General features: G+C 32.2%; 2 protein-coding genes across 2 annotated transcripts; both read right to left on the bottom strand.

The window, feature by feature from the left end:
- Window positions 1-11,436: 11,436 nt before the first annotated feature.
- Window positions 11,437-20,799, bottom strand: LOC149909086 (uncharacterized). The gene is made up of 10 exons (XM_090101520.1): window positions 20,721-20,799; window positions 19,823-19,861; window positions 19,403-19,438; window positions 18,899-18,937; window positions 18,613-18,642; window positions 18,485-18,517; window positions 18,033-18,059; window positions 17,858-17,905; window positions 11,725-17,778; window positions 11,437-11,534 (listed from the first exon to the last, which is right to left on the bottom strand). Exons 1-10 carry the CDS (start codon window positions 20,797-20,799, stop codon window positions 11,437-11,439), a joined length of 6,483 nt encoding a protein of 2,160 aa, XP_089957646.1.
- Window positions 20,800-22,545: 1,746 nt separating this feature from the next.
- On the bottom strand, window positions 22,546-25,671 carry LOC149909087 (odorant receptor 4-like). The gene is made up of 5 exons (XM_090120225.1): window positions 24,866-25,671; window positions 24,519-24,615; window positions 23,469-23,573; window positions 23,000-23,155; window positions 22,546-22,599 (listed from the first exon to the last, which is right to left on the bottom strand). The coding sequence occupies exons 1-5, from the start codon at window positions 25,669-25,671 to the stop codon at window positions 22,546-22,548; spliced, it is 1,218 nt and encodes a 405-aa protein (XP_089976351.1).
- Between the last annotated feature and the right edge of the window lie 46,418 nt (window positions 25,672-72,089).

Genomic DNA, 72,089 nt, shown 5'->3' on the forward strand with positions numbered 1-72,089 from the left:
AGTACGCCCACCAAAATGAATACCAAATCTTTCTTGTTTATTGCTTTCATTATCTCCACATTATTTGCTTTTGCGCATTGCACTGGTAAGGAACATTTTTGAAAGCTTTACTTTAAAATGGAAAATAAGTTATTTAGTTAATGATAATTATTTATTTTCGAAATATGCTTTATAACATATATTATGCTTCCCTCTTAATTTCATTATTTAGAATACTAGTTTTCAATCCTAATTGCGTTCGAATGTAAAAAAAAAATATATATATATTTTCATCTTCAACACATTTTTTAATACATTTTTCAATTCGATTGATTGTTTTTTTTATTTTATTTTAGGTTTAGGTGGCTTAGGAGCCATGATGAAAAGTGAGTATTTTACTAATTTCCTTATAATACTTCTTTCTATACAACCAGTTATATTATTTAATTTTAACATTTTTTCAGTTATGCCTGCGGTGACAGGATCGAATGAAAACAAACAATCTACGGTTGGTGAACAAATGAAAAAAGTGGGGAACATTTTTAGCTAGACAAAGCTAGACTTTTGGTAAGAGTCTTGTTAAACTTGCGGTTTAAAAACAATGTAATAGAAATATAGTTTTTTTAAGGCATTCATTGACTATGATGAATGATAGAGATTATTCGATCAATGAACAGGGCTATAAAGTACGATGAAATAGGCGGTATAAGCCAATGGCCATGAGTAAAACCGTGACAAAATATTCGTACAGTTGCGTGTCAAAATCCCTGTTTTTGCTTCATATTAATAATCAGATATTAATTACAAAATGAAGCTCATGTATTTATTGAACATTTTGTTACAGCTTTCCACATCTATATCAACGGAGAGCTGGAGAGATTTTTAAGTTATGCAATAAAACTATTTAAATAATAATATTATGATCTTTTATTTCCTGCCCTCTTTCATAATCTATTTTTTAAAGTGAAACTTTTATTACATCGTCTCAAACTTTTTGGTCTGTGTAGCGCATGTCGCGTGTATCGCGGCTGCCGAGTAGGTATACCTACTCGGCAGCCGACCGACACGCGACATGCGCTACACAAAGCAGTGTTCGGAACCGTTCGAACAGTTTCACTTTTACCGTGGTTTCATAAAACCACACAACATTTTTTTTTGTGTGGTGTCTCTCAATGTTAGCCAGAAGGGCTTCTACATTTTAACGCGGACGCGGGGGTGAACTGAAGGTTCACCCTGGTAGCGACATGCACAAGGGCGTCCCCCCTTGACGGGGATCTCGAACCTCGGCTTGGGCTGTCGCTTGAGTGGAGGAGGCCAGAAGGGCCCTAATCGGACGGGTTTCATAATCTAGTTTACCAAGTAACAAGTATCAAGTAGAAGTACTTCCTTCATTTCTAGGTCCTTGCTATATATCAAAAGTGATATAGTTACTCGTCAATAAATAAATATTTTCAATTTGATATTTTTGGTTTTACGGCATTCAAATGCCGTAAAACTTGTAAATATTCATATTATTCATAGTCTATTTTTGAATTAAAATTTACTTTTTATTTATTGTATGTGTAAATATTTTGGTAGAATTTACAGACAATTAGATGAGTTTATAAATCAGCTAGTATAATATGCTGTCATGTCTTCGCTTGAATTATCGAACGTGTAAAGTCTAATATAAATAGCCGTTTAGTTTTCTGAATTTAATAAAATTCACAAAATATAAGTTTTTCTTTCATAATATCCTTCTCCTGACAATAATGAATATAAAAATAAAATAATTATTGAAATCGGTCCAATCGTTCACGCGTGATGCCGGGACCAAGGGATTGGGACCAAGGAAAAAAATCATTCACATTTTTAAATATAATTTGGAAAATCCAAAAGTGCACGCCTCATAATTTTTTTTTAATAAATATTTATTAATTATTATTTTTGTTTATTTAATAACAATTAAACCACATCGAATCAGACCCTGAAAAATGAAAGGGTTCTATTCCTGAGCATACTCAAGCGTAAGAGAAAAAAAAAGACTCGATTAGTAAAGTATTTCGGTCGCTATCGTGTTAACAAGAAAAAGGATCCGCACATACAGACACACGGACGTCCAAGACAGAACTTTTTTAAACTGTTTTTTAACTAGTTTAAATAACAAAAATGACATCAAAAATATCATGAACGTTAAAAATAGTGTTTTTTCTTAATATGTGTGTGTATGTATTATCTTACAAGTGCAATGTATGATACATAAAGACATTTTAAGGTTGAAAAATCAGATGTTTTGCGCGAAGTGACAGTAGTACCCACCTCAACGCTTCGCTTAAGAGGCGTGCAATAAAGCAATATAACATAGTGTACAATAGAGAGTCCTGTAACATTTGGATGTATAATGCTTGGCAATTATTATTTTATCATATCTTTGCATAAATACATTTTACATAGAAAAGTATAGTTGCTTACATGGGAAGGAAAGAAAAACCATCAGATTTCATCAGAAAAATATTAATCTTGTACGAAACATGACCAAAGTATTTAACAGTAGGTAAACATCTAAATGAATTTAATTAGAACTTAATTATTGCACGCCTCATAAGCGAAGCGTTGAGGTGGGTACTACTGTCACTTCGCGCAAAACATCTGATTTTTCAAACTTAAAATGTCTTTATGTATCATACATTGCACTTGTAAGATACCTAATACATACACACACATATTAAGAAAAAACACTATTTTTAACATTCATGATATTTTTGATGTCATTTTTGTTATTTATTTTAATTATTTAATGTGTAGTTTTGGTACATTTTTATCTAGGGTTTAAGGCTGAATGTAAATTACTGTTATTAATAAAAATAATTTATTAGACATTTAATAGTTTGTTTTAATCATATGTTCGAATAAAAACACATTAACAAAAATTATTCTTATTTGACATTAAACACGCGACGGTTTTAGTATCTTTGAATCATGTTAAAGAAGTTTCACTTTTGACACTTGTCCTCAGCACAAACATACATTAATACAATTTTTCGCTTTTATACTACTATTAGCTGTGCCTGGATTTCAACATCACGTATTTATATAACTCATGTGTTATTCTAATGTATAACCAATATTACTAAAATAACAATATAAGTAAAGTTTAATCCAAATCCGTCCAGCGATTTTTTTGTTATAAAAGAGTAACAAACATGGTGGATATAATATGTACAACATGGTGGATATTTTTCCAATATATATTTTTCCAATAACAATTTCCAATACAAACTTTTTTATTTATAACAATAGTAGGACACACTGTAGGCTAATCTGTATGGCGATTGAGGAGTTACCACTGAGGAGGGAGACTGAATTATCAAACCACTCGAAACTCTATCTTTATTTATAAATTTTTTCACACGAATGTCAAAAAGGAACGAACCAAATTTCATTAAAGTCGGTTCAGTGATTTAGGCGTGAAAGCGTAACAGACATACAGACATACAGACTGACTGAGTTACTTTCGCATTTATAATATAAATAGGGATGATAATATTTTTCTTAATTTTGTTGTTAGATTAAAATAAAACAAATTTTGAAGCATTATTATTTATTACCTACTCTGGTTGTGCAGGCAAGTCATCAAGGGCATATTATTGGAATTTATTTATTTATTATTATTCTTGAAAATTCCAGAAAGGCTAGATTATATCAATTTAGATACCTGTAAAAAATAAGAAAAATGGTTTGTTGAATTAAAATAAATATGGGCTGTGCTATTTCACTGTGAGAGATATCCTCAGCGAAGTAGATACATGTCCTATATATATTCAATCATTGGAAATAATCAGATATTCATAAAATAGGCTATTTAGATTTTAATAAATGCTTTAAATAAAAATAATCTTGTCTTAAACTATATAAACTGTTTACTTACAGAACCCAACATCATTTTTGCCATCGGCGATACAAGACCTCCATCCTTCGATGATCCACTGTTTTGTTGGTTTGCGTTTGTATTTTGCGCGTTCGTATTCTCAAGTTTGTTGGCTGTTTCAACTAAAATATTATGAAATGATTTAACTCATTACTCAAGAACTAATAGTAATAGTAGTTCTCCTCGTTGTTCTTAGAGTAGCTATAATTTCGATTAAGATGAGGGATATTATATACTAATTAATAATATGCGCAGGATATTATATTATACTAATTGAACTGAAGAGCACAAGTATTCACGCAAACGCATTTATTGTGAAGCATTATGCCATCTAATAGTCCGAAGGAACAGACAACTGCGGCTAGACAAGGAAGATTCAAAAGCTATACAATAAAAATATAAAAAAATATGTTCTCCGATGCACGGGGGACCACCTACAAACATTTATTGAAACTAAGTATTGTATAATTTTTTAGGCTATGAAAGCCTTATTATATTTATTAGCTGTTTATATTTTTACACAAAGTTAGCGGAACTTGCGCCAACATTGCGAGAAGCCAAGAAGGTTGCAAAAATTTATATATATGTACATGATATTACGTAGGTACTACCTCCAACATTCATAAATTATTTTTAAAATAGAACTGCGTAAAAAATGACATACCATTGATAACCGTCTCCGTTGCTAAACCTGCAAAATAATAAGTTTTAATTAAAATTTTCTGTGGTAAAAAAATAGAAAAACTTTCACTTTGCATATAAAAAAAACCACTTACCTATTTCAAACATTATTAAAGATGAAATAAATAAAAATGCGAATAAGGTTTTTCCGACCATTTTATACAAATATCAAGTAATAAGTACTTCCATCAACACAATTTTTTCTTTATATTACAGATGTATTATTAGAAAATATGTATATTATTGGTGTATTACCATCGATTTCATAATTAATCGATCGTAAAATATATTGTCGTGGTACATGAAAACTTTGATTGATAATTGTAATTTGTAATAAAATTTTATATTTTACATCTAACAAAGTAAATTTGTCAAGAAAATGATTCAATGAGCACAAAAAACAAGAAGCATATTTTTCATTCTAGATACTTAATTTAATAAAATAATTGCTAATCAGTCTTGGCATGTTTTGTATATTAAGCTTTAATAATATCTATATGTACTAGCTAACTCAGCAAAATTAATATTGTCTTTAATTAAATTAAATCGGTGTTACCGTTTAGGAGTAGTTCAGGGACAAACATACACACACATATTATATCTGATTACAACGGTCTTCTACTTTTCCTAAATAATAACAACGTTTCGACATCAATATGTATTTCATTTTTGTAAAATTGAATAAGCCGTAGTTTTATTTTATATCTATTTATTAAATAGGAGTGAAATATAACACATATGATAAATATATTTTTCTTAATTTTGTTGTTAGATATAAATAAAACAAATATTGAAGCATTATTATTTATTACTCAGATTGTGCAGGCAAGTCATCAGGCGCTTATTATTAGTATTTGTTTGCTTTATTATTATTCTTAAAAATTCCTGAGGTTATATCAATTTAGATACCTGTAAAAAAAGAACGTTTGTTTAATTAAAAAGAAAATTGGACTGTGCCATTCAAGATATTTCACTGTAGGTACCTACCACAGATCACAGATAGATCTCTATGGTACCTACCTACGAGACATCATCTGTGCTGAGGATTCAGCACAGATGATGTCCGAGTCAATCATTGGAAATCATCAAATATTCATAAAATAGGCTATTTAGGTGTTATTAAATGCTTTAAATATATGTATTTAAAAAATAATCTTGTCTATTAAGATAATTAGTAAATAACAATAAATCGATATACCATAATTGGTTTAGTAATTTTTTCTAACATTTATAAACTTAGTTTTCATTAAATATTGAAACTTGAACTTTCATTTATTTATTCGTTATAAGAAATTAAAAAGTAGTTTACTTACAGAACCCAACATCATTTTTGCCATCGGCGATACAAGACCTGAATCCTTCGATGATCCACTTGTTTGGTCGACGGTTGTAGTTTGTTGGTCCGTATTCTGAAGTTTGTTGTTATTTTCAACTAAAAAATTATGACATGATAACTTTAACTCATTGCTTATTTAAAAGAATCGATCGTACAATTCTGAAAATATTATGACACACAAAAGTAGTTGTCCTTATTGCTCCTAGAGTATAATTTCGATTAAGATGAGCTTACAGGGCAGGATATAAATATTATATACAACTGATACTAATTGAACTAAAGAGCACAAGTATTCACACAAACATGTGAGAGACCAGGATTGATTTATTGATACTAAGTGTTGTGCTCATCTTATTTTGTTGTTGTTGTTTTTTTTATAAATGCTCTACCGGAACTTGTGTAAACATTGCAAGAAGGTTGCCAAAATTGAAAAAAAATACGTGAATAGGATTATAAGTTAACTGAAATCGGGCATGTTTTCAGTGTAAATTACAAGGGTTAATATAATATTTATAATTTCTACTTGCCCTTGTAATTTTTACACAATATTCCCATACGACCAGGGAAGAAAGTAATGTCGGTAACCAACATAAACAAATGAACTAAAATTAGGCGAGTAAAATAAAATTGCCACTAAAATGGCATAATTTACCATTTATAACCATTTTGTCCGGTTGCCCTGTAAAAGATATAACATTTAATATTAATATAAGGCACCATTTGAACTGTTTATATCAAAAGTGACAAAGAATTCTTACCACAATTCACAGCAATTACACATACGGATATTAAAACAACAAGAAACATGCAACTTTTCGCCATGTTTTTTCAATAATGGTGCTTTCATGAAATATTCTATGTTTTATAATATTTTTTTCTTAATATTTGTACATTATTGCTAATTAGGTTTATTAAATGGTTGTTATATGCAATAATCGTGATGTTTTTTATGATCCTATTGGTTTTATTGATGAAAAACATGATTTTCAATTTTAATGTAGGAATACGTAAAAAAATATTTGAATATATTACAATTATAATAATAATCAGTAAGTAATTACTGTATATCCTCTTCAATAATATAAAACTTTAGTATACGGTACTCGCACTAAACTCATTGTAGTTTTATAAGACTTCAATTAAAATATTTTTTTCTTTGTCTTTCCATACAATTTGTATGTAATATTGTTTGAAAATTAAATACATTATACATAATACATAATAAAAATATATATTAATTATGATAGGAAGGATAATATGTATTAAGAATAGAAGAGATACACAAAAATAAAACAAACCAAACTGCGATAAAGGTGATTTATTCACTGTACGTGTTTCACACACCTTACCTATGAAATTGTAAAAAAGTACAAATCACAATTTAATCTTAAAATTGTAAGATTTAATCACAGATATAAAAATAATAATCATCAACAGTAATATAATATCTACCGAAAGGGAGGAAAAATTACATTACTTTTATATTTCAGTGCATAATGCTGAAAAAATATAATATTGGTTAAAAAAATTCCTTTAATAAAATTTCTTTAGTACCTATAAATTGTGTATGACTATGATTTAGGCTTTGTAGGTGTGTTTACGATAAATGTATGGGTTTGAGGAGCAGGCGTAGTTGGCTGACTAGGCTGGACATCGACCTTCAAATTTATCTGGGTAGGCGCTGGCGTAGTTGTAGTATGTTGTTCAAACATTTCAGAAAGCCCTGGGAGGCGGAACGGCTTATGCGGGGACGGAGGAGTAGCTATGAAATAAATGGTTATTTTTACTTATTTGAAAACTAGCTGCGCTCCGCGGTTTCACCCGCGTGGCTCCACTACTGTTGGTCTTAGCGTGATGATATAGCCTAATAAGCCTTCCTCGATAAACGGGCTATCCAAAACCAAAAGAATTTTTCAAATCGGACCAGTAGTTCTTGAGATAAGCGCGTTCAAACAAACAAACTCTTCAGCTTTATAATATTAGTATAGATAATTATAGTTTAAAAGCTGAAAGATAAAGGCCTAAAAGCCAATTAAATAATATATACAGATAAGTATATTTTGTTGTTTGTTACGAACTTAAATTAATATATTTAATCGATACGTTACCCATTCTTGAACTGCAGAAAATAATAATATTGAGCAAGCAAAGCCTTGCTTGGAATTTGTCGAACATATTGAAGTGTGAGTTAATACTAGTAAAAAAACTACAATAATGATAATGAAATTAACTTCTTTTCTCTATTTATATGTGTGCAAATGTCCATAAAAAATTAATGAGAATTCATGGTTTCAGATTTTTTAAGTGTTAGTACTATTTTTAAAATTACGTTATACGAAGAAAAATGTGTTGTGTACCAAGAAAAAAACATGTTTTAGAATTATTATAAATTCAATTCAATATTTTAATTAATAAAAAATCTCTGTACCTACTAAAAAAACATAGCTCTTCACTTTTTCAAAACAATTCTAAACATAAAAATATTCCGCCATAGCACCATAAAATATTAAAGTAAAAAAAATCATCTGTTATTTTATTTTCATTTGTAAACATTTATTTTTGTCATTTACTTCAGACAATAAATAAATACTTTTGGTTTTACTTTGTCCTTATAGTTAATAAAATAAATTTGTTTTTATTTAACTCGTGTAATATCGTGAATCATGTTACCATAAGTAATTCGCCAGTATTTTTATCCTACAGTTCAACTATTTAACGTAATATAGTTATAAAGAACACACGCAAAACCTTTTATGGTTCACTTTATCATTTTAACGAATTTACGTGTATACTTAGTTTTATGTTTGTCATTATCAATGGAACGTGTATGAATATCCTGGTTCGTTATGGTTTGGCAATATAATACCTATTATAATATGACTAACAAATAAATTTGCCATTATTACGTATATCTTTAAATCATTATATTATTGTATATCGATAGTTTAAATTTATTAGATAATAAATATTACACGTTCTTCAGAATCTGCGCATGAATATTTTATTTTTAAATAAGTATTTTCTTCCTTTTTTTTGTTTATATTGAAACTTCCGATTCCAATGAGGCAAAGGGGGCTAGGCGAGTGTAACGAAAAATCAATCCGAACGCTACGCACTACGCACTATAGTAAAAGTTTTTTAGCAATCTTGCTAATGTTTAAAAAAAAACTTTAGCTAAACAAAAATAAGACCTATATCCTTTTTCTTACTCAGTACTTTCCTTAATTATCAAGATCAGTTCTTATTTTAACGTTGATCTTTAAGTCCGCAATTTATATGCGTTGGTAGTGCTTTACAATAAGGTACCAGCAGGGTGAGACAAATAGCAGACGAATAGAAACGCAGGAACAGAAACTGCTATCGCTAATTAATGGCATAAGCTTATGACGTTTTGGTAATGATGCAGTCACACTACCAACGACGACTACGACCACGTCCAAAATTCCCATCCAAGCCGAAATTTAACAAGATTGTGCAAGACACAATAAAAATAAATTTGCAACTCTTTTGCCGACTGATAAGAGATGTAAGAGGTGAAATAAATAGGGGGAACTAACTATCTTTAAATAAATAAAATGAAATTATAAATATATAATTTAATTAAAACCACATTATGTTCATTCTTAATTAAGAAATTCAATAAAAGTAAATAAATAAATTCCAGATATAATTGCACGTTTTAGGTACATACTTTTGGCATTTGATTATGTACTTACATTACATTAGGCCAGCCTGTATCGTGGGTACTGAAAAACGCGCATAGTTCCCGTTCCCGTGGGATTTCCGGGATATAGCCTATCCCATATGTTAATCCAAGTTACCCTCTACATGTGTGCTAAATTTCATTGTAATCGGTTCAGTAGTGATTGCGTGAAAGGGTTACAAACATACATACACATTCATCCATCTTCACAAACTTTCGCATATTTTATAACTAGATTTCCGCCCGCGGCTTCGCCCGCGTTTTCAAAGGAAAACCCGCATAGTTCCTGTTCTCGTGGGATTTCCGGGATAAAACCTATCCTATGTGTAGATCCAAGTTACCCTCTATATGTGTGCTAAATTTCATTGTAATCGGTTCAGTAGTTTTTACGTGAAAGAGTAACAAACATCCATACATCCATACTTACAAACTTTCGCCTTTATAATAATATTAAGATTAAGATTAAGATAAGATTAAGATATTAGGTAGTAGGAAGGATATAGGATAGGATGACAAAACGTACAGAAGCAAAATGGAATATATCAATTGCACGTATACTTGCTTTTTGTCTTCATACCACGTGAGCTTAGTTAAGGGCTGAGCTATATTCGAATTCGATTCAATTTCTATAAGTTTCTGTAAGTTTAGAACTAAAATTAAAAAAATAAAACATTCGAATTCGGTTTATTTGTTTGTGCAGTTTCTGCAGAGAGCCGAGAGACTGTCTGCACTAAATTCTTTCTGACCATTTAATATTCTGGCATCAGACATACGGCTATTTTTTAGTATCTTGCTTCAACAGTTTTTGTACTAACTTCTGACTTAACTATATTCATTATTTACTTTAGTTAGTTTTTCAATCAGCGGATCAAACAGAGCGAACAACTTCGAGATTTTTGCGCAAATCAGTTTGATCTGTATGGACGTAGCTTGACCGAGGAAAGCTTTAGTAGTGTGTGAGAAGTGTTTTTTATTGTATTTGTTAAAAAATTGTTGTAATTTAGAAAACAAAAAAATAACATAGAGGAACTATTTACCAACAGCTTAAATAAAACTAGCTTTCCGCCCGCGGCTTCGCCCGCGTAGTCAAAAGAAACCCACGTAGTTCCCGTTCCTTATGGGTAATCCTACCAACCTATCTTATATCCATTGTCAGGTCTCAAACTATGTACAAATACAAAATCAGTTCAGTTGCTTGAAGAAGACAGACATACGGTCAGTCAGACAGTCACTTTCGCTTGTATATGTAATGTGAGGTTAACCAGTTCTTAACCTTTAATAAAAAAATAACGTCGAATATTAAAAGAGGGAAAAACAAATAAAAGACCGTTTTGGATGCTCAATATATTTATAATATAATATGACAAAACACCATTTGGAATAAATATATATAAAATATAATTTGCATTTCTCGGATTCCTTTAACTTCGCTAGGGTCAATTCATAAATTATCTTATAGATAAAGTTGACTGGTTACTTCATCGATTAGTTACTAGTTCATTCCTGAAAAAAATGGATGTATGAATTTATGAACATAATATTGCTATTGACAAAGTCGATAAATAAAATAAAAAAAGTTTTTTCGAGCACTTGTTATGGATATTAATAGTAGAAGTACTAATAGTAATTAATAAATGATTTTGTATATTTGTATCCTGATAGAATATTATGATCTTCGAAGCATTTAAACTAAAAGAGGGGGGAAATAATTGTACTATCAGGTATGTATTACTTAAAAATATAATAAAAAAGTTTTCATTTACATTGTAAATATTTTACCAAACACTTCGGGCCCATGTTTCTAATCAGGGTTAATCAAGTATGGATCGGTTAAAAATTCAAATTACCTTTACTATTTACTGGACAAGGGCAGAGATGGGGTCGTGATGCGTATTTTGAATCTGACATTGAATGATGTTTTCTCTTAGCTGAAAGAAATAAGCTTTTATATACTTATCCTTATGTAAACATATTGAAAAGAAGACATACTAGACTATATAAAATATAAATTAATGACTATTAAAATGAAATCAAAACAATTGAAGCATCTGTATTTTGTTTATATAAAAAAAAATATTGTTCATTTTTAACGAAATATAAAAAGAATCATTTCCTTACTTTTTGTTGTCGTATCAACTTCCGGAACAGCGAGGTATCGTCGGTTATACTTTATTTTCATCGGTCTGTATTTATTCATAAGAGCGTCACATGTTGCCAGCAAACTATCTATATCGGCTTCATCTTCAGGTAATTTTAATGAACCCTCCGATGATTCAGAATAATTGGAACTTGATCTAGAATCATCGTGTTTTTTTCTTTTTTCGTCAACGCTACGCTTGGGTGAATGCTTGTGGAAAATATCTTTCATTCGTTTATTTTTTTTATTCGGCGATGATTCATGATTTCCTTTAGCTCGTTTAAGCTTCTGAGATTTATCTTTTTTAGCTGAACTATCAAGTTTTTTAGGACTATTGTTCTCAGTAGGTTGCTGTTTTCCAGGCTTATGGCGATTCTTTTCACCATGGCTTAATAAATGAGGAACACCAACACGACCTGGGATTTTTAACATTCCAACCACAAGAGATTTATCAGATTTCTCTGAGCTATTCGATTCCTGTGATTTACTCTCGGAATTAGCATTATCTTTAGAATTATTATTCTCAGTAGGTTGTTGTTTTCCAGGCTTTTGACGATTCTTTTTGCCATGGCTCAATAAATTAGGAACACCAACTCGACCCGGGATTTTCAATATTCCAGATACTAGAGATTTATCAGATTTTTCTGAGCTATTCGATTCCTCTGACTTACTTCCGGAATTAGAATTGTCTTTTGAATTACCATCTTTCTGTGGTATATTTGAACCAAGGATTTTGCGGCTTCCCTGTTGCAATATATTGGGAATTCCTAATTTTCCAGGAATATTGATTATTCCAACTATATCAAATTTATTAGGTTTTTCAGAACTTTTTGATTCATCTGACTTGCTTTCCGGATTCATGGTATTTTCAGAATTGTTATCGTTCTGAGGTGATTGCTTATGAGTTTTAGGTAATACGCCTTGTTCAAATATATTGGGAATTCCTAGTTGTCCTGGAATATTAAATATTCCAGCTATATTCAATTCATCGGATTCCTCAGAACTTATTGATTTGCTTGATTTACTAGCTGGATTCATGGTGTCCTTTGGAGAATCATCTTTTTGTGACGGCTTAGGGGTTTTAGATTTGATACTTCCCTGAACGAGCCCACGAGGAATACCAGAGAAACCTGGCATATTAAGTATCTGGAACATTTCATATTGATCAGGCTCCCCTGAACTCGTAGATTCCTGTAATTTACTAGTTTCTTCATCGCTATTTTTAGAGTCTTCATTGTTTTGTGGAATTTTAGGGTTACCTTGTCCAAGAATACCTAGTATTTTTGAATATTTAGATTTTCCAGATTCTTCAGAATTTGCAGATTCTTCTGAGTTTTGATCTTGTTTTGGATTTTTAGGTTTAACTTTTTTACCGTGTCCTTTTGGTTCTGTGATTTCATCAGAATTTTTGGGTTTTTCAGATTTATTCTTGTCCTCAGATTTTTTGTGTTCACTGGGATGCTTTTGCTTACTATGCTTTTCTTTTTTTGTAGCCTTGTCCGATTTGTATGAAGTTTCTGACTCGTTCGAGTCATCTCCTTTATTGGGATGTTCTTTTTTACTAGGTTTCTTACTTCCTTTTATTACTTTGGAATCGGAATCTTTCCCTCCTGTTTTTTTTGGCTTTTCCTCTTTGCTATTCTTACCATTATCTAGTTGTTTGTAATCACTGGGATGCTTAGGCTTACCACCCTTACCTGGATGTTTAGATTTTCCAGTTTCATCTGAATTTATGGATTTTTCTGAATTTTCACCTTGTTTTGGTTTTTTAGGCTTGCGGTTTTTACCACGTTCTTTAGGTTCTTGGGATTCATCTGAATTTTCAGGTTGATCTGATATTTTCTTGTCTTTAGATTTTTTAGATGAATTAGGATGTTTTTGTTTATCCTGTTTTCCTTTCTTTGCAGCCTTGCCAGATTCCTGCGAATTCTCTGACTCATTCGAGTCATCTTCTTTATTGCGATGTTCTTTTTTAGTAGGTTTCTGCTTTCCTTTCATTTTATCAGAATCGGAAACCTTGTCTCCAGCTTTGTTTGGCTTTTCCTGTTTGCCATTCTTATCATGATCTGATTGTTTATTATCACTGGGATGCTTAGGTTTTCCATCCTTTTCTGGATGTTTAGATTTTCTTGATTCTTCAGAATTTTCACGTTCTTTTGAAATTTGTTCTTGTTTTGGTTTTTTAGGTTTACTATTTTTACCGTGTCCTTTAGGTTCTTTAATTTCATCAGAATTTTCTGATTGTTGAGATTTATCAGCATGCTTTTGCTTGTTTTGCTTTTCTTTTTTTGTAGCCTTTCCAGATTCTTGTGAAATTTCCGACTCGTTCGAGTCATTTCCTTTATTGGGATGTTCTTTCTTATGAGGTTTCTTCCTCCCTTTCATTTCATCGGAATCGAAATCTTTACCTTCCGTTTTATTTGGCTTTTCCTGTTTGCCGTTCTTACTATGATCTGGTTGTTTGTGATCATTGGAATTCTTAGGCTTGCTATCCTTTCCTGGATGTTTAGATTTTTCAGATTCTTCAGAATTTTCAGGTTCGGAATTTTGTTCTTGTTTTGGTTTTTTGGGTTTACCGTTTTTACCGTGTCTTTTTGTTTCTTTGATTTCATCAGAATTTTCGGGTTGTTCAGATTTATTCTTGTCCACAGGTTTTTTGTGTTCACTAGGATGCTTTTGCATTTCTTTTTTTGCAGCCTTGCCAGATTCTTGTGAAATTTCCGACTCATTTGAGTCATCTCCTTTATTGGGATGTTCTTTCTTATGAGGTTTCTTCCTTCCTTTCATTTCATTGGAATCGGAATCTCTACCTTCCGTTTCGTTTGGCTTTCCCTGTTTGCCGTTCTTACCATGATCTGTTTGTTTGTGATCACTGGGATGTTTAGGCTTGCCACTCTTTTCAGGATATTTAGATTTTCCGGATTCTTCTGAACATTCTTCTTGGTCTGGTTTTTCAGGCTTACCATTTTTACCGTGTCCTTTAGGTTCTTTAATTTCATCAGAATTTTCTGATTGTTGAGATTTATCAGCATGCTTTTTCTTGTTTTGCTTTGCTTTTTTTGCAGCCTTGCCAGATTCTTGTGAAATGTCCACCTCATTTGAGTCATATCCTTTATTGGGATGTTCTTTCTTATTAGGTTTCTTTCTTCCTTTCATTTCATTGGAATCAGAATCTTTACTTTGCGCTTTGTTTGGCTTTTCCTGTTTGCCGTTCTTACCATGATCTGGTTGTTTGTGATCACTGGGATTCTTAGGCGTGCTACCCTTTCCTGAATGTTTAGACTTTCCAGATTCTTTAGAATTTTCAGGTTCTTCTGAATTTTGTTCTTGTTTTGTATTTTTATTTTTACCGTTTTTACCGTGTCCTTTTGATTCTTTGAATTCATCAGAATTTTCATTTTGTTCAGATTTATTCTTGTCCTCAGGTTTTTTGTGTTCAGTAGGGTGCTTTTGCTTATTATGGTTTTCTTTTTTTGCAGCCTTGCCAGATTCTTGTGAAATTTCCGACTCATTCGAGTCATTTCCTTTATTGGTATGTTCTTTCTTATGAGGTTTCTTCCTTCCTTTCATTTCATCGGAATCTAAATCTTTACCTTCCGTTTTGTTTGGCTTTTCCTGTTTGCCGTTCTTACCATGATCTGGTTTTTTGTGATCACTGGGATTCTTAGGCTTGCCATCTTTTTCTGGATGTTTAGTTTTTCCAGATTCTTCAGAATTTTCAGGTTCTTCTGAATTTTGTTCTTGTTTTGGTTTTTTGGGTTTAACGTTTTTACTGTGTCCTTTAGATTCTTTAATTTCTTCAGAATTTTCGGGTTGTTCAGATTTATTCTTATCCTCATGGTTTTTGTGTTCAGTAGGATGCTTTTGCTTATTATGCTTTTCTTTTTTTGCAGCTTTGCCAGATTCCTGTGAAATTTCCGACTCATTTGAGTCATCTCCTTTATTGGGATGTTCTTTCTTATTAGGTTTCTTTCTTCCTTTCATTTCATCGGAATCGGAATCTTGACTTTCCGCTTTTTTTGGCTTTTCCTGTTTGCCGTTCTTACCATGATCTGGTTGTTCGTGATCACTGGGATTCTTAGGCTTGCCATCTTTTTCTGGATGTTTAGTTTTTCCAGATTGTTTAGGATTTTCAGGTTCTTCTGAATTTTTATCTTTTTTTGGTTTTTTAGGCTTACCATTTTTACCATGTCCTTTTGGTTCTTTAATTTCATCAGAATTTTCTGATTGCTTTTCTTTTACGTCAGGATACTTATTTATATCGGGTGATTCTGATGATTTATTATAATTTTTTGGTGAATTTGGTTTTTTATGTTTGTGATGAGAAATCCCAAACATTTCGGCGATTTCGTCAATCATGATATTTGAGTCATTTTCGTCATCTTCAGAACTTTTTGATTGTTTAGAGTCCTTAGAGTTCTCTGTTGTTTTATTTTCATCTTCTTTTGTGGTTTTTGGTTCTGTTTTCTCTGATTCTTCAGATATTTGTGATTTATTTGATCCACTGTTGTTGTTTTGATCTCCATTTTCTGAGTCATTATTTTCATCACATTCTTTACGTTCATTTTCTAGCAGCTCTTCAATTTCTTGAAGAACTTCATTATTACATGGTGTATCGGATTTTTCTGTGCTGCTTGCTGTTTCCTTGCTGTCTGACTGAACAGAATTACTTGATTTATCTTGGTCTTCTACACTTGTCTTATCTAATTCTTTTGAATTATTCTCAGATCCAGTAGAAGAGCGACGTTGATTTGGAATATCCGATTTATTCTTTTTGTGTGACCGATGGGATTTTCCGTGCTTATTTTTCAAGTAATGTGTACCGTCAGAATGTTTTGATTCAGATCCTCCTTCTTCAATCTCATCTGAATCATTCATGTTACTAGATTGAGTGCCTTTTTCTTGCGGACTTGTTTCTTCCATTTCATTCTCATCACTCTCTGCACTACTTTCATTCAAAGGTTCTGAGTAGACAGACCTACTTGATCTATTGTATCTTCTGTGTATTCTTGGTTGCTTCAACGTTTTGGGATTCCCTTTGTGTGGTTCCATGTTTTCTTCTGATGCTCTGGTTTTCTTATTTTGCTTATGAGGACTCTTTGACATTTTTGATTTTTTTTTATCTTCGGAACTACTAGTATCGTCTGAGTCATCTTCATTAGAATCATCAGATTTTTTATGTTTGCGATGTCTTTTTCTATATCTGGAATATCTCTCTTCACTAGGCTCACTTTCACCATCTGATTCGTTTTCACTTTTTTCATATATTTCATAAGATTCCGAACTTTCATAAGAATTACTGTGATCTTCGTCGCTTTTTTGTGGCTTATGGTATTTTCGCTTTTCATATCTAGAACCTTCTCTTTCTTCGCTAGAAGAACTTTCCATGGAATTGTGTCTCCTTCGTTTATGTTTCTCGTCATTTTTATATTTTTTCCTTTTGTTTTTACTAGTTCTTCCATTTTCTGGATATTTTTTATCATTTCTTCGTTTTCCTTGAGATTTGCCATGTTCATCCCTATCGTCTGAAATACTTGAATCATCCGAAGAATTTTCTTTTTTGTGTTGATTTTTGTGTTTGTTTTCAACCATACTTTTTTTGTTTTTTCGTGATTTTTTGGTTTCTTTGGAAGTATCAACTTCTTTTGAATCATTGCTATTTTTCGGTTTATTTGACTTTTTTTCTTGTTTTTCATTGCCAGTCTCTTTTATGTCTATATTTTCTTTAGATTCAGGTTTTTGATCAGTCTTTTTATTTGATTGTTCAGAATTATTACTTTCACCTACTTCACTTTTTTTTACTGATTTTGGTTCATCGTGAGAATTACCCCCAGCATTCATTTTTGACTCAGAATCTGTGGAAGTGTCATTACAATTGTCTTTTTGAATAGGTTTAGAAGCATTGGTGTCATTTTGTGGACTCTCTGTATTATTGGGCTTATTAGCACCGTTAGAATTTGTTGCCCCCTCTTCATTGTTCTTCTCTTCAGGTTTTTTCTGTTTTCTTTTTCTCTTCCTTGTTGTCGTTGTAGATGCTGCAAACAATTGTTGAAACATAAATTTCATGTAATAGACCGTCAAACATAATACTTTAAATATTATTTTTAGGATCACCTTGTGCTATTGCATTAGCTGAGGATTGTCCACCTCCGCTTGATTGAGCTGCAATTTTATTAATAATATTATTTATTTTTACAAAAGCTTTACGGTATTTACTCATACATAGATTTGTTATTAACTTTGTAATTTACTTAAGAAGACTATACTTTATTTATAAGATTTTGCTTACCGGACGCCATGGCACTAGCCTGTGCACCTGAAAGAGACATTTGAAATAAAATATAGTTATAAAAATAATTCTTAGGTATGGATGAAAAACGTATACTTACTCAGTCTTTTCCGATTTCAGTCTTTTACGATATTTAACGTATTTTATTCAAACTTTTGCTAAACATTATCAATTAATATAAATACCTCATGGTATTTATTCGACGTAAAGACGGGTAAATAACTTTTTTTTTGACATTTTGAATTTTTGTTGGCAAAAACATCAGTACCTTCGTCTAGGATACGAGTTTTAGTACCAACGAGATTCTTTTATCATGGTGATTTTTGTTTACTAAAATGTCAATTTTGCCAAATTATCATAGACCAAATTGTTAGTTAAGTTAATATATTTTTAATTATCTTGTACAGTTTAAATTAAAGTAAATTGTAATTTTTATAAAAAAATAACATTACCAGATGGTGCCTCCGGGGAGTCGTCATAATAGTCTAAAATTAAAAGAAACAAGTATGTTAGAATTTGGGAAACATACATAATATCTTTATTAATACATAATTGTTTAAATAGAAAAAAATATACTCACCATCGTCATTCGGCCCTTCACTCCCTTTAGCTGTAACAACAGTTATCATTATAATAATTATTAGAGGTCTTTAATCTTTATTATGTTGTGAATTTTAAATCCTGGAACATATTTAATAGTTTTTTAAAAGCAATTTTGAGCCATTTATTTTAATAGGCAATTGTAATTATGCACTTCATATTCTTGGTTTGCGTTGTTTTTATTTTACGAAACTTACGAAATAAAATCGGGCTGCTTCGCATAATAACCGGACACCAAATAAATAAAATAATCTGAATTTACTTACGTTTTTCTGTACCGTTCCCTGGTTTTGTATCACCGTTCGCTGAAAGTTAAAAATATTTTATAAAATATGCTACAAGCTTATGTTACACAATGTAAGAGAATTATTGTAGTAAACAAAAATAATTTTAATTTACAGATGAATAACATTTTTTTTTATTTACATTTTTTGGTCATCGCGTATATAAAAAAATCTATGCAATAGAACAACATTCTACTATGAAAAAAATAGATATGCAATCAATTAATTTTTGCCATTATAATATGATGGTGATGATTGGAAGCATAGTTTTCCATGCAATAGATATAATACAGGTTAATCATTAAAAGCAATAAATTAGCTACGTTTCGTTTTATAGTTATGTTAAAACGTATATGAACTCTTGAATGAGGAGATGAGATATTAGCGCTAAAGACGCCACTGACGATTCATAAAGCAGGGCATGGCATAGGCATGATAAAAAAATATTTTGAATCAAATAAAGTTAAATTAACCATAAATACTAACCACTCGGTGATGGATTTATTTCGACAGTTGTGGATGCTGTGGAATGAAGGTTATTTATTTATTTAGTAAAATATGTATAATTTTGTAAGTTTTTTTGTAAGATTTTACAAAAGTGTACAAATCGGCGTATGTCTAAAATTATGATGATAGAGAAAAGCTTACAATATGTGTATAGGGTATTTAAAGTAAGCCGTTCTCATAACCTGTTTACGTATAAATGTATGAAATATGAGCCATACATTAAATACATAATTTTAAATAAATATTCAAATCTTTTAGACATTCAAAATTTCCAGAAATTGCAATTCACTTCAATTGAAAATATAATACTTAAGCTGTATTAGCAAGCAATTATATTTTTTATAATTAATAATAACAGCTAGATATTAACTACACCTAATATGTTTAGAAAAAAAATACCGATAGCAACAGCATTGGCTGTAGCAGCAGGCGCTGGAGCTGGAATAAAAAAAATCCATTTATTGGCCGATTTTTCAATGCTTGGTTAAAACTTATCTGTCCAATAAAGTATTACACGATAATATTAAAATGGTGACATTTTAATATTATCGTGAGTACCTAAACTGTCAAATACGGACAATTAGAATACGTTTTTAAAATGGTAGTTTTATACATTATTCGACGAATAAGTTTTATACAAGGATTGAAAAATCAGCCCTTAAAGTATAAATAATCACTTATAATACCACAAGAGCTTCAAAATTATCGGGTATTTTCCGATAGGTTCGTTGCAAACAAATGAAGGAGTCAAGTTTTTAGTCAAGGTTAAAAAATCACGAGCGCGAAGCGCGAGTGATTTTTCCTGAAAAACTTGACGACTTTATTTGTTTGCAGGGAACCTTGAGGGAAATGCCAGATAATTTTGAAGCTTGTGTGGTATTCGGGAGATTATTTTTCCGTCCCAAATGTCGGCCAATAATTTCACAATTGAATTGAACCTGTCAGTTTGACGTCAACGACCAGAGAAAATTTTAAAAAAATTATCAGTATAATACCATGTAGGTTGTACCACGTGACGTCGAATGGTGCAATTCTATTGGTCGATATTTGGGTCGGAAAAATAATCTAATAAAACCAATTAATTTTATGTAGTGACAAGAGCAAGTATGAGGTTAACAAAACTGTTATAAAGAGCTTTTTAAGTGACATTAAAAATCGTAGAGTTTTCATTACGAAAAAGAATATCACTGAAAAGTTATGTACTTAATTATGAAGTTACTAATTAATTTCTTTTTTTTTAAATATAAATAATTTAATAATTATGAACTACGTACGCGCGAAAGCAATACCGACTTACCAGGTTCAGTGTTCTCAGCTAAAATTCCTATAGGTACTATAACTAAAAATATAAAAATGTATTTATATCGCGTGCCCATCTTTTAAGGCCTGAATTGGCCGATGGTTTGAAAATTTCATACCTTTACAATCAATTTATAAAGAAATGAGATCATAAAATAAATATTTAACTATTGAAATATGTCGTGATGCAAGCACTGATAATAGTAATATTATATTTAATAATAACATGAAATTTCCATCGTGATTTTTACATTCATAAAGTTTATAATTGCCAATATTAATACATCGATGCAATGTTTTTGTTTTATAATTTTATCGTTAGATTGCACTTTTGTTTTTGTACACACAATTGGTGTATCAGTTGCAGTGGAAAGACATTTAAATTACTGACTTGAAAATATAAATATTTCTTAATAAATATTTTTACTTATTAACTACATCTTTTGTAACAATTTAGGATATAAAGTGAATGAGGTTTTGGTTCTTTTCAGGTTGTTTTAAAGTTTCGCAAAACTTACGTTTGTGAATTAAAAAAAAAATTAGGTATTTTTATTGGATATTCTATTCGATGCACCAAAACATTTTTACATGGAACATAATTGAAAGGAACCTTGGTCTGTAATCGTTTATTTTTATTTAATACCAGTCAGTGAGAAGTTATATAAACAAGATACATATTATAAAGAAAATCTTGAATTATAATTTGTAATGATAGGAATTGTAACATCAGAAAAGATAGGGGCTTATTTCAAGATTTTCTTTAATTATTTTAGAAGGATAACTGGGATAAATATTATTTCCAAATCAACAATAGAGCAGTTGTTAGCAGCCAATAAATTTTAATTCTGTTTAACTGTACGTGTAATGTTTATATATACTATTATCTTAAAAGTAATTAACGGGTTTCTTGCCGATTACTATCGGTAAAAGCAAAACGAAGGTAGCTTTAAAAAACGGGTGTTCCTTAACACTTGCAAAAGTTGACATGAACAGAAAAGTTTTTGAGTTTAAGCTTATTTTCTCTCCATACGACACACTCAGTGTAATATGAATGTAACCATCTTGACTTTATAGCATCGGTTCGGAGCGAATTACTTCAATATAGTCATTTTGAGAGCTCCCTCATTTCTGCCGTCGTATGCACCTCGTAATTTTCAACCATTCCCCAATATTCATATTGGAAATCTTATTTTATATATTTGCGTACGATCGTATGACTTCATGCAAACATATTGAAGTTATCGTCTCTTGTAACATGGAAAATTACAAAAATAAGATATTATGTTGATACATTTTTGAAGAATAGAAAAATTCTCATAAAACATTTTTAAATGCAACAATAAGGAGGATATTTCTTATTTTGAAAACTTTTTTTTAGTTTCTTGTGATTTATTTTACGGATTGCGCATTTCGAACAAGTACCTATATGGTTATATTATCTATGTATTTTGTTATTATGAAATGAATAGAATTTCTGATCTTTGAATGCTAGAGAAGTTTGATATAATCTAAATAAATAGAGCTTAAAGATCGTAATGTTAGGTTAATCGGTAACGGCGAAGAAAATCCATACTAATATTATAAATTCGAAAGTAACTTTGTCTGTCTGTCTGTTACTCAATCACGCCTAAACTACTGAACCAATTTGCATGAAATTTGGTATGGAGATATTTTGATACCCGAGAAAGGACATAGGCTACCTTTTATTGCGAAATATGTACCACGGGCGAAGCCGGGGCGGACCTCTAGTATAAAATAAAATACACTAAGTGAATATTATTTTATTCAATACACATTGAATATTAATAAAGAAGAATATGAAATTATAAATACAATGTGCGTAAGAGGTTGAAAAATTGGTAAGAGGTGCCGCAAATCTGGAAGGAAAATAATAACTATGAAATATTTTCTTAGAACTACTTCACAAACGTATTGTAAATACAATTTAATAATATCTGTGTATGTATATCAAAAATAATTAAAGTACATGTAGGTATACCAGATTTTCTTTTAAAGATAATTTTAGTAAGAGTACATTCTATTTATAGAATGTACTCTTACGATTACGTACGACGTAGTGACGTAGCCATACGATTTGCTTCACAACTGCTTTTTAAAGCAGTTGTGAAGCAAATCGTATGGCTACTGTAATAGAGCGAGCGACACGTAAGAAATTTATCAATACACAGATCCAATAAAGATGATTCCTTACAGTTAATGCTACCAAATTGTGTAGTTCTGTAAAATATATGATCACATATACTATATAATACGTACTCTACTAAATGTGTGCATGTTCATTGTAACATATCCGTTGCCTGTGAATTCGAATGGCTTTTGAGTACGCAACATTAACATCAGCATAATTTTCTTAGCCTCGGGACTGGCGTAGAGCCAGTTGGACGAATAAATAGAATTTGTGAGGGTTGCACTCTGCAATGTTATTTATTTTTAATCACAAATCTATCTAAGGTACCAATCAATCTAATCAATCGTTCTAAGGTACCAATTAATCAACATTAACAAAAGAATAGTCTTATCGTTATATGGGGGTTTGCCGGATTATTACAATTCTAAATCATACTGTCTTCGCACAAAATATCTTGCATTAACATAAAAGTTTACCTACTTAATTTATAGCATTTAAATTGATCAGAAATTGCCCTCAAATTATTTAATGCAGGCAATATAAATCTGAAGAATAAAAATAGTAATTATCATTAGACTAGAAATATGTCATACATACGTGATCACTTAATATTTGTCCAATCAAACACTGATTAAATATCTCCACAAATAATGACATGCACATGAAGAAATAACGCACACGTTTGTACAAGTTATCCACAACCTGAAAATAGAGTTTATTTGAGTCTTATATAAAAAACTGAAATAGAAAGAATTTTTCTGATATTATTTTCTGGGGCCATTTAAAAGCTCTGAACCGAATCTGACGCAATTTCACGAATTTAAATGAAATTAAAAAAGAGCGTGTGTGCCGAGCACACGTGTCAGAAGTGAAATTTTTTTGGCAAGATTCAAAGATACCAAAATCGTCGCCTTATAGTCCGGGATACATCGCCCATTTTTGCAAGTGATTACTATCAAGCTAATTTTTCGTGAGTAGCTTTATTTTGATGAGATGCCCAATAATTTCCTGTACGAAACTCTCGATTGTGGTAGCTTACAGAGGTAACAAGGATAAAAATTTTTGATTTGACGGTTCTCAAATATTTATTACGCAATTTGTAGGACAATATGTCTGTTGAATTATATAAGTATTAAATAAGTGAAAATAAAAAAATCTGCTGGTTAGTAATCATTTATGATGACTTCGTTATCGATACACATTGGAAAGGGGGACTCTTTGACCAAACCATAGATTTTGTAGGACAAATATTTTTTTGAATAATTTAGATAATTATCTTGAGATTGAACAAAAAAAAAACATTCAGTTAGTAATTAATATTTGAGAACCATCAAATCTAAATATTTTATCCTTGTTTCCTCTGGTAGCTACCACAATCGAGAGTTTTGTACATGAAATTATTGGGCATCTCATCAAAATAAAGCTACTCACGAAAAATTAGCTTGATAGTAATCACTTGCAAAAATGGGCGATGTATCCCGGACTATTACTCTAAACGTCACTGTATTGCCTTGAAATTTTACTCTCAATGCGCCTAAAGAAGTTTCACTTCAAAAATCCGTCGAAATAAGGGATAAAATCTTTTTCATAAGCATCGCATTAATGTTGAACATCAGTTTCAATTTAGAGTAAGTAAACACACTTTACCATGCACGTGAAAGCTGTTAGACAAATGAATATAGCTCCAAGGGAATAGTTGAGAAGCATTGCACCTCCCAAAACGGCATCCAGTGCGGCACATTTTCTGGAAGTTTCACGTTTTACTATTAACTTTAACAACACGAAAGTAAGTGGAAAGAATAAGCAACATACTAATAAATGCTGTTATGAAGTTAGTTGTTGAAGTGGAAGTTTTCTCTTCTAAAATGTATTTAAGAATTGAAACGTTATGTTATGTATTATTATCTAATATTTGAGTTATAAATTTATCTTCACCTGAATATTAATTGTAAGCGTAGCTGTTATTTTACGCGTAATAAGAATTTTTAACTTACTTGGCCAAAAATTCGTGTCTCGCGATGATTATTTTTAATTTTCTTACAGTTCGTAAATGGATTGCGTCAACATTAAATCCGTTTGTGATATTTTTGACGTCGTTTGGACTTATCAATTCCTCGAGGCAACAACCGAGAATTCGCAGCTCCATACATGTGAACACTATATAAGTTGCATGTACCATATTTGCAAATACATAAACATTTACAACCACAACTGTCATGCAACTCTCCCAAATATAAACTATGCCGTAAAACTTGACTTTATCAAAAGGATACCATCCCTCAAAAGGGTACAGATATTCTTTTACGCCAAAAAATTTTTCTTCGTACTTCATGAAGATGTAAGGGAAAGAATCGACGATAACAATCAAAGGAATGGCATAGTACAGAAGAAATCTATTTATGAACATTGCAATTTTTCTATATTTTTTAATTATATTAATTTGAGTGTCGGAATACGGAGATACAATATCCCACATGCCATCGCGAAAGTGGAGGAAAATTTCATTGTATAGATCTTTGTGAGTTTCCAGTTTCGTATACTTAATAACGGTCATGATACATACTCCTAAATTCGGAGCTATGTTAATAATTTCAAGGAGGTCGGTCGCGCTCGCCAGAACCAGAGTAAGAAATAGTTGTAGAGTGGTCGTCAATGCGAGCATAAAGAAAATGAAGTATCCCATGATTTTGTATTTTGACTTTCCACTAAATGGACACAGGCATATTTTACTGCCCAGGGAACTTATGAAATCTAATTCAACGAGAACTTCTTCCCTTACAGGCAGTTTTGTAGTTGACATCTTTTCGATTAGAACTCTCTTTTCTAGTGACTTTCTTTTTGCGTAAATCGGCCTTATAAGCTTTACATTTGTGAAAATAATGGCGTGTTTGATTTTTTAATTAAAGGGAAATAAATATAAAGAAAGAATAGATAATGCGCTGTCAATCGGAAAGTGAGCTTGAGTACATATTATTTTAACAAAAAAATTCTAAAGCAAATATTGTGTGGTGGTAAATGTTGTTTGTTCGTTATTACATATATTGAAACTTTTAGTGGTGTGTACGAATACTGCGAAATTGATTTTCTTTTGAATAATTATTATATTCATGTGATACTTACTAGAAAATGCTTTTTTTGTATTCTGAAATAACTGGAAACACGTATAACTTAAACGATGATTTCATAGTAAAATCATCGTTACATCATTGATCGACATTACGCTCAAACAACTTTCTTGCACCACCATCATCAACAAACAATTAAAAACTTCCAAAATACAAGCAAACCGATAGTCCAACACAATAGTAGCAATAACGTTCCAATAAAGATCAATATCGCATATCATAGGGCTATAATTTAATTCTGACAGAAATAGGTCAAGAAGCTCTTAGACGTTGCGATTGCTTATAATTTGCTAGCATTGTTCACTAAATCACAAGAGGGCGTCACTCCACAATACTTGGAGCCCTTTGATGCATGACTAATATGGACATTAATCCGATGAGAGTATGTCATCCACTCAATGCTAATGTATACCGGCTTTATAACTTCCAAATTCCCTTTGTTTGATTGTTGGATGGAAAATTATGATTCATGGAATATAATATAGACAATTATGCCATGAATTTAATAAAGTTCAAAATTGGGTTATGTTTATTTTGTGTGATAGGTGAATTATAAATTTCATTTTGTGGAAATCAATTTTCACATTCAGTTGATATCTGTGGTCCTCTGCGTAATTCATCACCAAGATCTACCATAAGAATACAAAAGTACCTATGTCTATTTAGTTTTCAAGATGTTATAATCTTTTTATTTGTTTGAAATGAACTGAACTATCAAAAATCCACCCCTATTGTATGAGAAAAAATTATCATAATAATAATAATATGTATAAAACAATATTGCAGCATGTGCTCTTTAACCATTTCTCATTGTCAAACAAAATTGAATTCGGGATAAACATAAATAAGTCGATTTGAGCAAATATTTCAATATTAAGATTGAATCGGAACACAAATGTTCATTGAAATTGCAAATTCAGAAAAGCATTCGTCTTCAAATTGTGTTCATTCGCGGAATGCGTTTCGAATCTTTATAAATGTGAGCCCGTACGTTCTTGATTGTACTTTAAAAAAACCATTTTACCCTGACCTTCCACCCCTCTTGACTTAACAGATTTTGCAGGGAAATGGCAAACTCAATTCGTAAAGGGATGTCTTGTAAAACTGGTTACGTAAGACTGCGTATATGAGTCCTTTATGTGAATAATTCATTCACACATTATAGGATGTATTTTTACATCAAAGATGTATTTATATCGAGTAATTCACATTGAACGTCACTTGTTTGTTAAAATTAAGTTGTTTAATTATTGTTACCAAAATCACAGATTAAAGTTGACTGCAGTTAACTGTTTTAATATGAAATCTTACAAGAAAAAAAATAATTGAATGGTCATCATCATCAAGTATACACCAAACAAACAACAAAGTAACTTATAAAATTAATGTATTCTTTGAACCAAAATGTCAAACTCACAATTTTATCAACTCCATATAAATCCCAGACAAGGAAATAAGGATGTCTTCAAGAATAATAACGAGAAGGTTATGAGGTAGATATGTTCCCTCGGCGTACAATGGCGAGATAGAGCGTTTTATTCGAACCGTACAAGGTCTCACACGTCAAATTTCACATCTTGAATAGCGTTCACCCCACGGAATCTTTATAAATAGTTTCGCAAAGGTGGTGCTTAATTTGATGGAAATCTCCAGTTTGAATGCGTGCCAGGAAGTCAACGGATTGCACTGAATAGCTGATTTAATTGAGCCAGAGATTAAGCTCGGTATTCTCTTTAAATTGGACTTCAATTACACACCCATTGTTGCCGCGTTTTGTTGCTAGTTTTGAATACCAGTTTTATATTTCTATTCATATGCGCTAAACTATTCACATTTTAAAAGCCTCTTATGAATGCTGTTGACGTATATTTTGCTCGTTTTATTGGTTGCGTTTGAAACGTGTGGATTTGACGATTGTCTGAGTGTCTGTTTCAAATACAAATATAAACATAAAATTTAGTAGGTGATAATATAATATACAATACGTATATGCATTCATAATATTATTTTGCAGAACGAAGATAATTCCTATGTCACATAATGAAAATTACGTTCAAAAACAATATAATTAAAATTCTATTAAGTGTGATTTGTACTGGCAACACTAATGGTTCCGTACAAAAAAAAGGACAACGAAGTCTTAGCAATAAGGTCCCGTTTTACTTGTTTGTACAATAAAAAAAAGCATGGACCCATAAGGCATAAAAATACATAATATAATATATAAAATAAGTATCATGTTGTAAACAGAATTTATTACAGTCAAGGAGTAAGCAACTTTTATTTTTATATTATCTCTGACATTATTTTTGCATAAAAGCTATACTTAGCTATACTTACCTACTGGTCTACACAACTATCATAAATGTTTCATTTAAAAAAATGCATAACGTTTAAAACTGCATCCTCATTAGCCGAACAACACAGACCAATTATATATAACGATATAAAATATTGGAACATTAAATAAAATTAAGTTAGTTGTATACTCTAACAGGCACTTATAGTTCGCAGTAAGCTGCTTGTACGAACGGTAAGTATGCTCCTTATACTAATTAAAACAGACGCTGCAGAAAATGAGTACTATTCAAGGCATTACAAAGGAGTAGAATACTTTTGCAGTAAATAAAGCTGCAAATTAGATTGTGTTCCTCTTTGTATTTCTACTTTGAAACTTGTACGTACTATTCTTATTGTCTGGGCTTTATATCTATTGTGTATTGCATGTAAGAAGTATTTTATAAGGAATTTAATCGATACAAAGTATTGTTTTAGCTTGAAAGCTTCTGTTTCGTTAGCATATTTCGTATAATACATAACTCTTGATTTGATTCATACATGTCATATAGACTACAAGCCCGCATAGGACAAAAATATGGGTCAAATGAACCACCAGGGGACATATCTAGAACGATAGCAGAGCAAAAAATAATAAGATTCATCACTATGCCGTCACTTGTAAGCTGTCCAACTGAGTGCAGATGAGAATTGAAAAGTACAGGTAGACTCGGTAAATTTTGGTCATATGTTTTTGTACGGCATTCTTAACCATCGATAGATCCATTAAAAATAATAAGAAACCGCTCAGTGCCGTACAAAAATGGTGGTCCACCAAGTCGGAATTTTTATTTAATTTCCGAGAGTTACCGGGGGTAAATTTGGTCATTTGACCATGTACGGCATCTGTGTCATACTATTGCTATACTGCTTTTAATCCATTATTCCGCAACGCCGTACAAAAATCATGGGGACAAGGGGAAAAAATCGAGAGTTGCAATCCCCTCTCTTTCCCCACTCCAGGGGGTCATTTGACTAAGTACGGCTTCGGTTCCAAAACATTATCTAGCACTCAAAAGTACTATTAAAAGCAATGCCGTCAAAAAATAATTGTTCTTTTAAATGTATACCAATAATCATCTTAATTTCATCGAATTCTTGATATAAAGAGCTGTAAGGTCATTTGACCCTGTACGGGAACTTTTTTTTTAACATGATATTGTAAAATTCAATTGTTGTATAGTATTGCCGTTCAAAAGAAACCGTTCTAAAAAAAGTTATAGAGAAATGCAAAACCAGAAATTTTGTTAAAGTTTAAACATCGTAGATTAATGAAATATAATAGTTTTCTACACTTTATCCGTTGTTTTAAATAGTATTAACATAGATAAATTAGGAAAAAACGATGCCGTACATTTTTGTGCAGACCACATCTTTTAGGCTGATGAAAGCGACGAAAGCTACAATTTTAAGGGTGCTTTATGGCCATTCGATACAGTACGGCATTAACATATTTTTACCCAACTACAGCAAAGCAAAAGGAGGGTTATGGTTGTTTACAGGTCATGTATGTATGTTCATCTATTCCCTCGTAACTTCTAAACTACTTATCAGAATTCGACAAATGACATATCATTAGAAGCGTCTGAATTGTTCACTGGATAACCAGCGACCAGCTAGCTAAAGGCTATATGAGGTTTCACAAAATCTAATGTGGCGCCCTCTAGCGGACAAAACATACAGAGTAAAAAAATAAAGTTAAGATAAATATGCAGTGTTTGGTATCATTTGAAAGCGCTTTACTTGTACATTTTGAATATGTATATAATACTAGCATTTGCTTGTGACTTTACCTGTATTCATGGACTGATTGCATATAATTCACATCTTTTCGTTCATAGTTTTTTTATTAGTTCATCAATTTAACGGAGTCCATTCTACCTGACTCCGACTTTCCAAGGTGATAATTAACCACCTCGAGCTTCTTAATATTAATGTATATTTATATTTTATTATAAAAATATAGAGCAAACATTTCGTTATATGGATTTTTTTCTTATTCAGATTTTTCCCCTTTGAACCAACGAAAATGTACGGCACATGAAAAAATATTATCTATGCATAAAATACTTAAAAAATAAATTTATTTCGTGTTGTGTCAAATGACCCCCTGGAGTGGGGAAAGAGAGGGGATTACAACTCTCGATTTTTTCCCCTTGTCCCCTTGATTTTTGTACGGCGTTGCGGAATAATGGATTAAAAGCAGTATAGCAATAGTATGACACAGATGCCGTACATGGTCAAATGACCAAATTTACCCCCGGTAACTCTCGGAAATTAAATAAAAATTCCGACTTGGTGGACCACCATTTTTGTACGGCACTGAGCGGTTTCTTATTATTTTTAATGGATCTATCGATGGTTAAGAATGCCGTACAAAAACATATGACCAAAATTTACCGAGTCTACCTGTACTTTTCAATTCTCATCTGCACTCAGTTGGACAGCTTACAAGTGACGGCATAGTGATGAATCTTATTATTTTTTGCTCTGCTATCGTTCTAGATATGTCCCCTGGTGGTTCATTTGACCCATATTTTTGTCCTATGCGGGCTTGTAGTCTAATAGTCTTCCTCAAGGGAATAAATATGTTTTATTCAATATTGTGATTGTGCAATCATAAGATAACTTAATGTAAATGGTTTATTGATAAATATAAAAGCATTTATTTCACTTTCATCTTTAGAGTGAAACCTAGTTTGGCACAGCCAACTGTTCTTAAAAACGTCACTAAATTGCTAAAGGCGGGTATACACTATTTTCTTATATTGTAAACAAAAACGCTACAAAAAGACGGAAACCTGCGGCTTAGTACAATGTTATATGAGCATTAAAAGAATTTAAAGTATACGTTCACCATATAAAGGGGATACTGAATGACTTTATTAAAGTTTAAAGGTCTGGGTCATAATTCATGAGGTAGGATGGCCTCGCTTGATTGCCCACACGAAATAGTTGCAATAAATTGGGACAACTTTATTGGCTATTAAAATAAGTAATGAAACTGTTTCACGTTTCGTGCACTTTTGTGGTATCAGCGGGTTTAGTGATGATATATTTTAAACGATCTTTTGTTACCATGTTTACTTGCAAATAAACGATTTATTTATTTATTTATTTCGAATGATGTATGAAATTCCATCAGGTAATTGGTATTATTGTAAAAACTCTATAGTTAATGCTGTTTATGAAGGGATAGTTCAAAACTGATTAATATATGAATTTAACAGCCATAATAATATCAATGTAAATATGAAAACAAGAAGTACCTATCAACGTCTCAAGTTATCTCCGTAGCAAATTTAATCCACATCGGTTCATCGATTGAGGTGTGAAGAAGAGACACATAGACGTACAGGGATAAATTTACATTTATTACATAGAGCTCATCCTGTATTTAGAAAATGTTCTATCCAGGTTTAATAGTTTAATAAAAATGAACATGTAAACCAAATCGTATAACATGGTATCGCTGTCTTGAATTATTGCGTTGGTAAAACGACAGATTGCAAGCATTACTATAATAAATAGCAGTAGACACCGCAATAAGGTAGACGAACTTTCCAGAATACCCTTGTAATACTGGATTAAAATATAAAATTCAATTCATATATTTCAATACGATACAAATGGATCTTAGGCTCGCACAATTCAATTTGGAAATTAATATCATTGTATTAGCTTCAATCATATGATTTCGTTATTTAGTGGAATAGGGAATGTAGTCTCTATTTTCGATATGGACTTGAATTGTAAAGATATTATTGCTATTTAAACTAATGGCTATTATTCATTTATTACAATAATCACAATATCAGGTGATCTGCAATAGAAAAAAAAATCTTCGTCTTTGTAACTTTTCCAACACTGATAAGAAAAAGCTGTACCTGTAATGGAAAACAATACCTGACTTCGGTTCATAAGAGTTAAGCTTATGTTATAAATACCTAGTCACAAAATTGTATTACAAAATCATCCATCTTTTATTCCAAGCACTGGTCTAAAATATTATATTATGTTACGAGATTCCAGTAATTTTAAAATAAAATATATATTCTCTGTATAATCTCAAAGATACAATATCCATTGTATTTGTAAGTAACCATGACCACAACTCGAAGTCAATAAACTATCCCGGGAATGTTGTCAAAGAAGCAATATAATTAATTGTTGGAGAGCCACTATCGAGCGAGGAATTCATTGAAGAATTATGAGGTCATTTCAGTTATTTTTGTATGGCCAAATTGCGTTCGTGCTGTTTATCATTTTAATGGAGATATTCGATGAATTTAGTTTATTAACTTGTGGGATAAATTCACTTTTCAGGTTTGGGTTCGACTGTCTATTTATATAGATACTAGAGGTCCGCCCCGGCTTCGCCCGTGGTACATATTTCGCAATAAAAGGTAGCCTATGTCCTTTCTCGGGTATCAAAATATCTTCATACCAAATTTCATGCAAATTGGTTCAGTAGTTTAGGCGTGATTGAGTAACAGACGGACTTCGCATTTATAATATTAGTATGGATTATTTGGTTTACCCAAAGGCGATGGAAGGGTGTTTCGGACGATACCTGTGTCGAGTCGCGATCCGGGAGCCAACCATGGCCTGCCATTGGTGCCCAAGCGAGGAGGATACAGCGGACCACACGCTGAGTGTGTGTCCTGCGTGGTCCGTGGCTAGACAGCGACTGGTCGCTGCTGTGGGGCCGGATCTCTCGCTCCCGTCCTTGGTTCGCGCCATGGTTGGAGGCTCCAGGTCCTGGCGTGCGGTGGTCGCCTTCTGTGAGGAGGTGATGGTGCGAAAAGAGGAGGCGGAGCGGGTTCGTGAGGGGAACCCTCTCGCGGACCCGATGCGGCGCCGGCGACCCTTTAGGCGCCGACGCCGAGTCGCGGTCGCTAGCGATCGCGACCTGCCTCCCTAGCGAAGGGCTCTGGACGATGGACCGGGGACATGCTCCATCGTCCGGGGCAGTGAGGTGACATGAGACGTGTTCCGCTCATGCCGCCTCGCAGAGGAAGGAGGAGGCGCGCACGCGCGCAGCCGTAGGTGGTAACGGAGGTGGGCCCGTAACCGGGCGTCCGCTGCCAGGGTCGTGGACGATTTCTAAGAGTACCCGCGGCCCCGGCTAACTGCGCGGCTCGACGGAACACAGTGGGGTTTTAGTCGGTAAGAATCCGACATAACCCTTGGCTCCATCCCCGGGGGCCGTGGGTATCTTTCGAAGATTTCCCCACTATAAAAAAAAAAAAAAAAAAAAAAAAAAAAAAAAAAAAAACCCAAAGGCTTTTAATATCATGCTTTATATTTAAACGACGTACAAAGAAGTAATTGAATATAACCCAGACACGGACGCCGAATGTTTTTTACTTTATAACAAAAAGTACATACACATATTTATCTTGAAACATATTCGTGGAGTTTTGTGTACGAACATTTTTTTTAATTTATAATGAACAAACAAATAACCAATTAGCATTTTATTATTATATACTCCCAAGACCATGTTCATCCACAACAATAACATTAACTGAATAAAACCCACCCCATTCATACATTTAACATGCGTCCGTCCAAGTTAATTAGCGTCTTACCGGTTACTACGATACACCCTTATGTATGACAGAACAATAGCCCTGGTCATTCTTCATACTCGAGGAAAATTCAATAAATTCGGACACGACGGACCCTGTCATCTGTAAACTTTTGAATTGCCGTCAGCCCCACTGAAGGGCATCCTTTTGTCCGCGAAATTGCCTCATCCCGGACTTCTAATAAGGGTTTTCTATAACTATCATAAGCAAAATTGTAATTGTGTTTGCGGCTTTGATGTTTTCTTTGGACTCAATTTGTTTTGGCTCCGACATATTGGATAGTCAGCCCGCGTTTCAAAAGTTCCTTCGATATTGTGGTCTTGATTATGTAAAATAGCTATTGGAATATTTATTGGCCGCATTGAATTTGTAATTAGATGTCTTGTTGGGATCGTCCGCTGGGAAATTGTATCGGAATGGATCGACGTCGCGACTCCGCATGAATTAGTCTTGATGAGTATCGATTGGTCTATTCTCTATACTTACGAATTTCTTTGAATTTAAGCTTGAGAATCACAGTTGTGAAACTGATTGAAAAGCGACATTTAATTTCAAGCCCTTTTATTATATTCTTAAAATGTTATTGAACACCTTCAATTCAATTTTTCTTTCTCTTTTCCATTAATTATGACAACAATAATTATAAACGACATTATTATGTGCAGTCTTTGCTATTGTTGTTATCTTGTTGGTATAGTCAATAAAAACCCAGGTGCACGTTTTACAAGAAAAACTTTAAAATATACGTGTTACACGAGCAATGTCCGCAGAGAAGAGGAAGTACAAAACAAAATGTTGCCATTACATGAAAAGTGACCACAGATTATTGAAGGCGCAAATTTATTACAACACTCCTCCTAAATTAATGCCTTCAGAATGCAACAATTTTACAATTTTACAGAAATTTAACTTTTACTGTTAAAAACAAACACATTATAATTATTACACGGTACACAAAAGTTTACATTTACTGCATAGCTCTCATTTAACGTTTGCTACAATACTCAACAATCTTAACTTCATACAAAACAAATAAAAGAAACAACTTAACATTTTCAAAAAGAAAACTAATAACTTAACACTTGATATTTGTTAGAATTCTAACAGACAGTTTACAGAAACAGTTTTACCTTTTATACACAGAAATACATGAAATTAATAAAAATAAACAAAGTTTACATTGGCTTATACAATATAAATAATCAAGTGTTACTGGTTACAATATTGAATTCCAATTTTGTCTCTTAGATAACTAAATTTAACTTTAGACAGTGGTTTGGTAAAGATATCAGCAAGTTGCTCATCGCTACATACATAGTTTAAATCTATAACTTTACTATAATATTTCTCTTTAATAAAATGAAATTTAATATCTATATGCTTACATCTTTTATGAAAGTTTATGTTTTTTTTTATTACACTTATGGCACTTTGGTTGTCTAAGTTCAAACATACTGATTTTTGATTAAATTCACCTATATCACATAACAATTGCTTAACCCACATAGCCTCTTTGGTCGCAGCGCAGGCTGCCATGAATTCAGCCTCGGTAGTGGAGAGGGCAACTGTCTGCTGCCTTTGAGAAGCCCATGTGACTGCTCCTCCATTCCTCATAAAGACATATCCCGTGACTGAACGTCTAGTGCTGGGGTCGTTTGCATAATCGGCATCACTATAGCCAACGATTGTGTTAGGTTCAGACATTGGAGTGTAACATAGACCATAATCTTTAGTCTCTTTTAAATATTTAAAGATTTTCTTAACAGCGCTCCAATGGTCTTTGTCATAAGAATTTAAAAAACGGCTTACCAAACTCACAGCATATGAAATGTCAGGTCGGCTTACTGTAGCTAGATGCATCAATGAACCAACCGCCTCTCGATATGGAATGTTCTTTTCATTTTCCCCTTCTCCTTTTTCTAGTTTTAAATGTGGATCAACTGGAATGCTGTTGGGATTACAATTATATAAATTAAATTTGTTTAATAACTTTTCAATATAACTTGACTGATGTATGAAAATATACTTGTCACTTTTCTCTATTTCCATACCCACAAAGTTTCTGAGTGAGCAAGTTTTAATTTCAAATATTGATTGTAAATCATTAATCAACTCCTTTAATGTTGATTCATCTTTTGAAAATAATAATCCATCATCAACATACAGACATAGGTAACATTTTTCTCCATTGATAGTGCCAATATACACACATTGATCAGCTTTACTATTAACTAGTCCAAATTTCTTTAAAACAGTATCAAATTTAGAGTTCCAGCACCTGGAAGCCTGCTTTAAGCCATATAAAGATTTATTAAGCTTACATACCTTGTTTGCATCATAGGTTAAGCCCTCTGGTATGGTCATGTATATGTCTTCTTCAAGCTCACCATACAGGAATGCTGTTTTAACATCTAGCTGTATTATCTGAAGATTCTGTTGGACAGATTCTGAAAGTAAAATACGTATGGAATCATACCTGACTGTCGGAGAGAATGTTTCCTGGTAATCGATACCTTTTGTCTGTGAATATCCTTTGGCACAAAGCCTTGACTTAAATCGTGGACCTGTAGTTTCCTCTTTAATGCGAAATACCCATTTACAACCAATTATTTTCATATCAGGGGTTTTATCCACTAAAGTCCATGTGTTATTTTGTTGATGAGAATAAAGTTCTTCGTTAATTGACTTTATCCATTTAGCAGCATCAACAGAATTAATTGCTTTTTCATAATTATAAGAACTTCATAATCTGGTTGATCTCCATAGCACAGGTAAGAGCTTTCACTTTTATTTTTAATATTTAAACAGATATATTATCATCCGACGAGTCATATTCAATTTCTTCTACATTCTGAGTTTTATTTAAACTTTTATTTGTGGCTGATTCAATAGGCACATAATCTCTTTTCACTGTTGATTCTAAGAATATAGCGTCTCTGCTTTTAATTGATTTTCTTGTATTAGACGCTATAAATCTGTATCCAGTACACATCTCTTCTGGTGTTTTATAAGATAGCGATCTTGTCGGAGAGCGATTAACCAGGTACTCAGCTGTGTACGTTTGGACAACTGTTGGTCTGCGGACAGCTGTAATTGGTCTACGGACAGCTGTTGGTCTACGGACAGCTGTTGGTCTACGGACAGCTGTTGGTCTACGGACAGCTGTTGATCTGCGGACAGCTGTTGGTCTTCGGACAGCTGTTGGTCTACGGACAGCTGTTGATCTACGGACAGCTGTTGGTCTACGGACAGCTGTTGATCTGCGGACAGCTGTTGGTCTTCGGACAGCTGTTGGTCTACGGACAGCTGTTGATCTGCGGACAGCTGTTGGTCTACGGACAGCTGTTGATCTGCGGACAGCTGTTGATCTACGGACATCTGTTGGTCTTCGGACAGATGTTTGTCTGCGGACAGCTGTTGGTCTACGGACAGCTGTTGATCTTCGGACAGCTGTTGGTCTGCGGACAGCTGTTGGTCTGCGGACATTACTCAGTGCAACACATATATTTTTCATCGTCTGAAAGTTCAACTGACCCATTCTCTGGTGCCACAGGTAAGTATCTTGCTTGATTACATCAGATATGCATGCATAGCCACCAGGCATATTTAGGCGATACATATTATTAATCAAATTTGCTGTAGCTATGATAACATTTTTATTGTTCAGTATAGCACAACCATTCTTATTAAATCTTACTTGGCCACCATTGTTAACAATTTGACTGACAGAAAGCAGGTTTGTAGTGAGTTCAGGTACATATAAAACATTTGTAAATATTATTTCATTTTCATGGCCTCTATCGTTAAAAACACTCAAGCTAATTTTTCCTGAGCTTTGAACAGGTAGTGTTTTGTTGTTTGCAACTTTAATTGATTTAATATTTGAAGTATATTCCTCTATGAATAAGTTTTTATGTTTTGTCATATGTGCAGAAGCGCCAGAATCAATATACCAGTAATCAGAGCACTCAGAAGATGCTATAAATACAGCAGCATATGATGACCTGCTAGTCGGTTTATAAGAAATCTTCCGATCATTATTTACTGTATTTGATTTACACTCAGGACTTTTATGACCATATTTGTTGCATGTATAGCAGCGGGGGCCTTTAGAATTTCTTTTACATTTATTATTAAATCTCTGACTTGAAGCAAAAGCTCTATCACTATTTGATTGTTTGACATCCTGTAATAATTTTGATTTGACGGAGTCTGATGAAATTTTCATGCCTGAACTTTCTATAGCTATAATCATTGGTTTATAAGTTTCAGGTAGACCGGAAAGCAGCATGGTGCCGAGCCACTCATCATCTACTTGAAAACCAATATTTCTTAATTTATGAGCAGTAGTCATAATTTTACTCACGTATTCCTCAACGTTCGGACATCCCTCAAGCGTTGTGTTACATAAGTCACGCAGAAGACCAACTCGCCGTGTCAGCCCGGAGTCATCGAAGACACGAGACAAATTTTCCCAGACTTCTTTCGCAGTTTTAGCTTCTTGTATGTGCACATAATTTACCGGATCAACTAAAAGAATGATCTTTGATCTTGCTTTTGTATCTTTTCTCTTGTCCAATGTCTGATCATCCACAATGCAGTCCCACAGTTCTTCGTGTTGAAGATATGTTTGGACAGCAAAACGCCATGTGGCGTAATTATCGCGGCCTGTTAATTTCTCAATTAATGCCAATGTGTTTGACGACATACTGATATTGTTGTTGAAAGAACTTTACCACGAATCTTTACACTTCAGAACACGTGGCGTGACCGGTACAATTATTGTTACTTTTTCTTCGTAGGTTTTTATACTGATTGACTATATTTTGTTTCGTAGCCTGGGCCCATAACCTGTTGTTATCTTGTTGGTATAGTCAATAAAAACCCAGGTGCACGTTTTACAAGAAAAACTTTAAAATATACGTGTTACACGAGCAATGTCCGCAGAGAAGAGGAAGTACAAAACAAAATGTTGCCATTACATGAAAAGTGACCACAGATTATTGAAGGCGCAAATTTATTACAACAGCTATATTATGTATTTGTGTTGATTCTTTAAAGTAAGTCCATAATTATTAGTAGCTTTGAAATTGAATACGGAGCGAAAATCATGGGTGTTAAATCAAAAAGGGTAGCGGTTTTATTAGTGTAACTATTTGAAAATTTGCGTTCTAATTGGGTTGTTGTTAACGGGCAACTCATCCTAATTAGGGACCACTATATTGACTTGTCCAGCGGCAATTGTTACTGACCAGTGATACACACAGATTTATAGATAGTCAAACAAAATAAAATATATAATACGAATAACGATAACATATCGAACGATAACATATCGAACGATATACATATCAAGATACTAATAACTAGTTAGTAAAACTTTTGGAACGTAAACAAAAAAAAAATCGAAAAGCACTAGACAAAAATTATGTTAAATATTAATTTTATCTCAAATAAACACTGATATTAAACCACCTTTAAAAATAAGGTTTGTCCTGATGTAGATGTTTTCCGTCTCTATTTATTTTTTCTTTAATTAATTACACAGCAGCACTCTTAGGATTATCTTATTTTGGATACGTTTCAGAGAAAAATAACATAGATCTTCAGCGACATGTTATGGGTATTTCATAACATTAACAACCCACTAATTAATTGATCAACATAGCACTATTTATCTGCTCTATATTCTAGTACATATTCTATATAATACATTATTAAAAAATACATCTAACTTGGCATACTCAAAAACCGTGTGTATTTCAGCGATGAATAGCAAAATGAGCAACAGAGCAAGGTGGGGTACCTTGTATTGTTTCGCTTTGGGATTTGGATCTGATATAATCTGAGATGAGAGGGTCTTCACACTGGTCAGAGTTGCTAATGAACAAGAGACGCTGACGAAGTGTGTTTCTATGTATTATACATTAAAAATATTTATTACGTTTATAGAATATAGGTGAGACAATTAATAAAGATATAAATACATTTTACTGATTGAATAATCAGTATAAGGTTTAAAGTCCCCAAAATTTATTCTTAAAAAATCTTATCTCCGTTTTATACTAGAGGAACAAAACTGAAATCCATTAAGTGTTTGCAGTTTCTTGGTTCATTTCTTATGTAAAATAAAAATAAAAGCAATATTATGCCGGGGCTTGAACAAAGATGTAGGTACGTCTAGCTCTTCCGTCCAGCAAGCTACTTAGTTCTGAAGTATGTTTAACTTTTAATGGCAGATCTCATAAAGAATTCTGCATCAACAAAGAAGTCTGTATTTCTTATACATAATAGTTGAATATTTTGTACGGAGACTTATACTTTAGAGAATTATACTTTAATTTTCAAGATATCGGTTGACTGTATAATAACGAGTTTATTAATATTTCGTGTTTATTGCCCATCTATGGAAATTATAAAAAAGGTTATTCTAAATTAATAAAAATCCATTAATTAATAACTGATGACGCCCATGGAAATTGTGTTCGTTACGTACAATGGTTTAGGTAAAGCAAAATAAAAATCGCTTATTTCAAAAGCACGCAACTGAAAAATTTTCGTACCCACAACATACATCTCCATATTATTATATTGAAATACTACAGAAAAAACAAAATCGAGAACAAATTGTCTAGCGTTACACGTAATAAACAACGTAGAATCGTTTTAAAAGAAAAATGCCGTGATCGTGTATTGTTGTGGTCCGTGTTATCTTTATTCCGCCACGGTCAATCCAACCCGAGTATCGTCTATTTATCAAACCCGGCTCGTTTGTTAGGATATTCGTAAATATTTCAAGCGTTATTGCCGCCATCAACATAATGTTATGGGGCGAAATTTTACAAAACGGAAACAAAAGATATAACGCTGAGACGCGGCCGCGAGCGATGTCTTGTAATGTGCAGATTATAATATTTAATTCTGATAGTGTTTACAGTCTGGAATATTTTTATTACATGTATTAATATTGTTAGATTAACGTACCTAATAAAAATAAATGATGTATTTAGTTGATTACAAACTTACCTTTACTATTAAAAAAAAACAATAATGCTTAATACCTACGCAAATATAAAAAAATGGATGGAAGTCTATATAGCGCCAAAAACTTTTTCAAATTGAAAACATGTTGTTTATTCATTATTGCTTTTACCAAACAAAAATTATATTATCTACTCTATTTCCTATACTTACTTTAAAATTGGCAGCAATCCATTATAGGAACGATATTTTCCCTAGATAAAAGTTCGCGCCCGCCATATTTAGAACGTGCTAAAAGAAATCTTTTAAAACGAAAGTATACAGCAAAGCGTTCAGAAAATGTATGTGAATGCAGAATAAATTGCGCTATGTGCAAATGGAGCGTACTGCGTTATTGCAAGGCGCCTCGTGACAAATGACTCCGAAATGTTCGTATACACCTGAGCTACAACTGGGTATTTAAATCGATGCGTGTTCGTTTGTTGAATTCGAAAATTCTAGAAGTTTCGAACACTTTCGCTGTTTATAGGGAATGCGTTGATTATAATTTTGTCTGAATACAAAAGGTTGTTTATGAAATTTAATATGTGCATACCCTTGAGTTGCAAGACTGGGTGTTTAAATCGATGAAAATTTGCGTGTTCGTTTGTTGACATCGAAAACTGATTAGGTTTTTCAAGCTAAAGTTCTAGAGAATTTTGAACACTTTCGCTGTTAAGAGCCTATAATTTTACGTCTATTATAATACAAATGGTTCTTTGCCAAATTTAATAAAGAGTTTGTAAGCAAAAGCTTTTGTAATTTCAGTTACCTAATTCAAGACACAAAATATTCCTTACATAATGTTTTCTTCTGAGCTCCATCGCTCTACATTTAAAAATGTAATAACGTTACGAAGAATGTAAAACAATATAACCATTAGTGTCCGAACAGGCAGTTATTCATAAACTGAGCCTGCATAGAGCGTTCCGCATAAAATCTAATAAAGTAAAATATAAACAGCATTTAAAAATGAGCGCAATAAACTCAAATAGCGTTTAGCTTAATGAGAATAACATAAACTGTGGGCATCGTAATTCGCAACCGCACAACCCCGGCCCGGAATGTGCTCGGGTGTATTTAGTCCCTAAATTAGACGTTATTGACTGAGTTATTTAATGCTAAAGCTCCACGTGCATTTTTGCTTATTATTGTTATTGAGGCTTACGCAGGCCTCGCTTAATCCAATGAACTTCTATTACGGTGCGTTCGGCAAAGTTTATTTGCTCTCGTGGCTTTACCGGCCTCTCCATACCCTTAATAGCACGCTCTGATAGACAACGTTGTTTCAAACATTTGGGGCATATAACGTAATTATTAAAAATTGCTTCGGATATTACATCAGCTAAATTGTTTTTTGTTCGGTGCGCTCCCTAATGAAATGAATTTTAAATATTGGCATACTTACCATGTTTACCTGAATTATGAATACTTGTAAATTATTGGTATTAAGATTTTAGAATATGATGTCCCTAACGTTGTATCATTATTAGCTTACTTTATTAACAGATACAGTAATAACAATTATATTATCTCTTTGTACTGTTGTATTATATGCCATACTAAATTCCTATTTATAAAAATAACCATCATAAAATCGACATCAACTTTTACAATATTCAAGAAATTAATTAAAAATTAAGTATCCTTTAAACAGATAAATCTCTCGAAGGAAAAAGATTGGAAAACGAAGCTCTTAAAAATTAAAATCCTAATTAAAAGTGTCTAACGGACAGGGAAACGAAACATTTTTCTTGCTTAGTAGGTACAGCGCGCTAAAGAGCGAAATAAAATTGAACTTCGCTCGGGCAAGGGGATGTAGACTAAGCGTCGTGTTTATGACTTCTATAGGGAAATAGCTTCCAACGACGTTGAGGCTAAATGGAAAAACTTTTATTTACACACATGCACGATATTAGGTGCATTTTCATATTTTCGCGCGGACCCGATGAGTTTTTTATGTTAATGCGCTCGTAAAGCTACTGGTCGTTATAGTTTACGCGACAATGTTGCCCTATGTGTTTATGCGGCAGATAAAATTTTGAATATGACGAGTCGTAATAGATTATTTGTTGTTTCTATGGAAGCATAAGAAACAGGGTATAAGAGGGGTATTATGCTTATTATGCTATAAACGGAAGTGGTCGTATAAATCACATGTGTACGAAGTATGTACTATCTAAATGTTTGTTTGGATAGTAAAACTGTAAAAATTCGTTTCATGTCAACATGTGGGTCAAGGGCTTACTTTTTTACCATACTGCCCGCTTTTAATTAAAAAAAAAATAGTATTTGGACAAGAACTAATACGACCTCGTACCAGATGATATAAAGTTCGTAGCATGTCCGGTAAATTTTATTTATTTATTTCTAAAGTTTTAAGTAATGTTCCTAACAGTTGTGGTATTGTTAAATAAAGTATATCATTTTTTCTTTATGTACTAAATATATTAAAATGATTAAACTCAAATATATTTTCCGAATTCATTATAGTATAAAATTACATCGCAGCTAGATTAAAATGTACTATTAATTATACAGCAATCGTATACAAAACAATATTGACCCTTGGAAAATAATCAAGCCGGTATTGTACAATCCACGAACACAGTGACAAGTCCTCCCCACGAGATTACAGTATCTATTGACACGCCGGCAACCGCTATCTAGATGGCATTTCAACACAAACACGATTTTAATCAATACATCAAACAAAACTTGCCCACTACAGCAATAATAATTAAAACCGAATGATTATATGGAATATTTGCAGAGGACCAAAGGGGTCGCTTCGATTCGCCCGAGGCGCGTTCTCTATTGCATAAGTAAGACATAGTTTAATCCTGAGCCCTTCTGTAGTCCTAGTCCATAAGATGATGATTGCGTCCCATTTTAGTTTACAAAAGGTAATCCTTTAACTATTAGGGAATTTGAACCGTTTGATAGGAAGGTAGTTAGTGTTTACGATGTAAATTTTGGCTGTAATATCATAAACCTCTTGATTGGGTATGTTCAAAGTTTCCAAGGGAGCTTTATACATATTTTGATGTACTGATGGTCAAGTTGCCCTGTTTGTTTACATTAAGGATTGTACAATGTACGTACATAATACGACTAGACAACTATGCGGCACGTTATAGTTAATCTGTATTAAATCAAGAGATACTTTTTTAGTTTCAGATTTCGAAACAGTTCCATGAAACACAAGGAAAGGCAGTGCCGTAGCACTGAAACTAGAGATCAAACACTATCTTAACACAAAATTTAAAATTAATATTAAAGGTTGAATAAAAACGAATACAAAGACGCTATAATGAACATAATTAAAAAGCAAGTCTATTCTGTAACAAAAACAATGCGAAAATATGTAAGTAAAATATTACAATCCCGGCAGTCTGCGTAAATCTTCATTCATCTAAACTATAACAAAAAAGTGCTCTTCAATGTATCCATTACAGCGGTTTCCTTCATTTGAATCCTCGTCAGAAAGCGTTTTATTATTAAAACGCGTATTGTTTATCCGAGTATCTGTTTTCGTAAGCCACTGCGTGTTTTCGAAGTCACAATACGAAGGCCTCTTGAAGTATAAAAGAGCATTTCATCGCGGTACGTTCACGAAGCGAAAGGGTAGCTCACAAAAGCCTTTTTAAAATACTTTTGGCAGGCATATGGCGTATAATAAACCCTCCTGCAGTTCTTAATAAAACACGCTCTATACCAAGTGTGGTTGCTAAGTAATTATTTCTATGCGTATTGCGTCCCGTGCGTTGAACAGCTAATTCGTTTTCTTGATTGTTTGTGATGATTAATTGAAATGCCTGTTTTAATTATTTTTGATTACACGAATTTTATTGCCTACATCAAATTAAGTATTTTCTGATGTATCACGAAAATATGTAAAGAGGAAATAAACCTTCTAATTATTTTAATAGTATTAAGATCTGAAAATATGTTATTTTTTCAAAATTGACGAAATATCTCAGCAAAAATAAAACTTATTCATATTATTTGTAACAATGAATAGTGAAATAATCAAAACGAGCAAAAAAAAAATACAGCGTTCCCCAAAAACGTTAAATAAACATATTTTCAGGCACATAACTATTCGATAAACAGGAAACGGAATATTTTGTATAAGAGAAGTACGGTAAAACGCAGCAGGCGGCTTAATATCCCCCAGGAATAAACTGCAATTTCAGAAATATCGAGATGAGGCAAACAAAAATATAAGCGAAGCAATAATAATAAACTTTGAAACTCCAGACACCACTTATAATACTTTACTGTAAATAGTATCATAACAATTTCGAGCTTAAGTTAGTTTAGTAAGTGGCTATACCAAGATGTTTCTTAGTCGTTTTCTTCCAAACGACTTATTTCAAAATGAAATCAATGTCATTACAAGCTTTGTAATGGTCATTTCTTTGTTGAAGCAATATTTCGCATTTATACGTTACTATTACGTCTAATTATCGTCTATAATAGTAATATTTAAAAGAGTACAATGTGATAGTTATGAGATTATTTTAAACTTAATACTGGATTATTGAATTAAATACTACTACTACTAAATACATTAGATTCTATATAATCCAGTAGTTTATATATTATACACCTACAAATATGAATGGCACATATACATAATATATCCAACCCTTGAGGAAAATATTTTGAATTCATAAAATCCCCTATTGGCCTCATTCCGTTATTTGTTGCTTGAACTTTTGTGGGACTCGAGCATGCTTTGAATTAGGTCAAGCTCACACCGTTTCTCTTTCAGGAATACGAATATACTCTAAAGCAATATTTTTTAAATTTACACAAATACTCTGTGTTTGTTACCTATATTACCATTATAATATTATTATCCGAGATATTAAGAAAGAAAGAAAGAAATCATTTATTTCAACACACACAACCGACAAGTACATAATAAACATTACAAAGTATGAAGTTTAAAAAATAAGAAGAAAAATACACACATTGTCAATTTTTTTACAGTGTTCACTTTTTACCGAATGGGGCGTGGGGCGTTTTAGGAAATGTCCATTTAATTTTTACTTTCTGAACAAATGAACGCTTTCGCTTTTCCATATTACATTTCATTAATATCAATATCATATACTTACAGTATTTTTTACTTATTATACTTGCATACATAACAATATGACGCTCTCCTATTGTTTCATTATAGAATATACACGTATTAATAACTACAGTCGCCAGTCACGCCATCAAAATATCATATTACAGAATCACAAATTCATTCCAGGAAGCCAATTATCCCGCGCTCATTTTCCGAATCATTCCCCGATGTAATGATCACGTGATTTTGACAGTTGCTTCTACCACCCCTTTTTTGTTATGACATGTGTTTATTAGATTGTTAGTTTTACGTTGGTTAATTTGGTAGAGAATCAACTTATTATTAGACTTGTTTTTGTTTTAATCCTATACTCGAGAAAGTAGAGTCAGTAGGTTACAAATTATTTAAAATTTGTGTCCTGTAAAATTGTCAATGTAACAGAGCTAAATGCTTAGAGATTTTTATATTGTTGTAAAACTTTATTTATGTATAACTATTACCTAATAAACTAAACTGAACCTAAAAAATACTGGAAAAAGTTATTTGTGATGTATTTTTAGCAAGTTTAAAAATTTAAAACAAACATTTTATCAATCCTTCATCATAATAAATCTTAAAGAACTTCAACAGTAAAAATAATAAGTTAAATTAATACAGACATTATTCCCTCAAATTTCGTTGAAAATGCGACCAAATGTACCAGGCTTCCAGCAATTGATGCAAATGTCACTAGTTAACATGCATTGCGCGTCGCTCGTCTAATTAGGCCTAACCTATCCGAATATTACCTTATGAATTTGTTAAGTTGGTATTATTGGGGTGTGAATGGATACTAAATGTTAGAATGGTAAATGTAATTCCTTGAATGGCTCAATTATTTAAATGTTATGAAAAATTAGGATATGCCTGTTAAAAAATACTAGAGAAATACGATATTCAAATCTATATAATACTAGCGACCCGCCCCGGCTTCGCACGGGTGCAATGCTGATACTAAATAAACTACAGCAAAACTATGAACGTTGTATATAAAAACATAGCGGCCCGCTCCGTCTTCGCAGTTCGCACACGGGTATAAAATAGGTATATAGCCGGGCGGCCGGCTGGCCGGTACCGCCGCAAACGCTACGTCCCGCAATTTTTAAATCTGTAATATCTTCGAAAATATTCACTTAAATCATACGGTGTAAAGGCCCATATAGATCTATATTAAATGAACAATGTATTGAAGGTATTTAATTGGTTAAGGATTAATGCTGTATTGATTAAAATCGCATCGAAAATTAGCCATTATTTGTCGTAAAAAGTAAATGACAAAAAAAAGTTATTGTGGGTTATCCATAAGAGATAGACATATACCATCGCGGACTTTTCTATAGACCTTTTTAATGTGTATAATACTTAGTACATTATTTTGATAAAACTCGTAGGGTTCAGCCTGCGTTTGCAATGTAAGCGGAAAAAATGTAATTTTTTACGACATCACATTAGAAACCTCAAAAATAACAGTACTTCTCCACTATTTAATGGATGTTATTATACATATAAACCTTCCTCTTGAAACACTCTATCTATTAAAAAAAACCGCATCAAAATCCGTTGCGTAGTTTCAAAGATTTAAGCGTACAAAGGGACATAGGGACATAGGGACAGGGAAAGCGACTTTGTTTTATACTATGTAGTGATGATGATTAATAGAGTTATAACAAATCTCGTATAATTCATGGGTATTTAATTATATTACTCGTGTTATATAAAATCCAAACAAAATATTATACAAAGTAACCAATAATTGCAATTTTCATAAATTAAAAGGAGAAATACTCATTAGAAATATATAGCACATAATATTTTAGCATTTTTATTCAATTGAATTGAAAAATCGTAATTATAAAAATATATTGTTCAAACAACATATTATCAAAACAATCTTAAACGATTGCAAATAAAGTTTTAATTAAAACATAAACTTGGAATCAAACGATAAAATTTATTCATCGTTCTAACCGCGAACATTGAAATAGAAAATAAATTGAAACATAAAAATTGGCGTAGAATTTATAGAAGTAAAGAGATGTAGTTAAATTAGTTTTACTAGATTCGAATAGACGGAGTAAGTTTTGCTTTCGCATTCAGGACTTGGGTATTCATAGAAATGGGCATGTATTAAACTTTATCGGACGAGAAATAACATTTTTCATATTGCCTTTTGAATGAAATACAACTTGGCGGGTGACGTCTTCCAGTATATGTATGAAATAGTCTGTTGTGATGTCCTTATTTCGATCTTATGATGGCACTTTATCAAATTATGCAAATGAAAAGAGTACCTAATAATAAGAAAAAAATATACATTGAATTTAAGATGATTCGAGCCTTGAAAATTTAAATCGTTTTAATCAAGATTTACTTATAATGAGGAGATAATATTATTTAAATTTCAATATAATTGCATATGCTTCAAAACCCCTTCCCGATCGCAAATTGCGAATATATTAGTCCTCTAGTAAGAGCACTCGATTCGCCTATACGCTTGAAACTATTCCAAAGTAATTGCTTTACCGACTCCATTGTATGATAAGAGGCAATACCAAATCTACATACTCAAATACATTGTAATAACAACGCACCCGAAAATCGACCATATTTCTTGGCCTTTGTTTTACTATATCTTACTCTACAATATGTTCCGTGATAGCATTTACCAGGGGTCAATTAAAATTGGTAGCTGTGGATCTTGCTTTCTCGTCAGTTGGTGTAAGTAATTACATTATGGAGAAATGATGGGAGTTAAGCTCTCACAAATAGGTTAGCTTTTGCGTCAATTGATGTTCTTATTGCCTGTTAGTGTAATCAACGGTTTTGCTTCAAACAAAGGGTAAGAATTTGTTCTCTATGTATTATAATATGTAAGAAAATTTATTCATATCATTATACGAAGAAGACATATTATTCTTGTTTTGGTATTAATAAATCTAATTTTTTAAAGTTACTTAAAAAATAGTAAACTTAATTTCACTATCACAGGATTTTCATAAAAAAAAATATAAAGGGAAAAAATATATGTTATTGTTCTTTATATAGCACTGTAAATCAAGTTGTAGCCATAAGCCAGATACCTAGTTAATTATTATATTTTATAGAAATAGTTTTGATTTTAGTACTCTACCAAACAATATGAAATTCACATAATAATTATGGAAAATTGATACAGCTATTTTGATTGGGTACGGAAACAGAGGTATTTCAATATTGCCAGCGATTAAAGACCCTTTTACCAATTATTATAATTAACTATAAGAGGAAGTGACCTCTTGGGTTTTGGGAAAAGGGACGTAACTTTGTAATGCGTTGGCCATTTGTGAAGATGGATGGTAACAAGACAACTAAATTAAGCCGTCACATATACTTTGTATAGTTAATTTCATAGAGTAATAGCTTATTACTTAAGATTTAGGAAAGGGTGGAAGTATAAGTAAGTTATATCTTCTTAGTATTAATATAAATTGCCCTCTAACTTCTTCAAAGTTTAAATCTATTTCTCGTATGACAATAATGGATATATATTTTTTCGTTCCTATTACTACAGAATGACAAATGTTCAGCAATAAAAAATCTTAATTAATATGAAGCGCATGAGTAAAATATTTATTTAAAACGTACTTATATGGTTGAAAATAAATTATCGCCACACTACATATAATATACTTGCACAAGAAAATATAAACAAAAGCATATAATTTCCTTAACACAAACCGTATACAACAAACCGAAACACAACAAACAACTAAACGAATTCAATGTTCCAGCAAAACCTCATTGTAAAGTTCTTCAGAAACTCGAGTCATTACGACTCCAGACAAGCAAATATTTACAAGATGAACTTGCTTCATTATAGTTTTTATACCCACTTTTATTGTGTTCAAGCGATTGAGTACATGAGAATTCTCGGCGAATAATAAAACGTCGATCAAAGTGGCTAAGTTGATCGATGGAATCTAGGAATTGTTGGTCTAGACCAAGAAGTAATGTTTTGTTTAAAGTTGTGATTTAGTAGAGCAGGCTCCAAGGAGATGTTCGTTTGCAAAAATAGCGGACCTAAATCTGACTTCTGATATATATTGTATAGCTCCCAGACATCCTATAGACAGATGTTGCCAACCAGTTTTGTGGTCCCCCTCTCCCCACCCCGGTAATTTAATATGGCATACAAAGATAAAAATAAAAATTTCCAAAACATGCCGTGTGGGGTATCAAATGAAAGAGCTTATTGAGTAGATCACGAATATATAGCATACTATAACATTTCTTACACTTTTTCTAAGATTTTTTAGAAAATTTAGGAAAATGCTCCATTTTTGAGTTAACTTTAAACCACTACAGATTGAAAACTCATGAATATATTTTTTAAATTATTATTTTAAATAATTAACAATAGTCCATTGTTTACGATTCAATAGTTCGTAATATAATATAAGTGAGCTATATGTATGTAGTGGATTTGATGACCCCACAAAATGTTTTAAATTGCAAGGCGCAACTTTCACTGAATTCAAGCTGATTCAAGAATGTTCTGCCATATTTTTCATTCTGTCAAACACAACGACAGTGCAGGGATAATTATTCTAAGCCCTGACACCGATATTATTGTATTAGGCCTTTATTTCTGGCATAAACTTGAAAATATACTCGCCATATTTGAATGCTCCCCCCACTCCCCCATGCAACTATTTCACTGTACGAACTATTGAATCGTAAACAATGGACTATTGTTAATTATTTAAAATAATAATTTAAAAAATATATTCATGAGTTTTCAATCTATAGTGGTTTAAAGTTAACTCAAAAATGGAGCATTTTCGTAAATTTTCTAAAAAATCTTAGAGAAAGTGTAAGAAATGTTATAGTATGCTATATATTCGTGATCTACTCAAGAAGTTCTTTCATTTGATACCCCACACGGCATGTTTTGGAAATTTTTATTTTTATCTTTGTATGCCATATTTAATTACCGGTGTGGGGAGAGGGGGACCACAAAACTGGTTGGCAACATCTGTCTATAGGATGTCTGGGATCTATACAATATATATCAGAAGTCAGATTTAGGTCCGCTATTTTTGCAAACGAAACTCCACTGAGAGTCCGGTCTATAGTGTCAAATATTTACCTGATTTTCAAAGAGTGTGTAACTCACATAATTTTTCAATTATCCTAGCCACTTGAAGGAATGACATTTATTTGAATAACGCATAACTAAGTTAAATTACGTTTATTTTTCTTTCATCCAGTTCAAGACAAGAATTTATTAGAAAAAAAAATTTACGAATATCCAACCAAGAACCTTCTTTATAGAAATTATGTATTTGATTGAAGCTAGAAATATATAAGTTTATCAGGAGACATCCTTACACATCTAAAGCTATATTAGTATTCTAAAAACATAAACCTCTGCAGTTGTAAATCACTACATAGTATAAAACAAAGTCGCTTTCCCTGTCCCTATGTCCCTATGTCCCTATGTCCCTTTGTACGCTTAAATCTTTGAAACTACGCAACGGATTTTGATGCGGTTTTTTTTAATAGATAGAGTGATTCAAGAGGAAGGTTTATATGTATAATAACAACCATTAAATAGTGGAGAAATACTGTTATTTTTGAGGTTTCTAATGTGATGTCGTAAAAAATTACATTTTTTCCGCTCACATTGCAAACGCAGGCTGAACCCTACGAGTTTTATCAAAATAATGTACTAAGTATTATACACATTGAAAAGGTCTACAGAAAAGTCCGCGATGGTATATATGTCTATCTCTTAAGGATAACCCACAATAACCTTTTTTTGTCATTTACTTTTTACGACAAATAATGGCTAATTTTCGATGTGATTTTCACCAATACAGCATTAATCCTTAACCAATTAAATACCTTGAATACATTGTTCATTTAATACAGATCTATATGGCCCTTACACCGTATGATTTAAGTGAATAACTTCGAAGATATTACAGATTTAAAAATTGCGGGACGTAGCGTTTGCGGCGGTACCGGCTGGCCGGCCGCCTGGCTGGCCGGATTTTATACCCGTGCGAAGCCGGAGCGGGCCGCTATGTTTTTATATACAACGTTCACAGTTTTTCTGTAGTGTATTTAGTATCAGCATTGCACCCGTGCGAAGCCGGGGCGGGTCGCTAGTATCATATAAAATTGAAAAGCCATTTAAATGAAATACATATCGTTGCTTTTAGCGGAGTGCTTCAATCAAATAAGTAAAAAGGTCTGCAAATACTCATACCAACGTCATTTATATTTACGTAGTAAAAATACGACTTCAATCTCTCAAACGATATGGACAATTTATACATAAATTATTTAGTTCGAAATATAATACTGTTTAAATGGACTTCCTTACTTTCTCTTTGATTGAGATAATCATGTGTGTGTTAAGATTAATGTCAATTATCTTTGAAGATTTTTAGGCTACTTATAATAAGCGCTTATTGAGAGAACATTTTTACGTACTCAGTCTGACACAACATAATATTATGGATATGGAAATATGTTGATTAATAAATCACAAATTAATTCGGGTTTTATCCAACATCGATTGTGTAACTATTGCTAGAACTTTATTTTTGTAAGCATAAAAAATATCCATTTACTTGTAAATTTTTAATGTTTTAAAAGCTAAAATATGAGTCATAATTTTTGGTATCCCAAAGGTTAGACAACCACAACTATCGTGAACATTAAGTAAAATTTAATAAGCAGGTTACATCATAAATTACGGTAATTGCTCCATGAATATTTGAGGGTTTACTGAACAAATGTTGTGTCCCTGAATTTCTATTTCGTTTCGGGTAATAATTTCGATTTAGCGTTATTATGAATTTATATTCCCTTTCTAGGAATCCCTGTTCAATTAATTAAATAACATTTTTATCGTAGTATTATTTGTAATTTATTTTTTTATGCGCAATTTAAATTGTTTACGTAATCTATCTTGCTTGATATGATTCTTTTTAACCTGTCTGTATAGAATATAGACATAAAAAAGATGAGATAAGACTTTTAAAAGTTTATTTGTAGTGGTACAACTACTTAAAAAAATGAAAATTCAATTTTAAGAATATTATTACTTCTGAGGAAAATGGCTCTATATTTTTTATACCGTCACAAACTGCGGTCTACGGCTAGTCTACAATGTTATACCAATTTACTTTCAAATATTTGAACTAAACAATAAACAAAGCATAGTAATTACGCGTGCATATTTTTTTATTAAAACAAAAATCAGTATTAAAATCAAACATCATCAACACCGAAAAGGGTTACTGACTTCCATTACTCAAATACTCAAGTTTCGTCCTTTGTCTTCTCTTAGAGCCTTAATGAGTAATTATGGGATCATACTCGGTGATTTAAACCGCTCCAACTGTAATCCTCAATCTTAATAAAGTCCACTACGAGGACGTTTATTACGTGGAATGAAAGTAATTACTCATTAGACCATCTTGTGAAGTTTAAGAACCTTATTCTTATATACTTGGGTGTAAGGACATTTAGAACGATTTTGTAAGCTTAGTTTGGTTGGTTTTTTGTTCAATATTTTTCTATTTTTAAAGGGTAATGATTTTTTGGTAGCTGTGTCATATTTTTTTTGCTGCGGCTTCTTGCTGTATCTACGTTTATTTATACCTATAGCAAATTGTTTGAAGCTTTTATTACTAAGATTTAATAGGCATTGGGTACCATTTAAACTGAGAATGCATAAATTGGAATTCTGCGATAACAGTAAATCCATATATCAAAGTGTATTAATATGTAATGCTCACTAAAAACTACCCCCCTACCCCCTGTAGAACCGCCATCCTGTTACAAATGACCCGAAATTTTGTGGGACATTTGTAACAGGATGGCGGTTCTACAGGAGTCTTAGTACGCAATGACAAAAAGAAAAATGATGGTCAGAACGCTGATACCGGATACCTTAAGATATAAAATATTACAGTATCTTAAGATAAAATATTATAGTATCTTCACCGTGTGTGACGCGCTTTATCGTAACTACATCAATATCACAGATTGTTAGTCTTTTGTTTTCTTTTGTAATTCCGCGCTGTTAAATCCAAGAAAATTCAATTTGCCGGGGCTCGTTCGTCAACTGGTAACAAATAAACAAAGCGACTGGAATTTAGTTTGTGAATTGTAGAGAAAAAGGTCTTATAGTAACATATGCAGCGCAGGTAAAGGGCGGTCCTGTCCTAACGAAGAACGCGCGTTTGTCGAATACAAGATGGAGATTTGAATTTTTAGTTTGTTTTCTGGACGCGTTGTTTGTGAGACATTGTATTGGTAAATAAATATTGCTAAAGAAACTTTAGTAATATTAAATCGTGCAGTAAAAAAGCTCTATCACGTTTAAGTTTTCTTCAAGAAGCTTCAACATATTCAAATTCAAATTCAAATTAGGTACATTTATTTGCAAGAATGTAGTTACAAAATGTATAGGTTTTATTATTACAATGTTATAGCGCTAATACCTGGGTGTGCAAATATTTAAATGGAAATAAGTTAAATTACACTAATTCTTCCTTTTCACAGATTCCGCAATGTAATAAGTTCTTGAATGTCATAACATTGTTCTCCATTAACCATTTCATCAAATCATCATTATTAATAACTACATGGAATAGCGTGTCTAGGCTGTTTAACAATATCTACATTTCTATGAATACCAACATATTTACAAATCCTTATATGCTCTATAATATATCTAATTTCAAGTTATTAAAAGCGGAAAGTACACACTTAACTCAAATTTAATGGATTTCCAAACAGTATCAGGGTGCGCTTGTTACATTACTGATCAGTAATCCACAAAAAACGATTTTATAAAGTCGCAGCCATCATGAGCAGGGTCGCGTTTATGAAATCCAATTTCAGATTGATCGCTTCGTAAATGTTGTCGAACAAATAATTTTTGTGTCAAACCCGACGTCTGTTGGTAACAATGACGACTTGATGGCTGAGTTGATGCTGAGTTGTGAAAGTGAAAATGCTTGAAGTCATTTTGATAGGTAATGTTTTTATGAAAATCTGGAATATTAGCGTTTCTTTTGGCCGTAGAGCTAATAGCTATTCTTTTGTTTTATTTTTTAGATGGGTAAAGTCATCAATCACTTATGTTTATGTGTTAATGCCCTATTAATTTAATGATAAATAACTGCGCAAGTTATTATTAAATTAGAGTATCAATCATTTTTTTTTTCATAGAAAACTTATACCATATTCAGAATTCAGATGCAATCAATTTGAAATACTCTCATTTGATTAAATATGCTATTGAATGCATAAATGATATTCTTTTACCCTACATTTGGTTTAAGCGGTGACACATCGACGACCCTAACGAATTCCCTTTCAAGTCGCTAATACGAAATGAAATACAAAACCGTGCCGCGTTCCCGTTGAAAATTCATTAAAACATGTTCTTATTCAAATGTAATAATTTATTTAAGGAACAAAAATCCCCAAAAGTAATATTCATTGATGCGTAATTCTACGTTAAAACGAAGATGTAAAGCGGGCCGGAAAGCGTATTATCGTATAAATAATTCAGCATATCTTTAGCAGTATTATGTCATTTACGGTGTTAAATTTTGGACGAGTATTTACACAAAAGAAGAGAGAATCAAAAATGGTAATTACATGCAAATCTTGGGATCGCTCTGGCTTTCTCAAAGGCACCGTTCAGTCTGCTGATGCTGAGATAGTGATCGTTCATTAAATTTAGAAATAAATTGCTATACTTTCTCTGGTCGAATTTTCCTTCTATTTATATCACAAAGACTAAAAGCTACGTGAATTTTAGCTAGGTTCTACGTATTTTATCTGGGCATTATTATATTGTTTCATGAAAGTATAGTACCGAATTTTCTTAATTATTTTTTGTACTTTAAAAAAAAAGCATTAACACAAATCTTAACTGTAATTCGGTAACAACAAACAATAGTTTGAAATGAAACTTACTGATGCAGACGTTATGGGGCGGCGACAGAGCAAAAAACTTATTTTACGATTTCCTTAGACAACTATCCCTATCGGACTGTTCACTCGTATAAATCTATTATTTATGACACTTGTTACAACTTTAAGAAAAATGGCCATTCCATGAAGATATTGTCACCTAAACGCATTCGATGTAAATTATTGCTTTTTTATAAATAGCGAGATAAAGTTTTGCTAAAGTCTATCGTTGGCTTTGTGGTAGTTATGGTAAATAAGAATAAAAGCGGGATGTTTTCTAAGAGAATTTGAAATATCTGCTCCATAATATTTTGAATGATATTTCCACTAAAATTAATATTCATAAATTGACTAAGGGAAAAATGTGAATATCCTACTTATTTTAAAACAAAATATAGGTAGTTAAAATTTATAATAATTGAAAATATCTGAAAAAAATCGTTTTAAAATTTCTGTAAACAAGCAGCCACACGCTTTGACCATATCGATATCACAGTAAATTGTATTATTTGCATACAACATACATAATGTTGTTAGGAAGCAAATTTTCCACACGATAGCTTCCCCGTCCCGAGTTGACACCGTACGTGTTACTTTTAACAAAGGGCCAATCCATGTGAAATGACATAGGCTGACAGCATCCAAACGACCGTCGAACATTATCGCAAAATACCCTTAACTCGATTCGTTCGATTCATATTCATGACGCGGTGCAATCTTTCAAAAATTGACACCTTTCGCCCATCCCCGACCCTTCGGTTACAAGGTACAAGTTTTTTTGTATCTCACTGAATAAATTACGGAGCACAATGGAGTATGGACTGGATTTTACGATTGTGTTAATTCGTAATAACGTGGTTGTGGATAATAAAAGCAATAAAGGGTACATTAATCAGTTGGATGATAGCGTTCGGTAGTTCGAGGTTGTTTATGGTGTTATAAACCAATAATGAAGTTTATTGGTGCATATTCAATCGTTTTATAATTACGCAGCTATGTTTTAATATGCATGGGAAAGTTTACTCTGTAAACAATTCTCCACCATTAACATTTTAAAATGAAAAAACTATTTATAAATATAAGATTCCCACAAAATAAATAACAGATGCGGCACATTCCTCTTACGAACTCAACTACGTTGAAAAACATTCGAATTAGATCAAACAGTAATAAAATTAAAATACTGCATTAGAGATATTGGTCAACACAGAAATTTTTAGAGGGTTGACCTATGTACACATTACTTAGTAATAAAGCTTTAAAACAAATAGCGTGCCTCCGAGAGGTCCTTAGGGAGAGAGGAGATCAAATAAGGTCATGTTCATGGTAACAGCGGTAGGCGTAAAAGTCAGGTGTACGCGATTTTTGGCACACAAATATTTACAAATAGTGAAACAGCTATTCTAATCTTAGCCTATAATATTTAAAGCCTAGATGTTTTAAAGTGTCCTATAATGAACTGTTACGATATTTTTTTTACATTTTTTACAATGTGCTAAATAACAGACAAATACAAAATGTAAAGATTGGAAGTATTATTTATTATGATAAATTTAATTATTTTTTTCGCATCTGTTATAGTATGATCTTTTTTGTAGGAAAAGTTATATTCAGAACTATTTTTTAAACTCAAACAAACTCAAATTCAAACGTTATGAAACCTATTTGCTTCTAAAAGGATGTTAAACAATATCGCTATTTCGATGGCTTTACCCGCTGTCGCTACCGCCCTTACTTCGCCCACACCATAAGCATGGTCTAAGTGGTAGGCGAAGACCGTCCCTCGTCACTTCGAACCGCGGTAACTCGACATGATTGTTTGTACTGCGGACATAGATTTTTCCACTTGATTGTCCGATTTGATTTACCCGAGAGCTCCTAGATTGTGGGCAAATAGATTTACTTGACGAGCTCGTATAAGGTTTCTGTATATAGTTGGTGTAAAGCTCAAATATTGGACTCTAATTACGAATGTTTTCGTTGATTCCCATCGATTTGATTTCCGTCCTATATTTTTTAATAGTTATTCCTTTAATTCAATTAAATAATTAATTAATAATTTCAAAAATAAATTGTTATTTGTGTCTAAGATAAGCATGTCTAAGATGTTATGAGTATTACACAAATTAGAATAGGTAAGGTTTATGTAATACAGCCAGAATATTCTGACCATTGAATTAACACGCCATATAGCTCTTCCTTGTAAAAAAAACAATTATTATTTCATTTCAGTTTTATTATTTCCATTAAATAGCGAAACTCTATAAGCAAGACAGTTGTATTCCAAATACACTAGTATTTAAAAGTATCTACATCCCATCCTCCTCAATTAACAACAATCACTATCCAAAAGCAATTCTTTTCCTACAGTATCAATCAACGTATTTATTTATCTGTCAACACGATAATGCAAGCCCACCCTCCGAAACGTTCTGACAATCTCGCGACAAGCGTTTCAAATCTGCGTCATTGTCCACTTGTCATTAAGTTTTGTCTTCCTTCCCTTCTTCGGCTTAAGCTTTGTGGCTTAGCTGGTGTACACATTGGCAGGAAGAATGGTAAATATGTATGAATTTTCCTTCAAAATCATTACGTACCTACAAAATAAAGAAATTAGAACATAACTAGTTGAGAGTTTCTGTGGCATTGGTAAGTATTTGGTAAAAATAAAAATGCATATTGTTCGTGTATTTAACAATTTCATTTGAATATTAGAAGTATCACAGATAACAGACCAATTTAAATTCCATAGCATTTACATTATTAACTTTACACACTTTTAAAACTAACTTTCTCTTACACTAGGTACTCGTTATATTTTCTTGAACCTGCATGTTAAAAATGATTATGAAACGTAAAGGATTGTGATAATACATAGTTTGATATTATTTCTCTTAATAATAAAATATTTTTGAAATTATTAACTAAACTTACGAGCAGTGTGTTAAGTCCTCTAAGAGTTAACAATGACGCGACGCCAACGACAAATGGACGCAGATTGACGTTACATTTATTTCACCAACATTCTTGTTTTCCAAGATTTATTTCCAGAACTAGGAAATGCCATTATAAGAGAACATTATATATAGAACGTAATACATATACGACTAAGAATGAATGCGTAGAACATGAATATATACTAATAAATACTATTGCTCTTAATAATTATCACAATTGTAACTTTAATAAAAACCACTGCTTGTTAGGATTCTTAGACATTATATCATTACGTAAATTATTCAAGTGTTTGATCTATTGATATATTGAGCATTTTGAATTATTTATTTCATAATTAATGTGTATTATATCCAGAACATATTATGTGAAACACACTTAGACACTGATTGTACTCATTCGTTCTGTAAATGTATATTACTGGAAATTCTCTGAATAATAATTATTACGAGTTCATTTTCCTTATTACAATGGATATAATGAGAACATAAGTTCGTTAACGTCTTTCAGTTTTTGTATTATTCTACAAACAATTCAATTAAACCCAGACAATTGAAATATAATCAAGTGCATGATTTAATATTTTTCATTTATTAAAACTGAATGAATAGGAGAAAATGCTACGATCATCTTTTTCAGCAATCTAACGGATCAACGAGTCTGAAGGCGATTGGAATTATCTCGTATTCGTGAAAAATGCTGACGCATCGAGTGGATAACCAACCTAGCTATAGAGTACTGGATATGGCTTAGATAATGTACAACTTAGTAGTAAGATAAAACTTAAATCTTGCTTTGTAAGTTATATCGATTATCAGTTTATTTTCTATGATTTGGCTTGGAACAAATCATTTTAATAAACTTATGCGGCTTTTTAATGTTTACACAGTTTTAATTTATTTATAACTTCCTGCCCTAGAACAATAAAAATGGAAATTTAAAAAACGAAAAAAAAATTTTACCTAGTTAAGTAGTAATTACTAATTAGGATTGTTAGACATTAGTTTTTAAAATTCAAACTTCAAGTATTTTATATGATCTATAAGTAAGAGGAGAAGAAACTTTGTTTACTATTATTTGTAAAACTTCTAGTCTTAATCCTTGTCCGTAGATTTTACCAAACATGGTTACATCATCTGCTATTACGAAGATTACTCATTCTGACTTCTGATTTCAGATCATGAAAAGTTGTTATGTACTGCCACGAGGAAGCTGGAGCGACCTTCCTCCTCCTAGTTCTTCTAAGTTTCTTACCTTTACCAAAACTAATACAGATTTAATACCATTTCCAGTACCATATATCTTAGTTCACGTTCATAGTCTTGCAATGCAGTAATGATCGGCGCCGCCCGAGCGCTAACTAGATTACCTGGCACGAGACTAGCATTATAATACCACAATTATTTTATCCACATTTATATTGGATGTCGTTCCACGTTTCGCTAAGAGGCCAGCCTAAATAGATTAACAGCGCGTGAGAAAATATACGCGCTTATGGGAAAACGGAATGATTTAATTGGAAGTGGAAAATTGGTTTTACCACTTTCGATCGTACTTGATCGGATTATTAATTAATGTAATGTAAAGCTAATAGAAGTTTGGTTGTTGTTTGTTTTGTTAAAATTAATTTGATGTACATGTGATTTTGTTTGGTTGCAGAATTTTTATATTTTGATTGGCGCTTCCATTCATAGATAAGCATGGGACAAATCCTTTTTTTATTACACGGTGTTAAAGGAACACTTAGGAGATTTATTCCGTGGATGTAAAGTATTGAGTAGAGTAATCCTTTTTTGTCCACCTTTGCGTCATGCAATATAAGGGCAGTATAAATATTAAATCAAATATTCATTGATTTGTTATCAGCAAGTATTAAAGTATATATTGCAAGAAAATGTAAGCGTTATATGATTTACTATTGCCTTGTTAACAGCCTACTTCACCTACTTCTAAGCCGATAAATCCTTTTTGCTGGCAAAGCATATTGGCAAGCGAGTGGCTTACAATAATAAAAACGATATTAAAATCCGCGACGTCGATTAGTGCGCTAAGATAGCGACAGTTAAACTGTATGATGGCGCCTTTAATGGCGTCTGCTGGATTCACCCTTATTATCTATTTACGAGGCGCATTTTATTATTGGGGTTAAGATGGTACAGAGCATAAAAGCTGTTCAGAAGGTAGGCGGAGTGGTGAACGAAATCGGCCGGTTGTTAGGGATGTTTTTACGACCATCAAAAGATACTTTGTGAGATGGCATCCGGCAATTCTTGGACTGAGTACGTAATTTTGCGAATTTCTTGAATTATGGCTTTCATTATGGGTGCTCCTTTGAACTTCTGGAATATGATATTTAATTAAATTATTAAGGGGTTGTTACAATCATGTTTACTGTAGCGTTTCATGGCTGCAATTGTTTGAGGCAATAATGAAATAAGTTTTTGTTATCTCATTGTTATTAGGCATAACACACTTAAAGGCCCATTAGAATACATTTTGGTCAGAAATTTGGTATGGAGATATTTTGATACCCGAGAAAGGACATAGGCTACCTTTTATTGCGAAATATGTACCACGGGCGAAGCGGGGGCGGACCTCTAGTAAACCATAATTCCAGACAAAATATCATGTAACGTTTCATAAAATATAAAGCAGACACAGCACAAACTAATTTATTCAACTCGGTACGATCAAGCAAACGTTAAAATACGCTGACGGAATAATTTCACGACGTATTAGCGAAGTTAGATAAGTGCAAACAAAAAACACTAGCTGTTACAGTTGTTCTGAAATCTCATTCGTACGTGCTCAAGTCGTTCAGTGTTTAGTCCTAATGAACAACTCTTTACTGGGGAGCTCTTCAGTGACGAGTTTAAACGGTCATGTTGAAGAATTGTTTCATTTTATAATTTTGAACTGTTAAATCGCGTTTGTGCCTTTAATTATAGTTCAGCCTTCAGGATGTAGTTGCATGCGAATTAAGGGGTAGGTAAGTACAGTTTTGAAGCGTTGGATATTTAATTTGAAATAAATATGCGAAACTGTTAATCGTCAATAAGGTTTATTTTTGTTAAAACTTTGTAGAAAGAAAAAAGTTGTAAAACTGCTTTCGGCAATGATACTGTTTATCAAAAATACCTACGCGAAAAATGCCTTATTTAATGGAAATATTTTTGTGGATTTTTTTATCAGGTATTTCACAGTGGAAATTTAATACTATTTACAATTTTTTTGAATTCAGTTTTGGAAATATAATATTTTTATATTACAGATAATAATATTCATTTACTTATATTATAAAAACAAAGCGACACATTTAGCTTATACTTAGACATAGCTTATTTTACCAAGCTCATTAAAATAAACAATATCATAAAATATGATTTAATTAAACATCTAACGTGGTGAACATATAAAACAGATCATGGCATCATGATTATTCACAAAACGTTTTTAATTAAAACAAGTCGCGCTAAATTCTAGCGTCGCATAAAATTTTATAACCCTTTAATAAGACGTAAAATTGCCATTAAGCTAGGGTTTAACGACGAATATTAATGATTATAGACACCGCAACATATTTTCGGACAATTTGGAATATTTTAAAGTTATTGCAATGCTTTTGGGGGCGAAATTAATTTTAACGGAGCTGTTACTAGTTATAGTTTGAAGTTACAAAGTAACTCATAGTCTAAGTTGAAAAGTTAGCAATTTTTTCACATGAAAATTTTACAATCTTTGTAAGTTTCAGCGGTATTTATTGTTATCGCGTGTAATGTTGTAAATTTTAAAACTATACAACTTAATGACTAACCTCAGCTATGTATAGTTTTTAATTTTTAGTTCTTGCATGTATTACAAAAGGCTATTAGGCCTATTTCATATTTGTATGACAATGTTAAATGCATTGTATAGTTTATATTATTATCAGCTTTTTTACGATTATTTTTTTACATTGTTACTTTATTCGGTCTGATATTAATGGTACGATGAGTTGAAAAATTACTTTTTTAATAAATTATTTTAGCAGAATTATTTATCTTATAATTTTATATAAATAGATACGAGTAATTATCACTTTATATACAGACGTTTTATGTCACCCTCTAAACCACAAAGTTTGATGATAAAACCAGTGAACCAGTCATAGATAAAGTATTAAAACGTAGAGTCTCAAAACAATGCATGAGTACGCAATAAAAAGTGACAATAAAATAATATTTTGTGTTCAACAAAGTAGCACTTCGTTGGTTTTATTTAGTTAAGATACTCGAAATGTTTAACTGGCGAACAAATAGTTTTCAGTTGGCAAAATAAATGTTAGGTGAATATGAATATGGCAGATAATATAACTACGATAGAAGTTTGGCTATGGAATATTTTGAATGAAAACGCTTTATTTTGAATCATCTTTTAAGAATTACTAATGCTATGACGTGATGGTAGTGATGTTTGAAAACGCTAAATTCTTCTTCGTGCCTAATGCCTATCACACTGTGTAAAACGTTTATTGAAGAAAAGGACAAAATTTATTGCAATAAATCACGTAGGATAAGCTTATAGTATATTCTAGAATGAGGACACACATTGGAGCTCATATAAAAAGTGTTCATGAGCCTCATAATAATACCCAGCCTTTAATAAAGGAAAAATAGAGATCTGTTGTATGTCAATGTTTAGTAAAATGTAGGTGTTGTTCACGATACTGACTAATAAGCATGATTAGCGATAAAGTTCGAATACACAATATCAGCCTAAGTGCGTAATAACTATTAATATTTAGTGTGGCTTGGTTCCAATATTCAAACACTGAAACCAAATTCTATGAATATTTAGTACCACCACGTGATAGGGCATTTTAATATTCAAGTCGCAGCTCTCACCGGTCACCTTTAAAATGATTTAAGCGCGTTGTTGTAATACAAGTTTTCGACCATTAGCGTCTACAAAACTAAGTGAAACTTGAATTATACGCGATTGTCTAGACGTCCCATTGTAAGAAAAACAAATTAATTTCCCTCCTCTATTGTAGGTATAGTCGAAAAGTACTCCGTGCAAAATTTATGTGCTCTATTGAATTATAGCACAACGCTAAAAATGAATGTGAAAATTAGCTAACGCATTGTGCAAAATGAATGTCTCGCTAAACGATTTTTATTGAAAAATATACATTTTTTACCTCGACGCGAGTGCGACGACTTTTTGCGTTAATATTTGATTTACTACATCAAATATCAATATCAACTAACGAGTCGGTGGAGAGCGTTCTGCATTTTCATAATATTTATACAGCTCTTATTTACCGATTTATTGGATGTGAATGGTAGAAATAAATATTGAAACTTTATTTATAGTAGCTGCTCACCCAGGTTAAGCTCAGGTTTGTAAGATTTTCAACCGTTGATAAGTGATACGTGTAACTTACCCAAAAAAATATTTTATTTCTTCTTTATATACCACTTCGTTGTTTTAATATTAAGCGAGGATCACATCAATTGAATTTGTAAGCTTATCATATTTTTCCTGGAAGTTTTATAGATATTTGGACCCATAGAGACCTACAAAAGAACTTTTAACTCTAGAAAATCATAAAACATGCGGATTCGCACTTTGAACTCATTGAAGATCCATACAAATTTTCCGTTTATTAAAACCTACATGATGATAAATTATAATATCAACCATTCAAATGGAATCGTATGACTTCAATGGTAAGTCTCTACGTATACTTTGATATTGTACGGTTGTGCACGATTTTTTTAAATACAAATAACCCTATATTTTAAAGCATTCACCATCAGTACTGAATAGAACATTTAAATGTCACTAGTTTATTTATCGAACCCTTTTATAGCAGCGCGGACGGCGCGGTCCACTCCTAATGACCATGTTTTGGTCTTGGAGCGTTCGGACGTGCGATTTTAATTATTTTCGTCCAATTTACGAGTGGACATTAAAGGAAAGGACCCCAGCGGCCCATTAGAGCGTTCGTTTCGTGTCTTGTTGATAAGTTTACAACGATGTTTTATATGGGACCAGGATTAGAATTTAATCTGAAGGGAGGCGTTGTTCGCAATATTTTAGTTGAATTTTTAATGGTGCTTGAATGTATTGTTTTGTACACCGTACTTGGTACATAATGAATGTGTTTAAAAGGTTTTTTAATAAATGTAAAGTATGTGGTGGTAAAGGAGAGTACTTTTTGGTTACGACGACGAGAAGCGATCCATGATTAAAGGTAAAATTTGAGAATTAATCTGTCTTTAGTGATAGAGCTAAGTTTAATTTATAAATTAGATGCATTATTGATATGTATATGTGAATGAGATAATGTTTTATTAATTATTAGAATATTGCCTTAAAATTTATAAAATCTGTCTGATAATTTTCCGACAAACATTCTGATCGAGACAGATAGAGTTAAGAGCTTATGTTCTTAACTCTATCATATTATTATTTTCTCTATATAACATTGTTATTATAAAGAGCTTTGAGAAGGCTACTTGTTCCGCAAAAAAAAAATACAGATATCATCAACATGAAATAAGCAAAGTCGCAGGAACTAAGCTAATTTGCTTCAAATAAAACGTCAAATATCACATTCCAAAAATCGTTCAAAGAAAATAATCAAACGCTAAGCTACTTGAGTTAATACTTCTCAATTTCGCTTTACCAACGACCCTTGCTAATCTTCCTTACGAATCTGAAAAAGTATCAAAATCGGATGAGAGCATTGATAATCCGTCGAACACGGGTTGGCAGGTAAATAGCTATTACGCGCTTCGTTGACCCAGCTTGGAGATAAGATTTGACGTCACACACTCGCCAAGTCAATCTGTGATTGATAGATCCGCCAACGATCGAAAAATGACAGGCCCATTTCATGCTTTTTATAAATAAATCCATTCCTAACAATACACGTAGGCCGGAAGATATGATTGATGAATTTTAAGTAGATAGCAGTTTTCTGTATCTTTGTTTTCGTGTCATTTCGTGCCTGTATTTATGATCGGATTTTCTGTTTGATAAGGGAGAAAACAGTTGTGAATTTCAGCTTAAGAATGGTATAATATTAAGTAATATTATTAATACAAGTAAATGATATATTGATTGAAATTAAACTGATTTTGGTCTAGCGTCCTTTTCTTTTTAATCTATAAAACATACAATTTTACCAGATACCTTTTCAAGACATTGTTATGGCAAATTCCACGATTGTGACATATTTAAAGTTCCAATGAATACATACCGCAGCAGAGTGAAATGGAAAGTCATTTATACATTTCTAAGGGTACCTATATCAGTCATGAAAAATAAAATTTCTAGGTTTATTCAAAGCCAGCTTGGCATAGAAACATTTCAGTTGCAAATCATAAAGCCCTAAAGAATTTTCCACGCGAAATAACTACGTAACGACAGACCTCTGAGAGTGAAAAAAAAAATAATGAAATTCATTTTCCCTTCCTCGATAATTTTGCCCACTCTCCAAAAAGCAGTGACTCGAATTCTATTGAATTTGTCGCATTATTCATTTAAATGATACTTTAAGAGACTGGCAATTACGGGAAAGTTGCTTATTGTACAATTGGTAAATAATTATAATTATCATCAGTCCCCCTTTGGTGATTTAACAAAAAGGCAAAAGTGCAAAACTTTTTGGCGAGGTCTTGTATATTTAAATATACGCACGGCTAAATAATTTTGTCGTTAGATAAGAATGTCGAAATTTGAATCATAATTCACACCATTTAAAGTCGAAATTTCCGCTTTCCGTTTTTATAGATAACGATCAAAGGGAAGTTTGATTTTGTGGTGATAATTGCGGTGAATCCTTAATTATTTTGAGGGTAAACTTTTGCCCAAGTTAATTTGAGGATGGATCTTCGATTCCTTTTAATGGACACTCTTTTAGGTGACTTCCAATTTATTTGGTTGAATGGAGTATTCATTAAATTTGCAAACCTATGATGACATTGTCGGAATACGGCGTGTTTTAACGACGCAAATGAAAATGCGCCGGCAATTTTCCATCTAAATAAAACAATGTTTACATTCAGAATATTGTATGAATTACATTTTGATTGAAATCAATATTTTATTTTAAAATCAATTTTACATTTACAATGGAATCGTTTGTTATGAAATGATTAAAATGTACTAAATTTACAGACGATATACATTGCCGGAATAATTTACAGTTATGATTTTAATGACATATTTTGAAATGTTATCAATTATCTAAAACATACATCCATAAATAACTATAATTATCTTTTGATACTAATTATTGTGAGTTGATAATTCGAAATAATTTGGTGTGTATTTGGAAATGATGTACAATGAAAACTTCTGGGATTAAAAACCAACGAATACTTATAATAAAATGATATTATATAATTTATTAAATAGTTATTATCACTCTCATTTCTATAGTCACCATTTTGAAAACATTAATTTTAACAATTGTAGGCTGTTTGTGGTTTTTTTTTGGAACCACTCATATGATAAGTGTACTCATCGACCATTAGTAAAGGTATTGGCATTTTGAGGACAAAACTCTTTATAACAAAGGTCACGTTCCATGTAAATATCTCGTTTAAAGCAGCACAAACAAATATACCGCATTCTCCCCTGCGTCAAAGGGTATATAACTAAAATACACATTTATATCACACTGACGCCGAGCCCTTTTAGCATTCCCCTCGCAAATCCTGTTGAGTATCTAGATGTAGCTATACCTAGGACCTAGGTTTGATTTGAAAGCGGTGAGGGGGAGAAGGGAAGTAATTATAGGGGGAAACATCAAGTATGTCAGGGGAGAGTGTGTTGTACGCACAAAAATATAAGGGTAGAGTGCACTGGAGGTAAGCGTGTCGCATCGTTTCAGTTCACTGTGTCACTGTTGATCTTTTGAAGACATAGATCTACAGTTAATGGGCACGAACGCAGGCGTCTTCCGGTTAATTTGCAAGGGCGGAATATGAGTGAGTATACCGTGTAAGCATGACCAATTTTTTTAACGGGTTTGTGACGTAATATTTTTATTCGCACATATTTTGTTTGTATGTATTGCTTATAAAGTTGTGAATATACATGTTTAATAATGTATTTTTAACAAGAAATATAAATAAAGCATAATAATATGGTTAGTACACTTTTAATAGTTTTAGAATGCTGTTATCTTAGAAATTAATCGAATTAACATTATCATGTTTAACAATTGCATCGATCTCTTACCACAAATCATAAACGTCCCTTCTAATTTACTACAAAAAGCTATCATCTCTTTAGTATTAAACAGAACAATAGTGATTTCATAATTGAAAAACAAAATAACATGGTGCACATAAGCACCATTCGTTTCGCCACAGTATCAATTACCTCTCAAGTACTCTGTCATTGGTATCTTCATCAAAAATCTCGAGTGGACGAACCTTTTAATCCGTGCAACATATAGCTTGAAAATATTCATCAGTTTGATTGTATTGGTCGAGACAGGGGACTGACGCAACGCTGTTGCCAGGCGGGGAGTGGCGCAGTGCCACATTGCTACTAAGAGTTCAGAACTTTGGAATGGATGTGACGTCATTTTTACAGGGGATACAGATTTTTAATCTACATCATTCTGTCACTGAATATTTGTTTTATATACTGTGGTTTTATTTTCGTTGGAATTAATTTAGGTCATTCTTTTTGTATTGTACGGGTGGTGTTGCTAATTGGAGCTGTTATGTCTTTTCTATTTTGAACATAGTGTTTTGCCAAACTAAGTTTTACGAAATACCGTATGTAAGATGAATGTTTGACAGAATCAATCTGCCCTTTAACGAATTAGCGAATTTATTAATTTATTTTGTCGTGATATCAAGATTGTTTACAAATTTTTATCCTTGATACCATTCTTAAACTATTTTACAAAAACATAATATAAAACCCATAATAAAATGCTAACAAAAAGCATTTAAATTAAAACGTACACTATTCGCTACGCAACCAATTTAAATTGAAAAAAGTTAGCGCATTCACAATTTCCTCTCAATGTAGCTTCATAGGAGCCCTATAGGTATGCTTATCTGCAGATTAGACTGGGCCAGGGGTCCAATGTACTAACGTTGCTATGCTACGGGGGTTCTCTCCCCAAGGTCAGCCATACCATTTATAGGACTATAGGGCGATGGGGGCTGCGTTTGTGATTATAGATTCACAACCATGTCGTATTTGATATAGCTTAATATGGGTCACTTTATTACGTTTTTATGGAATTCTTAATAGGATGATGTATGCTATTTTTTGTGTGTAAAGCTGTGTGAAATAAGTCGTAATAGAGCAACGTTATAACTAAAAATTATTCGATGGAACTAAATGCGTTTTAATAGATTTTATCATTCCAAAGAAATGGAATCATTTAATTTACAATGTACGTACTTTAAATGTGACGTCACTTTATGATAATATTTGTGTGATGAAAGTGAAGAATTTCTTTACATTACTTATAGGCTTAAAAATACTCGAGAAAAATAAAAATAAACTTGATAATATTCTTAAAAATGCTCATCCCGTCACAACACAACATTCTTACATACTTCATACATTCATTCATACTTCACAAAATTCAGTTGTAGTTGCGGTAAAAAGTTAATACAAGTATAATACAACAAGACACTAATAAAAGTCAAGTTTAAAAGTTTCGTTTTAAATCTTCTGCCGAGACGAGGTTGTTTTCAAGTCTGGCTAGTTCAAGTTTGGAGGCTTCGCTTAGATTCTCGACTGAAACTTCGATATTTATTAGCGGTTAAAGAAAGTTACGAGTGTAAAAAAAACAGCAATTACAGTTTGTAAGTAAAAGTGCGATTTGTGATTTTTTTCTCGAAACTTTTTAATTTATTACTTGCAATACAGCTTGGCATGTCGATTGTTGTGTTTTATTAAGAATTTTAACGTTTGTTACGAGTGTTCATAATATAATATTGCTTTTTATTGCTTTCGTGTGTAAAACTTTGTTTCAATCTTTCAAACACCTCTTCTACTGTGAATCAAGTTTGTAAAATATTATAAGCTGTTCGTATTGAAATGAGAATCATTTTTCATCGTTTTTGGTTTAAAATGTAATAAAAATATATTTATTAAAAGTTGAAGTAGTGTTATAAATTCTCAGAATACTTTCAAGGAACGCTCTTCGGTTTCGTTTTTGATCACACTTGAATTTTACCAAAATAAACCCATAGTTCATCATGGTAATATATTTTAAAGCAGTTGCTATTTAAGAATTAGTCGAGTATAAATATAGATGTATGACAAAAACTGAAAACATCTAAAATATAATTTTCACTAACTAGGTAGGTACTTACATTTTTCAAGCGTTGGGTAGTTACTTAGATTTAATTTTTTTTATTGTCCAATAGGACGGGATAATAATCCCGTTTTCCTTTCACCTCTAGTTTCGTTAATTAATTGTCAATAAAAGAAAAATAATTGATACGGTCCTCTGGGATAGGTATTATTAGTATCCAGTATATAAATGACGATTTCACGCTTGGCCGGTCGCAATTCCAAATAGCAACCATTTGTTTTCGAGTTGAGACCGCGGGGCGGCGCTGATTTCATTACGTGATTTATTTTTTCACTCCCGCGTGATCCAATAAATCCCGACGGCATTGGCGGGTTAATTAATAATTTTTGTATGCCATTTGTTACCAAATAGATATGTTAATTAAATTCACAATATATTTTATTGGAAGTTTATTAAAATGTTTAAATTTCGACTTTATACCAACTGTTCGTTCCTTTGTACAAAGGTGTCTGTTAATTCGGGAAATTTATTGAACAAAATAAGTTTTTTTTTATTTATCGATAATGTTATTATACCTTTAAAGTTTAAAGCAATGCAAGCACAAACTAGTTGTGAAATATATGAACTTAAAATAATCGCAATAACAGATGATAAACAATAAAAGCATAATAATTCTGGAATAAGATTAGCAATTTTAAAGTAAGTTGTAATATGGTCAATTAAAATTGAATAATTTTTACTCAGATTCCTTTTTCTATCTATCTATCGTATCAGCCATTGAATAGTCAAAACTAGATTGAGCATCATTTTTTGGGAGTGATCATTATTTCTCTGACGCATCTAATTTCTCTTTTTCAAATTACACGGCAGCTTCACTTGGACGATTGTGCGAGTTATTTACGACTTCAATAAAGTGAACCTTAAAATTGTTAATGAAAGGCATTAAAACACGCACACCCCTCGTAAATAACATGGTGACAGTTCACAAAAAATACCCAACACAGATTCCAATAGAAAAATGTCGCTTCATGTAATTAAAAAAAAACGTTTAATTTTCTGAGTAATTTATTTTTAGGTCACCTTTATATGTCTACAATAATTGTTTAGTGCTTAGAGTCAAGTTTACACAGAGCCAAGTTGCAGGTTATTGATTTTCTATAAAAGAAAATGTAGAAATCACTCTTATTAAACATTATTCCATCAAATAAACTTACCAGCTGTTAGAAATAGATAAGTAATTCCAAATCTACCTTAACCCCACATTATTTGGGTTTGCAGCTCAATTATAAATACCTCCATATTGAAATTTATAACCAGTCCTCTCCATACATTGGAAATATAATCGAATTCTTATTCCAAGAACTAATGTGCCTGCACGAACTGCAAAGCCTGCGTGTATTTCACAATGGAGTTTGGACGATGCACGACTGCCCCAAGAAATCTATTTTGAGATTTCTATTACGTGTTATTTCTGTATATTGAATAGATTTTTCTTTTTATGCTATACATATAGAGGTTATAAATAACATTACTTCAGAGATTTGAAATATATTTTTGGGAATATTTATCACTAAGACTTATGTTGACCTATAAATTATTGACGGCAACTGTATACGATAGCAATATTCTCCACGAACACCGAATTCTGAAAATACTCAAAAAAAAATTCAAAATTTACTCAGAATTGCGTAGTGATATCACATTAAAGGCACAATAAAAAATATAATTGAATTTTGAAATAAAAGTATCTATATTTTTCTACTTACACGATTTAAGAAATCTTCT

The sequence above is a fragment of the Colias eurytheme genome, chromosome 4 (genome assembly GCF_061535395.1).
Source record: "Colias eurytheme isolate Ceu_HAF_F1 chromosome 4, ilColEury1 Martin Lab GWU primary, whole genome shotgun sequence".
NCBI classification, from domain to species: Eukaryota; Metazoa; Arthropoda; class Insecta; order Lepidoptera; family Pieridae; genus Colias; species Colias eurytheme.

Coding starts and splice junctions, on each gene's coding strand:
- LOC149909087 (XM_090120225.1), bottom strand. CDS start 25,671: ATGTCAACTACAAAACTGCCTGTAAGGGAAGAAGTTCTCGTTGAATTA. Junction 24,616..24,865: donor AGACACGAATTTTTGGCCAA/GTAAGTTAAAAA, acceptor TGAAACTTCCAG/AAAATGTGCCGCACTGGATG. Junction 23,156..23,468: donor GACAAATATTAAGTGATCAC/GTATGTATGACA, acceptor ATAACATTGCAG/AGTGCAACCCTCACAAATTC.
- LOC149909086 (XM_090101520.1), bottom strand. CDS start 20,799: ATGGGCACGCGATATAAATACATTTTTATATTTTTAGTTATAGTACCT. Junction 19,862..20,720: donor AGCTGAGAACACTGAACCTG/GTAAGTCGGTAT, acceptor TTTTTATTCCAG/CTCCAGCGCCTGCTGCTACA. Junction 18,938..19,402: donor AATAAATCCATCACCGAGTG/GTTAGTATTTAT, acceptor TTTAACTTTCAG/CGAACGGTGATACAAAACCA.